The following is a 72,089-nucleotide window of genomic DNA, read 5'->3' as shown; positions in this document are numbered from 1 at the left end:
TTCTAAGTTAAGCCTGACTGCTCGTGCCAAGCTACCAGAGGGTGGGCACAGGATAATCTTGGATTGTGTGTGACTTACCCTGACTAGAGTGAGGGCTTTTGCTTGGTCAGAGGGTAACCTGACTGCCAACTAAAAACCCTATTTCTAACAGCCAGGTACTGACCTTTTGTAAGATATGTACAATCCTCTCTTGAATTTAGACAGAGGCTGGTTTCCTCAGTCTGTTATCATTTATTTCTTACACTCTGTTATATTTTTCTAAATTTCACATTTTATCTTATGCAACAATTAATCTATCACACAACAGAAGAGAAATTTCATTTAGGTATTATAAATGGACATATCTATTGCTACTTTTTTGTACATGTTATACTGCATCTCTCTAGTGGACAATTACGGGCTCTTTCTGTCCTTCTATTTCTCTCAGGAAGGCATATTGGAGTCAGGTGGGCACACACTCTTATCTGCACTACCTTCGTGGGACCTCTGTTTTTCTCCCTTCCGTTCCCTCTTCCCCCACTCATCCTTGATTGGCCTTGACCTTTGTAGGGCTGACTCAGTAGTGTGGGAAGTTGGGAACTCATGTCACAAATTCCATATCGCTCCTGCGGAAAGCAAGGTGTGATCTGACAGTTGCATTAAGCATTATTTTCTGAGGGTAAAATTCAGCCTCAGTTTCATTTTGGAAGCAAGGGTGCAGTTTGCTCTAAGAAAATAGAACTTAATGGTGGGTTAAGCTCATCATGTAATTCAGCATAATCTCGCAAAGTGAAGCAACCCTGAAGCTAAATCACAGTGAATCTGCCAATAGGTCTCCACTCATTCACAGAAGTTTGTAACCCAGTTCTAGTTTGTGCCCAAATAAAGGGATAGTTCACTCAACAGTTACTGTTCAAGCTGCAGGACTTGGTCTGCTTTGCATCCCCATTACCTCCTGTCGGTGTCGCAGTCAGCTGACAGTGGCAGACACTCTTGAGGCTAGCGCTCTGAGCATTGTCTCTGCTTACAAGGGACCATGTTTCAACTGGGGTTGGAGCAGCAGTGAGGGAATAGCAACAAGACTGATCTACAGGTGCCAGTCCAAGCAGATTCAGCCTCTGGGTAAAATTTTTACAGATAGTCATTGTCCTATTTTAACTTTTGACCAGGTTCCAATGGGTTTGTTCTTCTTTGGGCAGTTGCATTTCTCAGGCCAGGAGGAGTTCCTGCTTCAGCAGTGACATCAACTCCTCCTTGGAGTACACAGCCGTTAAGGCAGCACCAAGTCTTGGGACCATACAGTGGTGCTTGACAACACATGCCAACATCTTATCTTGATTTTTGAGTGGGTTCCACTGCAGGGTCACAGTGGGAGACACGGGTCAGCGTGGTCTTCGCTCCCAAGGGAAATCAGCAACATCCAGGTCCCACTCTCACTGGGAACACGCCTCCATCTCTTTCTGGATGGTATTCCCACTTGAAGGGCCAGGCACTCTCCTTCTCTCTCTGAGTAAGCAGCCTTCTAGAAGTTAGTTGGGCCCTCATGACCTCAGGTAGTTGGGCAGACTTAAGCCAGTGTCCATTGACTTATGGGAGACTGGCTGTCAAGCACACACCAAGCCTGGTCACACAGCAATCATTTAGATACTCTGTGGAAAACACCATTCCTTGGCATTGACGAACTTTGTAGCCACTGTCATGCACATTTTTCAGACAGGACATGTGGATTCTCTGTCTAAGATTTCAGAACCAGTAGTGGGTGGTTCTCTTTCAAATGTCATTTTCTGGATGTTCCTCAAACCCAGCATTTGTGCAATGTAAAGGCTCTCATACCAGGTAGAAGTAGGGATGGCTTCGAGCAGCAGTTCTCAAAATATGCACTGGCTGTCATCAGTCTTTTTGAAGTAGTTGTCAGAGTAAGATAAAAGTGAGGTTCTGCCCAGAAATTCCTCACCCTGAGCCACTGACACTGCAGTCACACCTCTAATGACTATCCTGTATCAAATAGCAGTGATCAGGAAGAACTAGTCAGCACCCCTTTATAACAAGATCCTTATTGAACTTTTAAGAGAAGACATGTCTCATCATTCCTATCTTCAGTGAGTGGTTATCCACCCTCCCATCACAGAAATGTATGCAGTACCTTTCCACTGTCTGTGGGATGCTGTCTTTTTCCTTCATCTTGCGATAAGCTAAACCAGTGGCATCCAAAATTGTCCCACAGTAAGCTTTCACCATCACTTTACTTGATACACCAATGGTATGGACAGGAGTCCACTGCCCACTCTGAATGCATGATTGAAACTCCCCTGTAAGTCACAGAACAGATTCTGGACCTCACATTTACAGGGACAGACTTAGGTTTCTGCATACATGCTGAATTAGAGTAAAGTCAGAGGCAAATTAAAAGTGATGGCACCAGTTTCACAAACAGGCTGACACTCAGGAAAGGTGTACATGGGAGATTCCCATCCCAACAGGCCCCCACTTGGAACACTGCAGTAGTCCTGCATCTCATTATTACCAATACCAATAGCCATTCTATATTCCCAGCCTTGATGTAAAGAGGATTTAAGTCTAAACATTACAAATAGCTAGCTGCACATGGTTTTGCGCCTCACTAATTCATACGTCTTTAGATTGCTAAAAAAGGAGGATATCACATCATCACATCATCAATGATAGCTTCATAGTACCTCCCATGCAGAAAGCATCGAGGGAGGATGCCTGCAGATATAACACAGTTTCTTCTGCATTCTCTTGGATTGAGAACCTATGCTGAGCACTATTTCACACAGTTATAGATGTTTAAAAATACAGCACACGACAATCAATAATGAGAAACAGTCAAGGGAATTTTACCTTTAGCCAAAACATTTAGTCATGGTAGTTGTGATACAATGCCCTTTTTGAAATGGGCACCTCTATTTAGTTGCTGAATGCCATTGCTGATTTTTAGACTGCCCTGTGCCCAGTGTATGTGTTCTGACCCCTAAAATATTTAGAATTTGGCTAATGCGTGATTGCTTTATTTAACTTTCTTATAAGGCAGAAGTATACAGTACAGAAAATACACTTATGGCACAGAAAGTTAAAATGCTAGCTATGGACTTCTGCACTGTTTGTGCAATCCACTAGTGTGACGAAGGAAACATGGCTTCAGGGCTGACAATGTAACTGACTGCTATAGTGTAAAACACCTAGTGTGCCCTGTTGAAATAAACCTTTTTAATAGTTTAAAACACCCTTTAAAATATTAGAAAGTCACCCCATTTAAGCATTGTAGCCCATAAGGTAGGATTGATGGTATTTAAAAATGGGACATGTAGAAAATGTATGCTAACATGTCCCAAGGCTTTTAAAACTATTTTTACTGTGACAGGCCCAACTGTTCTATCTAAAAAAAGCATAGTACAAACTAAAATACTAATACTAGGTTTTCCGGTTTTCAGTTAAAATCGAATATAGTTCATACAACACCACCAAAGGAAATAGTTTGTCACTAGAAACCTGAGAACACCAGATGTTGCTTTACCTTTACTGTTATCAAACAGTATGGGCCTGATTCACTAACAGAGTTACGACTTGTAACTTTACGCACCAGGGTTCCCGCACTCGAGGCTGAATCTCTGCAGTCGGGGCAGAATCTCTGTATGGCAGTAAATGACGATTCTGCCCGACTGTGAAGATTCTGCCCCGAATGCAGAGACTCTGTCCTCACTGCAGAGACTCCGGAGTTAGTGCAGGTATTACTTCTAAGCACATTTCTCCGATTGATGCTCACAAAAAAAAAAAAAAAAAACTTGCGCTATGGTAAGCCACTTATGCCCTTGTGATTTTCTGCAAGAGCCTTAGAACCACAGGATCTGCTTACACACTCGTTTTGGGAGCATGGCTCTCATATGATGTTAGCTCTCTGTTGACTGCATGCTGCTACATACTTGACATTAGATGCACAACTGAATGGTAAGCAGTGTCTCAGGGCACAAAGCACGTCTATGATTCCACCATCTTCCACTGAGAGCATGAGGATTTCTATAAGGTCATGTATAATGATGGTGGCAATGAAGACCATTGACTTGTAGTAAATCTTAAATTTGAACGTTGATAGCATGGCTATTGGTGCCACCACATACCTTCATAAAGAAGAATCTGGAGCCATATCATGGACATTTTCAGTGCCCATGCTCAAGTCCAAAGGATGTTCTTACACTGGTTTTAGTGAAACTGCAGTGCGTTTAGAACATAAATTAACTCAGAAAATGTATGCATTAATATATGAGCTGTAGACAGTAATCCTCAAAAACAAGAGGTGACTAACACGGCTCTGTGTTTCCTTGTATGTGTTGCAAACAGCACAATTTCAGCAAAAACAAGTGGTTGGAACAATTCTGAGGTAGGACACATTCATATACGTCTCCAAAATCACCAAGTTCAAATTTCCTTCTTTCTGTCCCCACGTTAAAATAAGGTTTGGAACTGACTGTGCCAAAATAAGGCTGAGTCTTCTCCTGCGCAAAACATTGTGACTGTATTTAATGAAAACATATTGCACTGTGCTTGTTGTTTCCCTCATGATGCAAAATGTACTAGAACAGTGAGAGCTGTACTGAACATAAAGCTAAAGTGCCTTGCTCAACTGTCACATCTGCTTGACAGGAGCTGCTGCACAAAATGTAAATAAATGAAGTCCGTCCACATGCTTGCTAAAAAACAACGCTTCTTTATACAACAGCACAGTGTGGTGTCACCAAAGTGACAGTACCCATAATAATTACTTATCAGGCTTCTCCCCTACAACCAGCTAAAGTAGGAAGAGGCCCAGATCTGACAGTAATCCCTCCTTTATAAGCCCAGGTTTTTCGTGTTGTCTTGAGAAACAGGACAGACAGTTAGGCAAAGATTAAAGTGACTTTATAGTTAGGTGAATAAAAAACCTCAGAAATTCGTTGAAAAACACAAAGGTTAAAGTGGTTTTATAGTTCGGTGAAAATTTCAGCAAAAAAGTAAGATTTTAAACTAAAAAAGTAAAACTAAAAAAAAATAAAATTAACTGAAGTAACTATAACATGTGCCTCATCCATGTAGTGTTGTCATCAATGATGTCGTTTTAGATGTCACCAGTGTTGTCAATGATGTTGTAGAACATGTTATGCGTGATGTAATATGTGAGGTCATAATCCGTGCCTGGGAAGGGAGCAAGGTGTAGTTACTTTTGACATGAGGTTTAGTTACTTGAGATAACTGTAACAAGTACATTTAAGTGGTCTTATTAATTTAAAATGATTTGATGTGCATAGCATTTGGCTACCTGTGACATGGGTTTGGCTAAAGGGCCTGGGTTATGGCGAGGCCTCACATCCAACCCTCCGTGGACAGCTAACCTTCAGTTTTGGCCACCAGCACGCACACAGTGAGGTTGCCCAGAGTAGATAATGCCTCATCGTACAAGGCCAACCACCTGATTGTGGAAACCCACCACAGACACTCAGAACAAGACCCATTTTTTAAAACATTTTTTTAATCCTTTGCCAGTGAGGCCCCTGCACTCCTGAGGGAACTGTGGGAATCGTGCCAGAGTTCAGGGACCTTGCTGGCACCCACAAGAGATCCGCAGGATCATGGAAAACAATTAAAATATATATTTTTTAAATTTGGCCCTCACATTGTCCAGGGAGTCAAGGTACCCCTACCCTGCCCCCATATACATCATTTTTTAAAGGTTTGGGGACACAGGGATCAAGTCCCCATGTCCTGAAGTATTGGCTGTAACATTTATCGTCATGTCGCAGCCAGCCAATCACAGCACCAACAGGGTTTCCAATGGTTGTGAGATGGATGCTGAGAAAAAAAAAAACACCTCAGCCAATCAGACCACTTCTTTTTTGGTTTTGCATTACTACTGGACTCTTGTGAGCCTCTCACAAAACCAACTGTCCAGATATACAAATTTTGTAACCTTATTTTCTCAACAACTACTGGTCAGTAAACTAACGGAACCAATGAAATTAACCACTTAAAAGATCTCAAGTAACTATCACTTCTGCTCTGAAGGAACTATAGCTTGCCCACCTGCCACACACAGTGTTGTCATCAATGATGTCATTTCAGATGGGTCAGTGGTGCTATCAATGCAGTTAATGAACATGTCATGAGTGTTATAATGTGAGGTAATTAGCAGTGCATCCCCCACCCCTTGACAAGAAAACACCATGGGGGATGGGGTCTCAGGCCCTTCTAGAGGCTTTGGGCAGGGGCACAAAATCACCCACCCCCAAAACTTGATTGCTTCTGCTAACTACCTGGGGCGGGTCCCACTCATGGGACCCTATATTTTTATGCAACTGCATATCTGCGGATCCCTGGTGGACCTGCGATACCCTTCAAAAATGCTCAGGTTCTTGCCCCCACTGAAACTAGCGGAGCAAGGTATCCCTACCCTGTCCCACTATATATTTTTGAAATTCTTTTTCTAGGACAGGGGTCTGAGTCCCCGACTCCTAAAATGGCTGCCACCCAATCTTTATTGTTACGGTTTCAGCCAATCAGATCTTATATTTAGATCTGTTGGGTCTGCATGATATATCAACAATTCTGAACCTTCATTTCTCAATAATGTCTGAACAGATTGACACCAAATCACACAAAGTGCATTTTCTTGACAAAGATCTAACGTTCTGCCTAACTTGGTGTAACTCCAGTCACAAGTTATAGTTACATTAGGGGTTACATTAAGGCATGAGTTATAGTTACTTGAAATAACTCGAACTATAACAGCTGAAATTCTATAGTCTTGTGCTTGTAATATCTGAACCTGGCTATAATGCCCCTGTAACCTTTGTTTTTTTAGTACATTTCTAAGGTTTTAAAAAATTCTATTTCTAACTATAACGTCCCTGTAACCTTTGGTTTTGCCACCCACGTTTGCTGCTCCTGGGCCTTCTCCTCCTTGTAATCTATTGTCCATGTCCATGCCCTTGCTCCCTTATTCCAGCCCTGTGGGGCTGTTGTTCTGCCACTGCCCTTACCGCCTGCCCTTAACAATTAGCTTGCTGTCCCATCCACCTCCTCCTTACCCTTTTTTGTCTAGGTCCATGCACCAGCCCCCTCTCTCCTGCCCTGCATGGTCCAATGTGCTGCCACTGCCCTCCATTTAGCTTGATGCGCCTGCCCTCCACTGCCCAAATCTATGTCCAATCATTGCCCTCCTGCTTAGCCTGTGTGCTTAGCTTGCAACCTCTACCCTCCTTCCCCCTGCCCTCCGATGTCTGTGTGCTTGCCCCTGCTCCCTCCTTCTTGCTCACCATGTTCCATGGACCTGCCCCTGCCCCTCCTATCTACTCTGAGTGTTCTGTTGAACTGCCACTGCCCCTTCCACCTTCCTAGCATGGTCAAATGACTGCTGCCTCTCCCTGCCACTTCCACCCTGCCTTCCGACTTCCATGCCCCAATACCCTCCCTCCTGTCCTCCATGATCAGTTTTGCTGCCACTCCCGTCTTCCTTCCATGTTCTGTTGTGCTGCATCTGCTCCTCCTACCTACTCCCACAAGGTCTGTTGTGAAGCTCTTTCACTGCTCTCTCTTACCTGTGTCCAGCCCCTAACCATCCCTTCTGTCCTCCATGGTCCCCTATGCATTGCCCTGCCCCCTCCCTCTTGCCCACAATGGCTGCTGTTCTGCCACTAACCCTCCCACTTGCCATTCTCGGCCTTCTGTGTTGTCACAGCCCCCTCCACCTGCCCTGTGTGGTCAGCTTGCTACCCTGACCCCATCCCACCCTTCCTCCATTGTCTGTGTGTATGCCATTATAGTCCCAATGTTGTTTTCCATGGTGTGTTGTGCTTCCAGTGCCCATACCGTCTTCCCTCCAGGGTCAGCTTGCTGGTCCAGCCCTGCCCTCTTGCCCACTGCCCTCCTTTTTACACATGCAGGCCCCTATCCCATCACTCCTGCCTTGTCTGGCCTGTTGTCATGCCCCTGCCTTCTCACTCATGCCCTTCATGGTCTGTTATGCTGCAACTGTCCCTCCTGTCTGTCCGGCATAGCCAGCTTGCTGCCCTTGCCTCTTAACCCTCTGCGCTCTGTGGTCAATGTGCATGTCCCTGTCCCCTCCCTACTGCTTTCCATTGTCCTTTGTGCTACACCGCTGTCCTGCTTGCCCTATGTGGTGTATTGTGCTGCTGCAACCCCTGAAACCTGCCCTGCAAGATCAGTTTGGTGCTCCTGCCCATCTTCCTCCTGCCCTCTGTAATCTGAGTCCATGTCCCTACCCCACTCCTCCTGCTCTCAGTGATCCAATGTACTATGCTTGCCAACATTTTGAACTTATTAGGAGGGAGATTTTGAAAAAAAAACAGGCGAATAGATTTTCTCCATTGACGTACATTAAAAAAGAGGAGATCTTAGGCAGGAGACAGATAAATTAATGCCCATTTGGGCATAAAAACATTGGGAGTCTCCTGCCTGAATCAGGTGTGCTGATATGTATGATTGTTTTGACTCAGCCTCTTCCTTCTGCCCTCTGCCACAGCCTCTCTTGCCTGTCCTGCATGGTTGGTTTATTGCCCCTGCCCCTTTTCCCCTGCCCTCCATGGTCCCTTGTGCTGCCACTGCCCTTCCCGCCTGCTCAGCGTGGTCAACTTGTTGCTTCTGTACTCTCCTCCCTACCATCAATTATTTGAGCCGGTGCCCCTGACATCTGCCTTCCCACAGTATTCTAATGAACAACTAGATTGTTAACATTCTATATTTATTATTTGTGGCACGCCTGAGGTCATCTTGATGTAATCAAAACTGTCAAATGTAAAGGGTTTCCATTAGAAATTATAAAAATGAGAGGGTCTTATTCCCATAGAAATTATGGTTAGTGTTCTAAAAAACTAAAATGGGCACATACTTCCTGAGTTCTGAAATAACGACAAAGCAATTTTAAATTATTTGCTATCTTGATGTTTTTTTAGCCAGTTGGTCACTTGATTTTATTTTGCAATTAGAAGAGAGAATGTGGTGTTATGGTCAGTGCTGCAGACTTTGCATCTGGGGAACCAGGTTTGAGTTTTAGTGTCAGCTCCATATCCTGTGAATTTTAAGAATCTCTCCATGCCTAAAGCTCAAAAGGAATATGTTCTTGTGCAATGTAACTGATGCCCATGTAAAGCACTCCAATACCTTCGGATCAAATCTGCGCTATATAGAACTGCAAAAAAACAACAATATTAGGTGTTTTTCACACTTCTGTCATTGTGCTATATTTGGGATACATTTGGGTGATAGTTGTGCTATATTTGCACACTTTCTTCCTTGGATAGCTATCCTGGGAGACTCCTTTGTTATGAAGCTCCCTAATTTCCTTATTTCCTGCAGTATCCTGAGCAGAAAATGCTTTCAGTTTTCCACTTTGATTTCATCAAGATGGCGGTCAGATGTGCCACACTTTGGCACAAATTTACATGTCAGAATGTTGTAATAAAATAGAAGAGGAAGATATTGGAGAACTCACTTAAAATGTGTCCTAATATTTCTTTCTACAGCACTAACCATAATTTCAATGACAAAATCAACCCCCTCATTTTGTTCCTTTCTAACTTGAATGTTTTACGTTTTACCAGTTTGATTCAATCAGGATGGCATCAGGTGTGCTGCACTTTTGTCATAAGTATGTTAGCACTCTAGTTGTTCTTTCGAACACTCTAGGGGACTGCAGTAGGACACAAGGGAATAAACTGACAGACTGTTCATGTAGGAAGTACAGATTTTACTGAGGACGTCAGACTTCATTCTAACATAGCTGAGAAAGATAGTGTGAATTTACAAAAAAGCTGCCCTCATTTTAGCTTCTGGAGTACCTTCCATGACCTTTATGGGAAAATCATGAGAAAACAGAGAGGGCAATTTTCTATCAAACATGATTCATGATATCCCATCAGAAGGCTTTTCACAGGGTAAAATCACCTTAGCAAGAAATTATTTATATTGTAACTAATATCTGTTATCACCTTGTATGTGTTCTCCTTTTTGTGACCCTCAAAACCTGCAGGTCATTGCAATGCATTTCAATGGGTGCTATTATGTATATTGGTCCCAAAATGCCTGCTATCGGTTTCTGGTTAAAGTGCTACCAGCCAATTCACCCAGATATACAAATTTGGATTTGCTTTATTTGCACCAAACAGCAAAATGGCTTTTTGCTGGCAAAAAGCTACCCTTCTGCTAAATTTGGTTTAATTCCATCCAGTGTTTTGAGTTGTAGTCTTGTTCAAAATCCCTAGAGGAATTAAAATGGGAAACACACTTATTTGACCCCCCCCCCTTTTTTCGGTCCCCGATTGATAAAAACCTTGAAACTTTCCAGGCATAACAACACCAAATGGTGTTAACGATATAGGCGAGCCAAAAAATGTGTTTTCAATGGAAACTAGGTCCTAACTATAACTAACTACTGGTGACCATATATGTTTGTCCAGCCCTCTAAAAAATAAAAAGTCTAGCCCTGATTATGGCAAGCACATTTGACCGCTGGCTGTCTTGCATAAGAGAGATCATAATCCTGTGAAATTGGTACAGATGGAAGAATAATTCTGCAGAGACCTAGGGAGATGGTTAAGAGCAGGGTCACATGATTCAGATTTAAAATCAAGATTATTCACTATCTCCACTGCTTTAGGCCAAAAGTTGAAGTTCTAGAGGTCATTCCTTTCCCCAGCCACCAGATGCTCCTTTTTTCTGAATTATGCTTTAGCAACTGTTTGCCCATCTATTTTGTGACAACCACCATACACTCTAGACAAAATGCTGGAGAAAACTCTGCTGTACAAATGGAGAAGGCTTTTGGTGTCACCGGCATACATAACATGTACATAATCAATACTGGGTGCTCAATGAGATGTAACTTGATTCTTTGAGATGATAATCTCTGACTCAATGTTTCATAACTGTTGAGACTGTTAGGTGTGTGTTAGAAAGTATGTTTCTGGTTGTCAGAGTATACACCCTGTACAAGCAGGAACCACAGTCCTGGTCAGAGTAAGTCAGATGCCCACTGAAACATAACCTGTGCTCATCCTCTGGTAGCTTGGCACAGAGCAGTCATGCTTATCTAAAGAGGCAATGTGTAAAGTATTTGTGAAACACACACACACACCCACACACAGTAAGACAATGAAAACACCAGAAATCGACTGCACCCTGGGTTAGAGAAATAGACAATAAATTTACAAATAAATTAAGACCAAAATGACAAAAATCCAATGGGTAGAAGTTGAGTTATGAATTTTCATAAAATAAAAATAGTTCTAGTGCGTAGAAGCAATAAGCACAAATGAGGGTTTTCTGGGTGCACTGGACCGGGGCATAGTCAACAGTTCAGGCTGACTGTGGTGGTGCACGGGCTGGGGAGAGAAGCAACCAGGCCCGGTGAACAAGGTACCTTAATACTAGTCATAGCAGTGAGATGTGAAGTCCAGCGATGCATCAGTGTCGGGCCTGCAGTCGAGGAGATGTGTTGATTTTCTACACACAGTGATGGCTAAGCGTCAGTTACAAAGACGCACTGACCCAAGGTGCTTTTGTTGCAAAGTGCGACGCACCGGGTTTCTCTGCACAGTTGAGGGAATGCATCAATCACTTCAAGCAGCTGTTACAGCTTTGCATAGTTCTGAGCGTTGGGCTCTCAAGGTGCTGCATTGGTTCTGAGAGTGATGTGCAGGTTCTTCTCCCGCAACGGGGTCGATGCGCCAGTTCTGCTCCTAGCAGACTGGAGATGCATCGATTTTCCTGGTGCGAGTATCTGTGTCTTTTTCAGTGAATCAGGTATAGGAGAAGGGGTAGAAACTTGATATCCCTGATTCTCAAGCAACAGGAGGCAAGCCAGGAAACCCTTGGTGATCATTTCATTTGTAAGGCAGGTCCAGCTCACCCTCAGCAGGATCAGAGAGCATTAGGCAGCAGTGCGGCACAGCAGAACAGCAGTCCTTCAGGTCAGCAGTCCCCCACAGTAACAGTCCTAGATGCAGGACAGCAATTCTTCTGACAGAGCCAGGTGCAGGACCATAAGTGTCTTACCCTCAGCTGTGCCTTTGAAGAAATGGATGACTTGAAAAAAGGGTCTTTGAAGACAGTCAGTCCTCAAAGCTTTATTTGGTTTTAACAACCATAAAAGCATATACAACAGTATAACACATCACAAGTGATACATGTAATGGCCTTCCAGATATGTAAATCCGATAAAAACAATACATGCAATTATACAAACCACAGTATAACAATTAATCATTCGTAGATGTTAAAAAACGAGGTGGGAGCCATAAAAGAGCCCACAGCAGTGATTCAAAGTAATAGAAATAGATGAAAAAACAGATCCAGAAGTCTTATGATAGAGTAACATATAGACAGTGACTAAAGAGAGAGGTGCTAGTGGCTAGAAAAAACAGAGGATGCTCATCAGCACTAAGTGCTATTCCATTGCCTTTGTTCAAATGGACTAAATCTAGTATAAGTTAGTTGGCTACTGCGCATACAACAGGTTTACTTGTTTCAGTATGTAGCAACCCTAGCATTGGTATGTTGTCTACACCCCAACTGGCTGCAGATCAGAATGGTCCAACCTTTCCTATGTGGCTTTATCTTGGGCAGAAGAAAATAAAATGGACCAAATTTTCCTCCGCCGGCAGGCATACCGGACACACTACTCCTTTGCCAATATGACCTTCCCATTTGGAGGGACAAAGGGCCAGATGTATTAAAAAGTTTTGCACTCGCAAACGGTGCGAATTGGTAAATTTGGACGTTTGTGAGTGCAAAACAGTGGTCTGCGATGCATGAAATGCATTCGCAGACCACAAATAAGAAATCACTAAAATTGCGATTTGTTGCGTTTCGACCTGGAAATTGCGAGTCGCAATTTGCGATTCGCAATTTCCAGGTCGCAGGGCTATGCTGGAAAAAATCACAAATTGCGATTTTTCCCAAAATGGCATTTTGCACTTGCAAAATACCATGAAATGCAACCAGGTGGTAACCTGGTGCAAAATAAAAAAATGCAGTAGAACAGCATTTTTAAATTTAACATGTAAAGCACACATGCCCTTTTGGCATGTGTGTACCTTACATGTTGAAAAAAATGATTTTGGGGTGCAGGAGAGGGGGCCTTAGGTCCCCAGCACCCTGGCCTTTTGCATTTCCAAAATTGCGATTTCTGGTTCAGGCCCATAGCTGCGAATGGGGCCGGTATCTCAATTTGCGATTCGGTAATAGCATTTGCGATTTTTAAGAAATCGCTATTACCGATTCGCAAATGTGATCCATGGCCCTTTGCGAGTCGGTAATAGCGATTTCTTAAAAATCGCTATTACCGAATCGCAATGGGCCGGGATGATACATCTGGCCCAAAGTACCAAGCAAAACTTAACGTATAACTGTCAGACGAGGGGAGTAATAATAATAAAGTCACAAAAGGTTCACATTTGGTGCATGGTTTGTGCTCTATAAAAACACTGGAAAGTGTACCATGGTTTGTTTTCCTCATGTCCTGATCCCACTTTCAGCTTAAATACACTTCTTTAAGGGACTCTCTAGTAAGATGTGTGGAGTCATCAGACGAAAACATGCCAGGATTAAACTCTGTCAGCATATCCTTCACTGGGTATATTCATCTAATTTTGCATGATTTGTCCATTTTAATTACTTCTTTAAAAGTTTGACAGTAGTCATGAAGTGCTGGGGTAGACTGGGGAGTGCTTTTGAGAGGCCAAATAAGGTTGTCAAGAAGTTATTCTCTACCACACTCAGCTCTGCCATAGATGCTAGGCCCTAGACCTAATCTCTATATAATGCGCTGCATTTTGCTTTATCTCTGTATATTTGTAATGCAGGTGAAATGTGCTTGACTGTGGAAGATTTATAAAGTTTTGAGATGCAGTAACATGATGGGTGAGTTTTAAGGCACTTTTTCAACCTGCTGAATCCAGGACATGTTTTTGGTTAGGGTTATTCCTAAATAATCAAATGTTAAAGATAGGTTTCTTGAATAATTAAATAAGGTTATTGAATAATGAAATTAATATTAAAGATGGGGTTATTGAATCATTAAATTCAATATTCCTATCTAGTGGCTGCCCCTCTAACAGGATGGGGCCTCTAAAAGACCTAAGGGGGCTGATGGTCATGAACTGTGGTTTTGATTGGTTAATGATCAAGCCTCATGCATCACAAAATGCCAGAAACTTATCGATAGGCATTTGGAGGCCTACTGGAGTTTTGGAGATGAGCAGAGTATCTTCAGCAAATGCAGGTTGGACTTCCTACCAGCAACCCTGGGGGTGGCTTGTATTAACCTCCAAGTGGGCAACCACGCCTTTTAAGTATAGCAAAAAAGTGTTGGGGTGAGGATGTGCCCCTGGCAGACACCCTTATGAATTCCTCTCCGATATGTGAGTTTGACCCTTCAACCCCAACAAACTTGAGCATAGGTGTTGTGATGTAAACTTGTAATAATATTCAAAAGGTCAGGGGTACTTTGCTGTCCTTCAAGGCCGCCCAGAGGTTATAGCAGGGGACTAGGTTAGATGCAGATTTAAGTTTGATGAATATTAAATAAAGATGGCATTTTTCTAGGATGACTGTCTTCCAGTATATTTTCACAAACTTAAAGAGCTGGTCAATAGTACTTATTTGGCTTCTAAACCCTTCTTGCAAGTATGAGAGGGCTCTATGGTCCTCTTTCCAGGGATCTAATTGGAACAAGATCTGTCTACAGAAGACATTTTGCGCAATGTCAATAAGGCTGATTGGTCTATAATTCAAAGGTGATTCAATTGGACCCTACTTATGAACTGGGACAACTTCTTTAGCTTTCCAACTATGTGGAATTTCGATATCCCCAGTATCAAGTTAATTTGCTTGTTTAAATAAGGGGCCCAGTTTTTAATGTCAGACAGGGAGAGGTCCCTGGGGACCCCATCAGGTCCTACGGTTTTTCCAGCCCCTATGGTCTTGATTGCCCTCACGATCTCGTTTAGTCCAATTTCTAACACACTAGTGGGACCTTGAAGCGCAGGATTTATAATGAATTTCCCATCTACATACCCCTTTAACAGGGATCGTAGAGGTCTGAGAAATGTTTATACCAAGCCATCAAATATCTGTAAAGCGTGCAGCAGGGCACTGCCTTTTGTTTGCTCCTAGATGGAAAAACTACTTAGTGTCTTTATGTATGGCAAGTTCCAGAACTGTGTCTCCCATTCTAGGTATACGTTTGTTTGGGCTGCCTTATACTGGTTCCTGCAAGTTCTGATGTCAGCAGCTATGCCTCCCTTAAGAGCCACATGCACTTAGATTTAGCCCTGCTACAGTCATACTTAAACCAGGTATGTGTTGGATTAGCAGTCCTACTCTTAGGTGCAAGATGTTGTGTGAATCATTTGCCCAAAAGATTCAAAAACTGTTGTTGTATCAAAGGAGTTGGTGACAATCTATCTTGCAAGGAAAATGTACTATCTAGCTCAGCGGTGGCATCACACAAGGCCTTGCCTATTTTATCTCTAAGCCCGGGCTGAGCAGCAACTCTAGACCACCTAACCCTTCTCCCATTATTCGAAGGCAGACAATCTGTTGAAAGGGAGATAGGAATGTGTGATGGCTGTTTGAAGATGTCTCTAAAGGAACAATGTAAGGTGCTGTGATCACTGTCTATTCTGGTTAGCACCTCCATATCTGCAATAGAGCACCACAGAGGAAGAGCAACTAATATATAATCAATTCTGCTAGATAAACCAGGGCAATTAAAAGCTTGTGCTGCGAGTTGGTCTGAGCGAGAGTGTCTATTGCAGGACCTCAGGCCAAAAGTAAAAGTAAAGGTTAACAACTGGTACGCAGCAGCGGTGCAGCGCTTGACAGAGAAAGCATTAGTTTGTGGGATGCCCCACACCTTGCCCTCCACATCAAAGAGGGAAGCACTGTTGCTATCTAGGGGTTCATACGTTGTTTTAAAGTCACCTGTGACGTTAGAGAATAATGAGGGTCATTCTGACCCTGGCGGCCGGTGGCCGCCAGGGCCACCGACCACGGGAGCACCGCCAACAGGCTGGCGGTGCTCCAACGAGCATTCTGACCGCGGCGGTTCAGCCGCGGTCAGAAGCGGAAAGTCAGCGGTCTCCCCCTGACTTTCCGCTGCTCGTTTGAATCCTCCATGGCTGCGGAGCGCGCTCCGCAGCCATGAGGATTCTGACCCCCCCTACCGCCATCCTGTTCATGGCGGGAAAGCCACCATGAACAGGATGGCGGTAGGGGGGGTCGCGGGGCCCCTGGGGGCCCCTGCCGTGCCCATGCCCATGGCATGGGCACGGCAGGGGCCCCCGTAAGAGGGTCCCGCAAAGTATTTCAGTGTCTGCCTTGCAGACACTGAAATACGCGACGGGTGCCACTGCACCCGTCGCACCTTCCCACTCCGCCGGCTCGATTACGAGCCGGCATCCTCGTGGGAAGGTCGTTTTCCCCTGGGCTGGCGGGCGGTTTTTCAGCAACCGCCCGCCAGCCCAGGGGAAAACTCGTAATACCCGCCGCGGTCTTTTGACCGTGGCGCGGTATTTTGGAGGGCGGCATCCTGGCGGGCGGCCTCCGCCGCCCGCCAGGGTCATAATGAGGCCCAATGTGTTCAAAAGAATTTCCATGCGTGACAAGATGTTGAATGGTCAGTGTTTTACCCCATTCCCTGACCCCACGATTGAAGACATTGTAAATATAAAATGTATGAGAATCCTCCCCTGCGATCACAATGCCTTGTATGTCATGTGAGGCAATGTGGGTGTATTTTAACATTTAGAGTAATACAAACCCAAATTAAAAGGTGACCCACTGGATGTCCCTTCCCAATGTGTCATGCAGGAATAAAGAAATAAAAAAATCCAGACATGAAAACTTGTTCAACACGCAAGGTTTCCTTTAAAACCAAATATCAATATCAAATCAAGCAGGGTCATTAAGTTTCCTTCTTACGCCAGCCACATTCCATGGTAGCAAATTGAAAGGGATGGGAAATAATGCATGTGAGAGTCTCAGCAGCAGTGTTGCAATCTGGGCTTACCAATTTAGATGCCGGGTGCCCTGCCTCACTAGAGGCAGGCAGATCCTGTTTCCCTGATCAGGGCTATTTTGTGGAAGACCAACACTGGGTGGATTTAGTTTGAACTGAATAGCAATGCCCAAGGGGGGGATCCTTTAGTAGCTCCACACCAACTAACCCATCAACCAAGACACTATGGGGGTCATTCCGACCGCCGGGGCCGGGGATGCGGGAGCACCGCCAACAGGCTGGCGGAGCTCCTCAGGACATTCTGACCGCGGCGGTTCAGCCGCGGTCAGAACAGGAAAACCGGCGGTCTCCCGCCAGTTTTCCGCTGTCCTGCAGAATCCTCCATGGCGGCGCAGCTTGCTGCGCCGCCATGGGGATTCTGACACCCCATACCGCCATCCTGTTCCTGGCGGGTCACCCGCCAGGAACAGGATGGCGGTATGGGGTGTTGTGGGGCCCCTGGGGGCCCCTGCAGTGCCCATGCCAATGGCATGGGTACTGCAGGGGCCCCCGTAAGAGGGCCCCACTTTGTATTTCAGTGTCTGCTTTGCAGACACTGAAATACGCGACGGGTGCCACTGCACCCGTCGCACATACCCACTCCGCCGGCTCCATTCGGAGCCGGCTTCCTCGTGGGGAGGGGTTTCCCGCTGGGCTGGCGGGCGGCCTTCTGGCGGTCGCCCGCCAGCCCAGCGGGAAAGCCAGAATGGCCTCCGCGGTCTTTCGACCGCGGAGCAGCCATATGGCGGCTCCCTCCAGGCGGCGGGGACCGCCGCCCGCGGGTGTCAGAATGACCCCCTATATTTTAAAGTTAAGTTGATAAAGTCATTCAGGTCTTTTTTGCTCCATAGGATCACAGAATTGTTTACATGCATCATTTCAGTGTGTATGATGGAATAACAATTACAAACTGTCCTTATATGATATATACATTTGTTAATCAAGGAATCCTCATCCTCATACACACCTGGGGCAACTTAGGGACACTTTTTACATAAACATTCCCTGGATGTCCTTGTGCTAACGTCCCTGTAGTCTCCAATCGCTGACCCATTGGTGAGTCCTGACTAGGAGGGTAATTAATCCTCAAATTAATGTTAATATTTAATATTGGAAAAACTACGAGGATCAGAAGTAGGGAAAGAAACCTCAGGTGAATGCCTTGCGTGAGGTGCACTGATGCATATGCTCACTGTGCGAAGGGAAGCCTAAAACTCATGGGAGTGCGTAGCGTTAGTGTTCTTCTTCTTCTTTACATCAATCAATATTGGCTCAAAAACTATTCATTTTATATTATGTGCCATACACACATACAGACCTAGAACATTATCAACATGCCAAACTTAAGAAAGAAAAACGCTTCTTATTTTAATGTGTACTATTACTTGAAACCTAGTTGAAACCCCTTAAATAATGTGATATACCTTTGTGAGCAGCACCCCATTAAAAAAGTCTAATTTTTACCAGGGTAACAGACTGCCCTAGTCCAAGATAATTCTAACAGGGTTGAATTTAATAAGAGAAAGAGAAAATCACTCAAGGATACAGTTTGAAGGGTAGAAATCTATTTATATTTTTAACACAGTTTTAAAACATTTAGAACATGTTTTCTCCGAATAAAGAATTATTCCAGATGTTTCTCCCTGTTTTTTTAATAAACAATTCTAAAAGTGAATTGAATCCACTGCTCCTGACTAAAAACTATTTTTATATCCACAAAAAAACTGTTACCATGGCTATGCAGACCTGTGCAGACCAGTACTCAGTACAGTGTACGCAAGCAGTGAGAGAGCATGACTTGGTTGTGCCACTGTGGTTTTTCACGTGAAATAAAGGAGTGATTATCTTTATATATAAACATGTGACGTAATTTCCTTAATAATGGGAGGCTCTGAAATGTATATTGTTGGAAAGTGAATTATTGGTAAGGGCAGGTAAGTACCTACACTTCGTAATAGGCCACTAACCCCTTTAGGTCCAGTCAGATCTCAATAAATTAATCCCAGCTCAACCCTTGGTAGCTTGGCGACAAGGAGTTTGGCTTAACATAAGAGACAGGTGTGTAAAGCATTTAAAAATTATGAAACAGTAAATAAGTAAAACATCTAACACAATAAAAATCAAATTCCAATTTATAAAAATAGATTATATTTTTATCTTTAAAATGACAGTAAAACAACAAACATCCAATGTAGGCAACCAGAAATATGATTTTTTAACGAATACATGTTTTCTAGTGCATAGAAACGAAAAACACCAATCTGGACATCTGGTCGCACTCGACGGGGGCAAAGTCAAAAGTTGAGGCCGACCGCCATGGAGCCCTGCTTGGCTACAGTGAGAAAGTGAACCTTGTTCAAAGTTTTACTTTCATACTTCGGCCCCTTAACTCCCCCCTAAAACCACCATGTGGGAGCTATATTTAACACACAGCGCACCACGGCAGTAGTTAGGGAACTAGCGTCAACATTTTGTACACTATTTCGGCGCTTTGCAGGATTATTTTGACGCTAATTCTGCAAAGCACCCAGAGGCCCACTGAAAGCAATAGGAGCCTCATTTTAACGCCTGCTCTGAGCAGACGTTAAAAATGTGATAAAAATTACGCAAAGAAATCACTTAGATTTCTTTGCGCCATTTTGTTATCCCCCCTAATGGAGGAAGGCCCCACTTGCATACATTATGCCTGGTGCAGGCATCATATGGCGCAAGGGATTACAAAGTGGCGCAATGCATGCATTGCATCATTTTGTAAATATGGCATGACCATTTTGGCCTTGCTGGGCCACATTAGTGTAAAAATAATTATGCTAATGTGGCACAAGGAGACGCTCTGGGCACCTAAATATGCTACTTACTCTTTTTTCTTGAAGATTTTCTTCACCGGGACAAAGTCACAAATCAGATTCGACCTCCCTGGAGCCCTCTTTGAATATGCGTCGCAGAAGACCTTGGTGAAGAATTCTACCTTCGAACTTGGGAGATTGTTTTAGGACAAATTCTTCATCTGGGACAAAGCTGAATCATGATCCGACGCCCCTTGAGCCCTCCTTGGATACTCTGCGTGTGAACTCCCAGACAACTTTTTACGTTCAGACTTTGTCACTTTTTTGGAGCTTTTTCTCTCTGACGTCGGACGACCCTCCACAGCAAGCCGATTTCGAGTCAACGTTGTTGGATTGCCTTTCCAGGAGCTCCCGGTAAAATCCTGGAAGTCTGGGGCTCTAGAACTTTTCAGAGGGACGAACCTGCAAGTCAGGCCGGATCGTGGTCGACGTAAGCCGGCTTAGCTCTCAACGGCAGGTCGATCTCTTTATGGAGCTTTTTACCAAAAGTTTCCAATCTTCTCCAAACTTCTCAACCTTCTTCCACAAGGTCTTTGAAGGTCCTTTATAAATCTACATCTTAGCCCAAGGTTCCAGAAGCTCTGAGTTACTCCTTGAGGATTAGGACTTCAACTTCAGGAAGGCACCTGGCTCAAATCTAAAAATGACCACTGGAGAGTGGTCAGCTGGTCAGTTTCTTCAGGTTCTGGTTTTCTACCTGGAACAAACAGGGAGTCCCTTCTTGAACCAGTTGAAGCCAGGAAAAATCCTTTTTGTGGTAAAGCCCAAGTGTGCATCTGGTGCAGTCCTTCAGAGTGCAGTGTCCAGGTGCAGGTCAGGGGTCCAGCTGGACAGTCCTTCTTCTTCTTGTCCTGTTCCTGTTAGGGATCTGAGGTATGGGTGCAGCTGTGCCATATTTATCTTTGCTCCTGGGGTGGAAAGCAGGGGGTGTCTCTTCACCAATCACATCCAGTCTACCACCCTCTTGAATGACCAATTCCTAGGAAGTGTGGCAAAAATCAATCCCAGGGAGCAACATTTCTCAAAAATTCAAAATAGCAAAAATTATATCTCAGAGGTTAGGTCTAGCTGAGCGCCCCCACTGGTGTAGCTAAGTCTTCCTCAATACACCTCTTTTCAGCCCCTTCCTAATCTAATCAGGGGGCACCTGGCTGTCTGGTTTTACAGGAAATGGGGGAGGTCCACATGTTGACACAAATGTCCTTCTCTCCTTTGAAGCACAGTTTAGCTTCTCTTCCCCCATCCTGCTTCACCATCTGCTGAGTCAGGTCTCCTCCCCCAGGCACTTCCTTTGTGTTTAGCCCAGGCCACTTCACACCTCATCAAGGGAGCCTGGCCAGGATGCCAGAGGCTGGCCAATCAGAGAAGGGCACTACAGGGCTGAAGTTGGCAACTTTCAAGTAGAGTTCTAAAACTCTTTCCCTGAGCTAGTTATATTAAATCCAATAATGGAATGTTGGGGGATGTATTATAACAAAAAGTTTCATACCAGACTTGAAATATCTAGCTTCTTTTGAGACTTTATTAATCAAAAATAAAGTCTCCCCATGTTAGCCTATGGAGCTCATTCACTACAATGGGGGAAAAACAAATTTGGATATTTTTCCCTCACTAGGGTTTATAAAACAACATTTATACGGTCTCTGCTTATAGCTACACTGCACTCAACCCTGGCGGCATCTAGGGCACACTTTAGGGTTGCCTTATATGCAAAAATAAGGTAATTTAAGACTTTGGAAGTACTTTTCATTCCAAAGTCAAATTTGGGGTTAACTTTAACTTAAAAGCAGCCAGCAAAGCAGAACTGCCTTTGAAAATGTCCCTGGACACCACAGCATTGCAGCAATGGGTGTAGTACCTATGCTGAGGTCCCTAAAGCTACATGCCCTACCATATACTAGGGACTTATAGGTAGGTTGACACAGCCAATTATAATCAGCCTAATTTTCATAATCATTTTAATCGGAGTGCATGCCCTGTGACTGGTTAGCGTACCCAATGCACCACCAGTCTCTGGAAAACACCAGCAAAAAGTGACAAATGGGGGTAAAAAGTTAGGTGACTTCTGCCAGCAGCACAGTTTTCTCACACATATGAGTAAAGAGCTCAATGAACATAGCTTTATATAATCGCATTTATTCATCCTACTGCAAGTATATTTATGCTGAATCCAGGAATGGCGCTAGCCGGTGGTAAACTTTTTGACGCAGACCCGCGCTAACACAGGTTTGTGTCAAAAAGTATAAATCAGTGCCCTACTGTTTTTTTGCTGGCTTCCCCGTGTTGCTGCTCTTACACCCAGAAAGTTAAAAAAAAACCTTACAGAGGTTCTCAAGCACCTACCTCGAACCAGAGAAGTTGCTGCATCAAGCCCACTCTCTACCACTGCTTTAAGGCATCAACCCTAGAGGTCACAAGAGGGCACCAGATTGCAATAAGTATACTTGGATTTAAGCCAAATGGGAAAGTGTAATTGTGTTTGGAGATCTTAACACCTTCGTGCGAAAGAGGAATTCAGCTGATTGTGTGCTGTGCTATACCTGTCCTTCTCCACGAGTTTCTTGTTTCTGTCTTCAAACATTATTCACAAGTCATTGATCACGGAGTCGGAGAACAGTTCATTCTTATGTTATTGCTCGGAATAGCTGAGCATTTGAACCACTTACGCTAGTGCAAGTTTCTGTAGTTAAATGGCCTAAAACCACAAACTAAAAGCTTCAGTTCCTCCGCATCCAGCAGACAGGCAGTAAGGAGTATTGATGAAATACAATGGGGAAAGCATCAACACACGAGTCAATAGAATTGATACAGGGTGATTGGGTTCGACCTCACCGTCTTGTTAAACTGGTGACCTCACCTGCTACGGTCCACGCAGTAAAATTGTTATCAAACTTCACGAGTATAATGAAGTATGCTTACCATTTAGAATAAAAGAATATGATAAATGTATTTTACCACAATGTAAACTATTTAAACGTGTGTCACATGAAGCATTTATGTACCCGGTTTGTGATTCTGTCACTGTGGTTTTTCTGTCTTTTTCTCTAGAAGCCTATAGCACAATCTGTGAAGTAAATATAGAGGAGAAATTAATAGATTGTAGGGCTAAGGAGTTGTCCACTTCAGCATAGTTAATTCAATCTAAGGACAAAGGTGTATCCTTAAGGTTAAAAATTTAAGAGCAGTAGTACAGAATTCTCACCGGCTCCAGACCAAATAGGATCCTGGCCGCACATTCCTGCATTAGGAACTATTATGTTCACTGTGAGGGCTATGAATTCATGGGTCCACCTCCCATCATATTCTAAAATGGCCTAACACAATCACAGGAAAATGAAAGCATTGAGTGAGATAAAGTAATGCTTAAGTATGTTTCGGGGTTTTTTGTACATGAAGTAAAAGGTTTGTGTAGCTGCACTAGGCACACCTCATCTGTTGTAAAATTATAAGGGGATGATTACAGTGATGTTTTATATGGCAAGCACCTAACCTGCCCTGGAAGAATTGCCTAACGTTTGATTACTGTCAGGAATCCTGGCAAGAGGATGGACACACACACACACACTCTCTCTCTCTCTCACTCTCTCTTTCTCTCTCTCTCTCACACTGAAAAAAACAGAGGTTACAGGGATGTTATAGTTAAGCTTACATTTTAAACATACAAACCCATAGAAATTCACCTGTTATAGTAGGAGGTATCGATAGTAACTATAACTTGTGTCTAGAGGTAACTATAACTCAAGCCCCTGCCATGCACAGTTTTTTCATCAAAACCTTTATTGCAAATATTACATTGATAATATCAATGATGTTATCAAAGATGTCATGAGTGCCGTTATTTGTGGGGTAATTAGCAGTGCATGGTGTTGCCACAAGTTATAGTTACCTTAAGGCATGAGTTATAGATACTTTAGATAACTCTAACTATAACAGGTGAATTTCTATGGTTTTATACATTTTAAATGTGAGCCTAACTATAACGTCCCTGTAACCTTTGATATTTTTCAGTGAATTTCTATGTTTTTGTGGGTCTGTCAGCAAGTGCCTGTGTACGAATGTGTGGGTGTGACTAGCCTTATTATTCTTTCATTTATTATCTATACGGTGTCACTTATAGGGTAACGATCAATTACCCTAGAGATCGACGCAGACCGTGGGACTCAGATAGGAGTGTGATACTGTCCTAACAACAACATTAATCAACATTAATCATTATTAACATAAATAATATTAACTTTTCAATATTTTTGGAGTCATTAATTTTCACTCATCATGACTTATGCGGCTATGAATCACCACGCCTCTTTACTAAGATTCAAACATTTATTACCCTAGATTACCAACACTAAGTTTATGTAAATCATACAAAGAACCAAATAATACAAACACAGGACCAACACCGGCTGACTGAAATGTCTAAAACATCTCAATCTACCTAGAACATTTATCACTAAACATTCAATAATATATATACTGAATACCAACAAGAGAATATGATAGAAACAGAATACATTTAGGTAACACAGATGAATTACTAACAATCCAATTTTATTTGATGGAGTTTTGAATATGACATCCCTAATGATTACCTTATTCAGACATGTATGTTAGGGCATACACCTCAGAGAAAAAGAAGACAAAAAATAATTTGGAAAACATCTAGTTAGGGCGCTAGCCAAAAATGTGGTTGGAGTTCTAAAGAAAGAAAACATAAAAACCTGCAAAAACACAAATGCACATTTGGTTATACCTCTCCCTAATTGATCAGCAAGCAGCGAAGTTCTTCATCAGTAGAACATCTTCGGTTTTCACTGGAGCATGACAAAGAATGAGGGACACAGTTCAATAATGTTTGGCCTTATTGTATTTGAGCCATCAATGGTAGAAAGCTAAGGACATAACACATCATTGCACTGGCAGAGTAAAGGAAAGTTCCGACTTACATCATCTAAACATGCTATGTTAAAACCATAGAAAGCAATTAGCTAAAATTCTAATGGACAGACTATGGGGTGGTTTAGGTCATAGCCAATAAACTGTACTCCACGTTTCAGAAGTATCTTACTTCATTTTGTATACACTATCTCATCTCAGGAACGACACTTGCACCAAGTAGAAGAACATAACTTTCCACAATGTGTGAGTTACACAGGATGTTGAATAACTAAACTTCAGGACATTTGAGACATTTCTGAAAGGTCAGCAAACAAGTGAACAGTGAACACTGAGTTTCTAGAAACTGCTGAAACATGCAGGCCTTTAGAAAGGCTAAACGTAGGCCTTTTTGCAATTGCTAGCATATGAATATTTAATAAAACATTTAACTAACCAATTAACATTTCAAACCTAATAATTATACATTAAATTGCTTCCGTGTTCATTATTCAATCAATCAATCAATCCCAATATTTATAGAGCTCACTACGTACCCATTAGGGTTTCAAGGCGCTGGGGGGAGGCTGATGCTACTGGTCGAAGAGCCAGGTCTTGAGGAGTCTCCTGAAGGTGAGAAGGTCCTGGGTATGTCGCAGGGGGGTCGGGAGGGTGTTCCAGGTCTTGGCGGCGAGGTAGGAGAAGGATCTGCCGCCGGAGGTCTTGCGTTGGAAGCGGGGAACAATGGCGAGGGCGAGGTTGGCAGAGCGGAGTTGGCGGGAGGGGGCGTAGAAGTTGAGTCTGTTGTTCAGGTATGCTGGTCCGGCATTGTAGAGTGCCTTGTGAGCGTGGGTGAGGAGCTTGAAGGTGATCCTCTTGTCCACGGGGAGCCAGTGGAGGTCTTTCAGGTGGTGGGTAATGTGGCATCGGCGGGGTACATCGAGGACCAGTCGGGCGGAGGCATTTTGGATGCGTTGGAGTCGTCTGATGTCTTTTGCTGGGATGCCTGTGTATAGGGCGTTGCTGTAGTCTAGTCTACTGCTGACGAGGGCCTGGGTCACCATTTTTCTGGTTTCCGTCGAGATCCATTTGTAGATTCTACGGAGCATGCAGAGGGTGTTGTAGCAGGAGGAGGAAACTGCGCTGACCTGCTTGGACATGGTGAGGGCGGAGTCGAGGACGAAACACAGGTTGCATGCGTGGTTGGCTGGCGTTGGAGGGGTCCCAGCGCGGTGGGCCACCAGGAGTCGTCCCAGGCCAAGGGGGTGCATCCGAGGATGAGGACCTCCGTCTTGTCGGAGTTCAACTTCAGGTGGCTATTTCTCATCCATTCGGCGATGGACTTCAAACCCTTGTGGAGGTTGGCTTTGGTGGTGTGTGGGCCTTTGGTGAGGGAGAGGATGAGTTGGGTGTCGTCGGCGTAGGAGAGAATGTTGAGGTTGTGCTGACGGGCCAGTTGTGCGAGGGGGGCCATGTATACGTTGAACAGCGTCAGGTTTAGAGAGGAGCCTTGGGGTACGCCGCAGATGATGTTGGTGGCTTCGGAGCAGAAGGGTGGTAGTCGGACTCTCTGGGTTCTGGGAGAGAAAGGAGGAGATCCAGTGGAGGGCTTTTTCTTGTATTCCGGCTTCGTGGAGGCGTGTTAGTAGGGTGCGGTTGCAAACCGTGTCGAAGGCTGCGGAAAGGTCCAGGAGGATGAGGGCTGAAGTTTCGCCGTTGTCCATTTGCTGTCTGATGTCATCTGTGGCGGCGAGGAGAGCAGTCTCGGTGCTGTGGTTGCGTCTGAAACCGGACTGGGAGGGGTCCAGGATGGCGTTGTCCTCAAGGTGGTGGGTGAGCTGAGCGTTGACGATCTTCTCGATGACCTTCGCCGGGAAGGGGAGGAGAGAGATTGGGCGGAAGTTTTTGAGGTCGTTGGGGTCTGCCTTGGGTTTCTTGAGGAGGGCGTGGATTTCGGCGTGCTTCCAGCTGTCCGGGAAAGTCGCGGTTTCGAAGCATGAGTTGATGACCTTTCAAAGTTAGGGGGCGATGGTAGCGTCGGCTTTGTTGTAGACGTGGTGCGGGCATGGGTCTGAAGGGGATCCTGAGTGGATGGAGTTCATGATCTTGCAAGTTTCAACGTTGTCTACGTGGGTCCAGGCGGTGAGGCGGTTGGCGCAGGTGGAGTTGTCGGGGGTGGGGTCTGACGGCGGCGTGGTGTTGAGGCTGTCGTGGATGTCGGCGATCTTCTGATAGAAGAAGGTGGACAGGGCGTCACAGAGTTCTTGGGATGGTGGGATGTCGTTGACGTTGGCGCTGGGGTTGGAGACCTCTTTCACGATGCAGAAGAGTTCTTTGCTGTCGTGTGCGTTGTTGTTCAGGCGTTCTGTGAAGTGGGAACGTTTGGCGAGTCGGATTAGCTGGTGGTGCTTGTGGGTGGCCTCCTTGTGGGCTGCCAGGCTGTCGGGTGTGTGTTTGAGGAGCCATTTCTTCTTTAGTTTCTGGCAGGTGCGTTTGGAGGTGAGGAGTTCGTCAGTTAACCAGGTGGCTTTTTTCTTTCCTTGATTGTTGGTGGACTTCTTGAGTGGTGCGAGGGTGTTGGCGCAGTCGTTGATCCACTGTCGTAGGTTGAGAGCAGCGGTGTCTGGGTCGGTGGAGTCGGTGGGCGGGTTCTGGGCGAGGGTGCTGGTCAGTTGGTCTTCTGTGACTTTGCTCCAGCGGCGGTGGGGTGGTGGTTGGGTGCCATGGTGTTTGATGTGCTTCTTGAATGTGAAGTGGATGCAGTGGTGGTCGGTCCAGTGGAGTTCGGTGGTGTGGCTAAAGGTGACGTGGTTGCTTGCGGAGAAGATCGGATCGAGAGTGTGGCCGGCGATGTGGGTGGGTGTGTTGACCAGTTGTCTGAGGCCGAGGTTGGAGAGGTTGTCGATCAGGGATGTGGTGTTGGGGTCGTTGTTGTTCTCCAAGTGGAAATTGAGGTCTCCAAGGAGGATGTAGTTAGTAGAGTTGAGCGCATGGGTGCTCGTGAGGTCGGCGATGGAGTCGCTGAAGGGTGCTCGTGGTCCTGGGGGTCGGTAGATGAGCGTTCCCCTGAGGGTGGTGTTAGGGTCAGTGTGGATCCGGAAGTGTAGGTGTTCGGCGGTCTTGAGAGTGTCGTCCGTGTGGGTGTGGATTTTGAGGGTGGATTTGTGGTTGATGGCTATTCATCCTCCGATTCGGTTGGGGCGATCTCTTCTGGTGATCTTGTAGCCGTCCGGGATGGCTATGGCGATGTCGGGTGCTGAAGAGTCGTTCCACCAGGTTTCGGTCAGGAAGGCTACGTCTGGGGCGGTGGTGTCGAGCAGGTCCCAGAGCTCAATGGCGTGCTTGAGTGTGGAGCGTGTGTTGAGGAGTATGCAGTGGAGGTGGTTTGTTGCGGTTGTGGCAGGTTTCCTTGTTCCCTCGCAGGTGAAGTTGCAGGCGAGGCAGGAGAAGGGTCCCTTGGTGTTCTTTGGAGATGACTGGAAACATGTTGTAGAGCGGCCGGGGTTGAGAGCGTTGAGTTGGTTGGCCGAGTAGCGATGTCTCGTGGTGCGGGGGCGTGCGGACCAGGGTGGGTGGCGCTGGGTGCGGTCCAGGTGCGGACGCGCAGCGCCAGCCATTAAGAAGGGAGGGGGAGGGAGGAGCAGCTGGGAGGCGGGAGGGAGCGGCGAATGGGGGCGCGAGGGTGGCGGGGCCGCAGGGAGGCAGCGGCAGGGGAAAGTGACAAGGGGGAGCGCCCAAGGGGCGAAAAGTGGTTTAAAAAAGGAAAAACACAAATGGAGGCAAAATGGAGCAAAAGGCACAAAAAAGCAAGGCACAGAATATAGTCACAAATACGACGAAAACGGCACAATGCACACAAGTCTAGCGACACAAAAGGGGTCAAAAGGCGCTCTGTGAAGCAGGAGGAGGGGCCAGCCGCCACACGCTAGGGCAAGGAGCCCTTTAAAAACATTAACGCGCTCCCGCTGCCGCGGGTAGCGCTCTGTGAAGCAGGAGGAGGGGCCAGCCGCCACTCGCTAGGGCAAGGAGCCCTTTAAAAACATTAACGCGCTCCCGCTGCCGCGGGTAGCGCTCTGTGAAGCAGGAGGAGGGGCCAGCCGCCACACGCTAGGGCAAGGAGCCCTTTAAAAACATTAACGCGCTCCCGCTGCGTGGGACGCGCGCGGGCGGCGCCCGGGCAAAGCCCGGGCCAAGGGCGGGCCCGTGCTTGCCCGTCATTGCCAGGAAGAGCCAGGGCAGGGCCACCCCCCTAATGTTTTAAACTAGGTAGGCTCAAATGTGATGCCCCTTAAAAGTAGTGCGTCTGGGTTTATTTAAGTATAAACATCCTTACCTATATCGCACTACCTTTCAATTAGGGCCTATCGGCTTCTGGAATATATTATCCAAGGTATTCATAAATCAGTTGCGGCTTCCGTTAGTATCCCGGCAGGCAGCGCGCACCGAGGAGCCCCGGCCCGGAGACCCCGGCAAATGGTGTGCCCCGGAAGTCGGTGGATTAATTGAGTGCACCTGCATACACGACGCTGGCTGCGAGGATCGCGGGCTCCGAGCAGGGGAAGCGAGACAGTGACGAGGTGTGGAGGCAAAGACGGAGCAAAGACGGAGCAGAGCAAGGAGCTCTGTCGGTGTTTGTATACTGCCGAGACCAGGGGACTGTATGTAGGTTGTGTATATCACATTTTGTTTTCAAGCAGCCCTTATTATCTTATTATTTGTGTGTAACTTGGAAAAGCCTTATTCGATTTTAAAGTGATAATTTGTGACTGTTAAGCATGTCAAAGCAAAAAGTCCCCTCTATACCCCAGACATTGGATAATTATTTAGTGAAGATTGTTAGTAAAATTAATTGCGAGAGGAGACAATCCCTAGGGCTTAGCAGCTCTCCCCCATTATCTAGTGTGCAACTTTCACCTGCTCCATTGGCTCTGGATGACAGTAGTAGTGTCTGCACTAATTCCGGTGTTCCTGATAGGGAAGTGATTATGCAGAATACTTCTACTTTAGCCGATCTAGAGGTTTCCACTGATCCCATAGTGCAACATCCACCCACCCCACTACCTAGAGTGGTTAGAGCATGTAGAAAGACCCAGACTAAACGTGGGGGTGCTCGGCCCGCAAAAAAAAGATTAGTTAGCCCCCTCAAGAATCCAGATAAGGATGAGGATAATACGGCAAATATCGACGACGTTAAACTAGATGCAGAAAAAACAAAAAACTTAGTAAGTATTATTGACTTAAAGATTAAGGGTATTGTCAAACCCCTTATGGTAAAAATTGATCAGCTAACCGCGGAGGTTAATAGATTAGGCGATCTCCTCAAAAAAACACTGGTGGAAGCAGATAGTGTGTCAGCCCCAATAACAATAAGCAATCATGATACTCAGGTTGCTCCCCCCGTTGATGTTACAGGTTTAGATATTAGTAGAAGTGGTGTACAGAACTACTCGACAACACAGTCCTTAGCCTGTAATGATAGCCAGGTTGTTTTAATACCTGATAGAAAAGAGGATTGGACTGAGGTAAGGCGAAGGCGCGCCATTAATCTCCCTCCTGATTGCGCACCATATGTGGTAGTTTTAGCTAATGTTCCCCCTGTTGCAAAGGGGAATCATCAGGAAACCCACGAGTCTTTAAAAAATAAAACCGTTTCCTGGATGCACAGGCATTGTGGATTCCCAACTGAACTCTCAGATCAAGTTCTGACTACCAGAACGGTAAATTGGATAGGGAGCTCTAAGAAAAGTTTTAGTGGTGACTGTGTCATTATAAACTTTAAACACCCTCAACATGCTGCCACTGTATTATTAAGAGCTGCCTCATTACCAATTACTGATAATAATGTGTGTGCCCGCTCGCTTGCTTTCTTTTACAGCCATCATAATAATGCCCCTTATGGGAGTAGAGGAAGTAGATTATGCCCTGCTACACACAGGCTATACCCTGATATTTTAATGCAAAACCGGTTTCAACCCCTAAGTTCTCTGGATGCAAATGATTGACTTAATGAGGGAGGGCAGTTCTTACCCCAGGTGATTATTATTCCCTGTGTGGATATCGGTATAGACAATACCATGGCCCAAGAGATGCTCAACAACACAGAAATTGAATTGGCGGTGGATATAAGGGCACCGCCCGATTGTGGGGACATAAGCAATTCAAACCAGAATGCGAATTGGGGACGAAACAATGGTATGGTGCCTGATAGTAATTGTGTTAGGGGTAAGGATACTATTACTATTGTTTGTTGGAAAGTGGCAGGGCTGAAATCGAAGGAGAGGGATCCGGGATGGTTAACGTTTGTTAATGCCCATGACATTTTATGTCTTCAAGAAACATGGTGTAAAGATGAAGTTAACTATGAGGGATTCGTTTCTTACAATTTACCGGTGTTGGGAGGTGGTATAGGTAGAGCGAAAGGCGGTCTCCTTATACTTGTAACGATCTGTCGTCCTATTGTGGTTAAAAAGTATATACCTGTAGGGGACCTTGTGCAGATCCTCTGGCTTGTGGATGACAAAGACCATAATGTTTTATTGATTAACTATTATAATAAAATTTTTGATGTTACCCGGGTCAAAGTAGTAACAGACTTAGCCGGCGCTGTCGAAAACTTATGTCTGGAACAGAATGTTGTATTTGACTTCATCTGGGTAGGGGACTTCAATACTACTTTGTGCGATTTGTCTACACAAAGGGTTTGTGGGGTTACTAACAGTGCCGTCTGGGATGTCCCGCATTTTGGACATAACAGTTATGGGGAAGCACTGCATAAGTTCATGGGCTGCTATGACCTGGAAATAGTGGAGTGCTGTAAAGATGTTAATGGTTTACCCATTCCCACTTTTAAAAATTGGCACACCAGCTCGGTCATTGACCATGTGATCACATCTTCTAATATTAGTTCTTACTGTGATCCACCAAGAATTGAAGTAACTACCCAAAGTGACCACAACCGTATTATTCTGGACACTACCCTTTGGGCCGGTAGTTCGGTGGATGTGGGAATTATTATTTCTAATGTAGAACCACATAGGACTAACGGTGTAAGGCTAAGATGGATTGGTGAAAGAGCCGATGATTTAACTAGCTCCATAATTAATGAGAGCCTGCTGGACATTCCTTCTATTTTAAAAAATAGTTCTGACTCTGAGAGGGTTTTATATTGTTTTAACCAAATGAATAAAGCTATTGATGCCAAGTTTACCAGTCGCAATAGTAGGCAAAGTAGGAACGGACCGAGATGGTTTAATCACCATTGCACTTCCGCACTAACTGGCCTCAAGCAGGCTTTAGCAGCGAGGCCCAGGGACAAAAAACTGGTAAATAAATTAAGAATGGAATATAAATGTGCGCTCAAACAGAGGAAGGGGGAACTGCAGCAACAGGCTTGGGATTCCCTCAACCAAGCTGCTGAATTATCAAATTGTACATTATTTTGGGCCACGGTCAACTCGCCTTTTCTAAGGGATGAAAAAACACCACAGTTGACTTCTAATGTTTCTAGCGAGGGTTGGATTGCACATTTCTCCAGCATTTTTGACTCTGATAATGACAATGATCCTAGTCCCAATAAGTGGCCCACTCTGCCTTTGGATATATCTGTTAGTGAGGTCAAATATGGTATACGGGCTAGCAAAGGAGGGAAAGCTCAGGGCCCGGACGGGGTACCTATAGACGTTTATAAAGCTGCACCAGATGTCTGGGGCCCCCTTTTAACCATTGTTTTTAATGTTGCCGTGTGTGCCGAGGCCCCTGTAACTTGGGGTGAATCAATCATTGTGCCAATTCATAAAAAGGGAAGTAGATCTGATGCTAAAAATTACCGCCCGATCTCTCTCCTTGACTCTTCAGTCAAGGTTATGAGTAGAGTGATGTTAGTAAGATTAGAGGAATGGGCTGAGCAGGATAGCATACTGGCTGATAGCCAGTATGGTTTTAGGAAGGGACGAGGTACGCTCGACCAGTGCATCAATCTTGATCTACTGATCGGGAAGTATACTGAAGCGAAACCCGGTTCCCTGTATCTTTGTTTTGCTGACCTGAGCAGCGCATTCGATATGGTAGATCATTCCATTTTATGGCCAACTCTGTTAAATTTAGGAGCCCCAGAAGGCATAATCTTTTTCCTCGCTAGGTTATACGAGAAATTGAAAACCAACGTACGTTTTGGAATCAGAGGAGAATGTACTCCAAAAATCTGTGTTACACGAGGAATTAGACAGGGTTGTGTTTTGGCACCTCTCTTATTTATTTTATTTATTAATGGAATTGATGATATTTTAAAAAAGGTTAATGCTGATGCTCCTCAGATCAACGGTGTTCCGGTGCCGGTATTACTATATGCCGACAACGCTGTTTTACTCTCTCGAACACCTGTCGGATTACAACGACTAATGGATAGTTTTTCCTCCTTTATTAAAGATAGAAAACTAGTAATTAATAAGGGAAAAACGCATACCATGACCTGCGGAGCTAAAGCCAAAACGTTAAATGCTTTTTTTATAGACGGCGAAAAGGTGCAACAGGTGGATACATTTTGTTACCTAGGTATTACCTTCTCTAATGACAGGAAATGGAACAATGAATTTAATAACATCCGGAATAAAATGGCAAAAAATGCTTATGGTATTTATAGATTTGCTGCAAAAGTTGGGGATCGTCGAACCAGGGATATGCTCAAGATTTACCAAGCTAGATGTGTGACTATTGCTCTGTATGGGGCAGGAGTATGGGGTTATAGCTGTACCTACAACTTACAGTTGGAGGAAAATATGTTTTTAAAAAAGCTCCTGTTTTTGCCCATCTCTGCCTCAACTGAATTAAGCCATCGCGAATTAGCCATTAATTATTTAACTGATCTGATATCACTTAAACCATTGATGATCTGGCGGTCTTTTTGGCTTGGCGATGAGAAGCTACTTAACAGAACTATTGTTGAGGATTGCCTACGTTTGGATAAATATCGAGATATTCCCTGGGTTAAATATGTTGTTGTCTGTTTTTCAGACATTTTTAATCTGAATATTTTAAATAATCCTAGTGCAGCAACCACGATCTCCAAATCAGAAATGAAAAGTATATTTCTAACTTATGCAGAAAGGAAACGAGCAACCATAGCCGGATCACTGTCCTCCGTCATTTTTTATAATAGATACAATCTAATGGAGGGTTTTCCATCTTACCTAACTATGGTGACTAGGAATTCACATAAATTTGTGCTAACCAGACTAAGATTTGGGATGGCACATTGTTTAGTAGCCCATCCAAACATTAAGAAACACCCGATTGGGCCATGTAGGTGCGATAATGTATCTACACAGAGCACTGTGCACCTTCTGCTGTTCTGTAAACTGTATACATGTTTTCGTATAGTATTTTTGAAACCTCTGTTTGTTAAATACGGAACACGTACAGTTAAACATGCCATGGCTTTAATTTTTAATCTGCAATCGGCAGATATTTGTTTTTATACTGCCACCTTTTTAAATCAGTGCATCAATTCCAGGAAAAGTATGAGTTTTTAATGTATTTCATTATTCATTTTATATATTTATGAATGACCATATGTATTACTCAATGAGTCATTAACTATAATTAATAACTGTAAGTTTTAATTGCAATGTCTTTGTAAATATGTACTGTTGTCTTTTTTTTTTTTTTTTTTTTTCTTCTTTGTTCATGCTTTTATGGTCATTTATATGTGCCGAATAAAGTTTTATGAATTTAATTGGGTCAAAAGGCAGATTAAAGCAGGGCACAGAATACAGTTACAGATACAGTGAGAACGGCACAAAGCTTACCAGAAGCCCACTAGACGGGACTCGAACACGCTAGCAGCAGCGTGGGCGGGGGTCAGGGACACGGACACAGCAAGGTGGTGCTGCAGACGTGGGGGACGGAGCTCTTGGCCGAAATCTGGTCAGATGTCGCTCACCCTCGACGCGCAGCGCCAGCCATTAAGAAGGGAGGGGGGAGGGAGGAGCAGCTGGGAGGCGGGAGGGAGCGGCGAATGGGGGCGTGAGGGGGGCGGGCCGCAGGGAGGCAGCGGCAGGGGAAAGTGGCAAAACATTTCTACATTAAACATTATTATTTTCTAACACGTATGGTTTATGGTGTTCACCACTTCCCACCATTTTACATACATATTATTTATTATTTATTAATATCTATTTGAAACATACTTTTAAATATGCATTTTAATCTGTTAATTAACACTTTAATATTTCACATTTTTATTAATTAACATGCTCTCTAACAATCCCTCCTCTGATGACTATGTGTCATCACAAAATATACTTGTTAATACTTGCATTATTTATTAGCTTGTCAATTGAAAACTTAGTTTCCCTGAAATATTTCTTATTTCTTGACCTTCTAAAGTTTTCAGTGATTTTTAGATCAAGATAATATCTGCTTCTCATATTTTCCAGTTTAATTTCTTCCCTCCTCTATTAATTTTTCATCCTTTGTCTTTTGATCAGAATGTATAATTTGTAAAATCCTAGTATGCAGATGACACATACAACCACAATTAATAATGGCTTCAAAACGGTTCCTACAATCCCTTTACCAAGATTTCCGAGCCAAGTTTTCACTTTTGTAAAACTTTTGCAAACATTTTCCCAAACCCTGGCTCTTTTAAATCTTTTAAATCAGAATTTGTTTCATTCAGGTTCTTAATAAATATCCTAATTCCTTTACTATTATCAGGTATATACGTGCAACAATGTTTTGATTTCAGCATCTGTCAGACTCCGCCTTCCTTTGCTAAAAGAATATCTAATGCAAGCCTGTTTTGAGGAACCATTGAGCGGACCTCCGCCATTTCAGTATCCATTAAAATTATGGCTCCAGAAAAATCAGTTAACATATTACCCACAATAGTAGACAGCTTTCTAATTTTCAAAGCTTTCAGAACAACTCCTATAGAAGGAATAACTGCTCCAAATATATATATCACCAATTATTTCAGAATAGTGTGCCCTTTTTGATCCTAGTCTTTGTAATTCATGCGTGTCATGTGTGTCATCCACATTGTCAATCTGGTAATTTTTTTGGGATTACAACTCTCAAGTAACAAGTCCCATACCATCCCCTTGGGAGATGGTAATAAGCATTCTTTCTACAGATGTAATAAACCCCAGGAATTGCAGGATCTTGTCCATTCAGCATAAAATTCTGTGCATTCTTAAACAAAAATACATGTCTGCACTCACTCATTCCACAAACGTAATATCAGTTCTGGACTGTGGTCTATAGATATAAAGCTTTACTACATGCTGAACATTTAAAGCAAGTTTCCCTTGTGTATTAGTTTCACTGCATGCATGATCAATTCTAAATGTTCACTTCACTAATCCCTTTTCTATCTTTTCCTCTAATGCCTCTCTCCTGTCATCTGCTTAATCCAGAGATTTCTTTACTTGTGAAAGCATGCCTGTGAGGTTCTTTCTATGCATATAAGCGGTGCCAAATGTTAGTGTAGTTTAAAGAAACCTTCAACAATATCAATACTTCTTTCTTTAGTTATGTTACTGAGATGTTGGTTAATTGTGAGAAAAGAAAACCCTATATCAAAATTCAAAACAATATATTGAATATACTCTTGATTAAAAAGCCTTGTGAGCAAAAGACTACAGATAATTCCATATGTTAGTGGCAAGCTATGGTAAGTAATTCCTTCTTGTACTGATGAAGGAATCTGCATACACACATAACATTCTCTCACATCCATCGTCTCAACATATTCATACAATAATCAATAGAAAACATTAGAAGAACGATCCCCTTGTGAGTTGTCTAAGTGTAAGTATTTTTCATCCCTGTTACATTTCTCCAACTGGGAAAGTTTAGTAGTCTCTGGAGAAGAAGCAATGTAATTAACTTCTGGTTTATTAGGGGTACACATACTCACAATCAATAACAAACATACCAACACACATTCAATACCCATCCCATTACGCATACATTTACAACACTCACACTTTCTATTGGACTTGCGATTTGAATCCATAGCCTGTAAAGAATCAGAAAGTGAATAGAAATAAAAATATTTAACTATGTATTCAGCCAAAAATTAAAAAACAAAACATTTTCAGTCTTTTTTGCAGCTATTTACAGCAGCTTTCAGGCTTCACCAGAACTTTATTTTTCAAAAATAGGATATCTTGTTAAATCATGTTTCAAAAAGAGTCTTTCAAAATTGTATTCAGTAGATCATAGTATGTTGGTCACTAATTAAAACTTTGCTCCATTGGCAAAGTAATTTCAATTCAAAAACAATTTCAAGTTCCAAAATGTTGAGCTGAATTCTCACCTTCAAAACAAAAGGAGACAAACTCATGTTGCGATTCATCTGTTGTAAAGTATACCCATTCAGGACCTGAGTATTTTCAACTTACAACCCTCTTTCTTTTTGATCTCCGATTTACACTTATTTCACCTTCACTTAGATCTTAATCTGCATTTGCTCTTGTTACTCCTTGTGAGTCTTGCTCTTGTTCTTCCGTTATAGATGACAGTACATCTGGAATCTTTTCACTTGCCTAAGGTGTGGGCCATTTATCTCCTTTCGCAGCTTTTTTGGACAGTGTTGATTGCAAAACTGTATTTAAAACTCTTATTGATTCAGTTGATTTCGAATTCGGAGTACCATTAGCCAATTCAGGAGCAGTCAAATCTGTGTGACTTTGATTTAACTCAGCTTTCTCCTTAGCTAGTTCAGGAAATGTGATTTGTTTCAACTGATTTTTCCAATTGTCTGCTTTTGGAAGAGTCTTCCTCTGACTTGACACTCCTGTTATGTCTGCTGATGCTTGTGTAATATCAGGAACCTCATTTTTATCCCTCAGAGGTGTGTTTACCTCGTCTCTTAAAGGTGTACCTGGATCGTCACTAGTTTGCACTGTATCTGCTACTGTTTCCACTGCTGGTTCCACAGTCTCTCTTCTTGCTCCATGAGACTGTATAGCAGTTGTTGGTTCTCTCAACAATGCATTTTCTTAATCATCCAAAGTATAGGACAATTTATGAGTGTGGCTGGAATGGATCCAGTTCGGGATACCAGCACACTTTACAGCAGTCGCTGTCACCACCACGATCTGAAGAATATAGGTCAGAACAACTACCACCTAAACAACGACATACAAAACAACTACTGCTGAACCACGAAGAAGCCTAAACAACGACTTTTTTAACAACAATGTCTAAACAACGAAAAAATACTAATAAACAGCAAAATACCTAAACAACGACATCCAATACAACAAATACCGAAACCACTACAATACAGAACAAAAAAGATGGCGAGAATGAAAAAACTGTATTTTGGCTAAAAAAAACATTTACAAAATCAGTTCAAATTCCAAACAAATAAAGTGAACTGAATGTGTTGAAAAAAAGCATTTTTACACAAACAAGGAAAACAACACTCCATAAAAACATAGTCCTACAACACTGTCTACAGCACCCAGGAAGTATTTCTTCTCCTCATGAAACGCAACCAGAACAGAAAACATATCAAAATTGCACAAGTAGTAATCTCAAAAAATAAATAAAAGTTCAGTCAGAAATATATATACAAAAAATAAGTCAAAAACACATTTTATCTTAATTTGTGAAATTCAATTTGAAATATATATATATATATATATATATATATATATATATATACAGCTGTCCACCATTTTGGGTTCAGTATTACACAGAGCACCTGACAGATAAGACATGTGGAGGATTACGGAAACAGAGCAATTGGAATCTGATATAAGAGCGCCATCTATTGGCTTTAACAGATAAAATATATATTAAAAATGTGTAAAAATATTAAAATTACAAAAGAACAGTAAAAGAATGAAGAAATAAATTTTAATTTATCTCTTTAAAATTACAGAGATATATTTGAGACCAATTAACAAGAAAAAAAGGACATCTTGACAAAAAAAGGTAATTTACTTCTGTTTTTGGAAAACAAATTAAATAGAACAATAAAAAATGTTAAGAAATGTTAATATATACTTTAGTAAAAAAATAACAATTCAATTAAATTTATCTGTAGACTGACTTCACCTATCGAATACAATAGAAGGGCTACATAATACTCACCTCAAAATTGACTGTTAGAGAGAAAAAGTATGAAATTAATTGATTTAAAATTATACTGGGTACATACCTGAAAGACTATTGTAAATAAAAGTTACTACACTGTTTTCTGTTTATGTATATAGATTCCAAATAGAAAAAAAAACTGAAAAAGACATCAAGAGTTGAAAAAATGTCTTGCAAAAATCAATTAAAAACCATCCACCCAAAAGAGGGAAAAGTAAGTATAATTTTCATAAAGAAAATAATTTAGTGCACTTTCTAATGAACAAACAGCAAAAGGCGAAAACTGGAAAATGATAGTGTAATAAAATTATTTTTCTAACAAGTAGAACAGAAACTCAGAGAAAAAAATTGTATTCTAACACTACTACATATGTGAAAGGAAGTGCTGAAAAAGAGTACAATTGCAGGATAAATATTATAACCACATTAGGTAGTTATGAAAGAGCAGGTACTGGAGAAGGAACATGGAAAATGTTTTATTATTCCAAGACAACTAACTACTTTTGACCTAGCCGATGCTGCACAATAGCTAGAGGAAAAATAACAATTCTACCTCCTCTACATACTTACCTCAGAGCAGCGGCAAGATACCAAATAGGAGGCAAAAATAATATTTCTACTTCACTGAGTAGTTATCTCAGATCAAGTGCAGAGTAAGAACCAGCTAAATACTTACTTGAAAACAGATGCAAAACAGTGACTATAGGACAAAAATACAGTAGTCTATCTCCACTGGATACTTACCTGATCAGAAGTGTTGGAAAGTAACCAAACTAATAATATAAAATAAAATACTACATACTAGACTCTTAACTATTTTTTTTATTCTGAATAAGAATATAACCACAGGAGGTTGTCAAGAACATGAAAAACAATATCTTGAAAATAAAGGAGCTGACCAAAAAACAGGAAGTATAATATTAAAGAAAAATAAATACATTTCAACTATAATGTATACATAGCTGAACAATATACCACAAGGGAGATATGGACAGTGCATACAAGGGCAGATTTACTATTAGAAAGCCACATAGTACTTACCTCAGAGTAGGTGCTGGACAGTGACTAAAGGGCAAATTTACTATTCCAACTCCACAGACTACTTATGTCACAGTAGGAGCTGGATAGTGATAAAAGTATAAATTACTATTCCAACTCCAGAAAGTGCTTACCTTATAGTAGATGCTGGTCAGTGATAAAAAAATAAATACCATTCAAACTGCACTAAGTACTTACCTCAGAGCAGTGATGGACAATGACTAGTAGCAAAACAACTTTCTAAACTGCACCAAATACTTACATCACAGCAGGTTGACTACAGTGAGTATAGAATAAATGTACTATTACAACTCCACCAAATACTTACATCAAGACAGGTGCTGGACAGTAACTGTAGAGAAAATGTAATAATACAACTCCTCCAAGGACTTACCTCATGGCAGGTGCTGGACATAGAATAGGGCAAAATGTACTAAACCAACTCCACCATATGCTTACCTCACGGCAAGTGAGAGACAGTTACTAAATGCCAAATTTAGTAAACCAATTCCACCAAATAGTAAAGATGAGTGAATGTGCTGGACAGTGAGTATGGAAAAAATATACTATTACAACTCCACCAAGTGCTTACCTAAGAGCAGGTGCTGGACAGTAACTACAAGAAAATTACTAAACGAAGTCCACCAGGAAGTTATGTCAGGATACGTAATGCACAGAAATTAAAAACAAAATTAGTATTCCAACTCCACCAGGTACTTACCACAAGGAAGGTAATGAATAGTGTCTAAGGGCAAAATTACTATTCCAACTCCAAGTACTTACCTTAGAGAAGGTGCTGGACAGTGAATATGGGCAAATTAACAATACCAACTCCATTGAGTACTTACCTCAGGGCAAGAAATACGCAGTCACTAAATACCAAATGTAATATTCAAACACCATTAAATACTTATGTGAGGGCCGGTGCTGAACAGTAAGTATATAGAAACCTTTGTATTACAACTCAACCAAGTACTTACCTAAGAACAGGTGCTGAACATAGAATAGGGCAAAATTTACTAAACCAACTCCACCAAAAGCTTTCCTCAGGGCAAGTGAGAGACAGTCACTAAATGCCAAATTTAGTAAACCACCTCCACCAAATATTAACATGAGGAAATGTGCTGGACAGTGAGTATTAGAGAAAATATACTATTATAACTCCACCAAGTACTTACCTAAGAGCAGGTGCTGGACAGTAACTAGAAGAAAATTACTAAACGAAGTCCACCAGAAAGTTATGTCAGGACACGTAATGGACAGGGATTAAAAATAGAATTACTATTCCAACTCCACCAGGTACTTACCACAAGGCAGTTCATGAAGGGTGTCTAAGGGCAAAATTATTATTCCAACTTCACCAAGTACTCACCTTAGAGCAGGTGCTGGACATTGAATATGGCCAAATTAGCAATACCAACTCCACCGAGTACTTACCTCAGGACAGGAAATGCACAGTCACTTAATTCTAAATTTACTGTTGAAACACCATTAAATACTTATGTGAGGGCCGGTGCTGAACAGTAAGTATATAGAAAATTTTGTATTACAACTCCACTAAGTACTTACCTAAGAACAGGTGCTGGACATAGAATAGGGCAAAATTTACTAAACCAACTCCACCAAAAGCTTTCCTCAGGGCAAGTGAGAGACAGTCACCAAATGCCAAATTTAGTAAACCAACTCCACCAAATACTAACATGAGGAAATGTGCTGGAAAGTGAGTATAGATAAAATATACTATTATAACTCCACCAAGTACTTGCCTAAGAGCAGGTGCTGGACAGTAACTAGAAGAAAATTACTAAATGAAGTCCACCAGAAAGTTATGTCAGGACACGTAATGGACATGGATTAAAAATAAAATTGCTATTCCAATTCCACCAGGTACTTACCACAAGGCAGGTAATGAAGAGTGTCTAAAGGCAAAACTAATATTCCAACTCCACAAAGTACTTACTTTAGAGCAGATGCTGGACATTGAATATGGGCAAATTAGTAATACTAACTCCACCGAGTACTTACCTCAGGGAAGGAAATACACAGTCACTAAATACAAAATTTACTGTTCAAACACCATTAAATACTTACGTGAGGGCCGGTGCTGAACAGTAAGTATATAGAAAATTTTGTATTACAACTCCACCAAATACTTACCTAAGAACAGGTGCTGTACATAGAATAGGGCAAATTTGACTAAACAAACTCCACCAAGTGCTTACCTCAGTGCAGGTGAGAGACAGTCAGTAACTGTAAAATTTACTATACCAACTCCACCAAACATGAGGACAGGTGCTGGACAGTGAATATAGATAAAATTTACTATTAAAACACTACCAAATACTAACCTCAGGGGAGGTGATAGACAGTATCTAGAGTAAAAATACTAAAAGAACTCAACCAGGAACGTATATTAAGACAGGTGGAAGACAGTGACTAAAGACAAAATTACTATTTCAACTCCATCAGGTACCTACCTCAGGGCAGGAAGTAAAGAGTGTGTAAGAGCAAAATTACAATTACAAGTCCTGCAAACACTTATATGAAAAAAGATTCTCCACAGATCATAAAAAATATAGTAATCCAAATCCATCGAACACTTACACAGGGAATATGCACCACATTGACTAAGTGGCAAATTCAGTAACCAAATACACCAGATAATTACAATTAAAAGTCAACATGGTTTTAAATTTTGTCTTTTTGTATTATTTACAGATTTGGAAAGAATGGCATCACAGGGTGAAGCAAGATACATCACCTCATGCACAGGACACCAGCCTCTGAAATTTGAAGGGTAACTTTATTGCAGAGATAAAGTTGATCAACTCAGGAGTCATTAGAGGTGTGTACAATACTTCTCTTCACATTGCAGAGGCAGAGCTGTTATTCTGGAAGATATTGTGGTTAGGACAACAGAGCATAACCACTCTGCCTCTGCAATTGAAATAGAGGTAAGAGAAAATGTACGGAAAATAAAACAATTTGCACACACCTCCAATGACTCCTGTGGACAGGTGAAAAGGGAAGTAGCACAAACAATTCCCGAACAAGTTACAGGTAGCATGCCTTCATTACCAAATGTTAGACGAATGTTTCAATGAGAAAAATTGGCAAGTAACCCCCAACATATAACACCACAATCCTCTGCAGATATTACCATCCCACCAGAACTAAAATTTACCTTCTGGAATGAAGCATTCCTCATGCATGACAATGAAAACCCTCAAAAGAGAATTTTTATATTTAGCACAACCCACAACTTACTAATCCTAGAAAATAGTGAAATTTGGATGATGGATGGAACATTTAAATCTACACCCCATCCATTCACCCAAATTTACACTATACATGCAACACTAAATAACACTACAGTCCCCCTAGTGTATGCATTATTACGTGACAAACATTCCTCTACTTACACTGAATTTTTATCAGCAATCAGAACCAAAACAATGAATAAATGACCTACAAAAGTGATAGTTGATTTTGAACTGTCGATGATAAACACAATAATAAAAATATATCACAGAAACACAAATACAAGGATGTTTTGTCCACTTTTCACAGGCATATTGGTGTAGAATTCAAAAGTCATCCTTAAGTGGAGATTATTTCTCAGATTGCATACTTCAATTTGAATAAAGGAAATTGACTGCATTATGCTTTGTACCACCTGATAAAGTAGATGAATATTACACAAGTATCACAGATTCTAACTAATATACGACAAATGAAGAGAATTTGGCACCATTACTAAATTACTTCAAAGAAACGTGGATTGTACACCTAAGCAGATCAGGTCGTAGAAGATAACCAAGATTTCCAATAGAGTGGTGGAACTGCTACATGACCTGTTTAGAAGGTGGTGCAAAGACTAATAATGCCATTGAGGGATGGCACAACTCCTTCAACAAAGCAATTGGAAAACCCCATCCAAAACTATATCATTTCATGGACATTTTGAAGACGGAGCAAAGTTTCCAAGAATTGAGGCTTGCTCAATCACTGTCAGGTAGCCTGAACCCACGCACAACCCAAAAAAGCAAACAAATGTCAGATTTTTTTTGGGCAAAAATACAATAATTTCCTTTAATGGTGGCTTCAGACTACCTTGACAGTCTAGCATATATAATAACTTTCTAACAAGCACTAACATAATCAACATTACTTGCCAGTTTTAAAAAGACCATGAATTAAATTCAAATATTTGAAATTATTTTTAACTAAATTATTACGAAAAACAAAAGTGCCTACCTTTGGCTGTTTTCTTGTCTTCATGCAATAATCATACCATCTTTGCATCTCTTACTGTAGAAATATTATTCTTGATTGACATAGAAGAAGCATTTTAGACTGCAAAATGAAAAATAACTTAATCATCCTAAAAAAAAAAAAATGGTCATACAAAAAGGATGATGAAAAACAAATATATACATATATATATATATATATATATATATAGATATATAGATATATATATATATACATGATGACAACTTTACAAAAAATAATTAAAAGTAACATTTTACCAAAGTGCAAAGTATGTGAAATAGGCTATACCATATAGGCCAAAAAAAGGTTTTCTCCCTAGGAAAGGAAAAAACATGATTCACATACTGGGAAAGCTACAACATTGAAAAAGAAAAAAAGAAAAAAAAAAAGAAAATGAAACAAAAGAGAATACTATTATAAAGATAAACAAATACGAAGGCTGTTCGGGTACGATAAATAATTTTTTTTAAATCCATACCATTGCCTACTTTGTGGACCACAAAAAAAAAAATAATAACAAGCAAAAAACACAGCATTACATTTTTGTTAAAAAAGCAGTAGAACTCTTAAATGAAAGAAACACTACTAGACATTATTTTTTATTTTAAACGGATACCGCTATCCATAGCTAACCTGTACAGGAAGAAAACGTAAAAATTATTTAAAAAAATAAAAAATTCGAACAGCTTCTCCCTAGCTTAAAAGTACCTCCGATACCTACCACTGCAATAAAAATAACCTAAAACATACTGTAAAAAGAATTTAGTTTAACTTACGCGAGCAAGATGTCTGCTTTCATCCAGTCTTGACCACAACGCGCCACCGAATGAAGAAAGAGACGTCAAACAACGTAAATAGAGGAAAACAGTAAAAATAGAAAACAGACTATTTCTCTCATAGGAAATAATAGAAAAGAGAGAAAAATACCACAGAAAAGGATAAAGAAAATGTAAATACATTTTTGAAAAATCTTTAAAAATCTGTAAATATTAAGTTATGTCAAAATATTTTTTGTATTTTTAAACTATTTCAAAAAATAAATAAACATTTTCAAAAATTCCAAATAATGTGTTTTTAATTCTTAAAAACTATATTTGCATGGGAAAAATGTTTATAATTGGTGCAAAACAAATCTAAACTGTTAAAGAATAATAGAAAAAAAGCAAAATATAACTTCTGTCATTTGAAAAAACAAAACAGTTGAAAAAAGACTTTAATATTTAAAATAAATATTTTTAAATTATGCATCTAAAAAATAATAATCATAAAACACATAATACACACATATAAATATTTATATTACCCACAAAAGTATAATTTCCATAATAAGTAAATAAAAAAATAATAAGTATGTAGAATAATAAATTAAAAATATTTACAATCAGTAAAAATTAAGAAAACAAAATGTAGAAATTAGAATAAAAAAAGGAAAAATATTTTTAAAATAATAAACATTGTACATATTAACCATTATGATAAATATATCTCAATATTATAATAATACATAAGTATTTTAGATTAAAAAACATAACAAAATAATGTAACGGAGAAACGCAAAATAAATAAGAAGGAAAAAAATAGGTCACAGGTATTAAAATTAATACTTGAGTATTAATAAAGTTCTCCACCCATAACCCTTACATCCCATATATCCTGCCCCTTGAACCGCTGCATATTGTAAAAAAAAATAACAAAACTAAAAATTCCTCAAGTATTTAAATTAATACCTAAGTATTAATACACTTCCCCACTCAAAACCCCTGCATCCCATATATCCCGCCACTTAATCCACTGCATTTTTTTATAAAAAGAACATTAAAAAAAACTCAAGTGTTTACATTAATACCTAAGTACTAATACACTTCCCCACCCATAACCCCTACATCCCATATATCCCGCCCCTTATTCCGCAGCATGTTTTTAAAAAAAATACTCAAATGATTAAATTCATACCTAGGTATTAATACACTTCCCCACCCATAACCCCTGCACCCCCTACATCCCGCTCCTTAACCCAATACATATTAATACACTTCCCCACTGATAACCCATGTAAACCATATATCCCGACCCTAATTCCACTACATGTTTTTTTACCCCCCAAAAATACTAAAATGTTGAAATTAGTACAAAAAAAATACTCTATTGGTTAAAATTAATACCTAAGAATTAACACACTTCCCCACCCATATCCCCTACAACCCATATATCCCGTCCCTTATACCAAAGCATATTTGAAAGAAAAAGAAAAACAATTACTCAAATGTTTAAACTAATACCTGAGTATAAAAATACACTTCCACACCCATTACCCCTGCATCCCATACATCCCGCCCTTATACCGATACATATTAACACACTTCCCCGCCCATAACCCCTACATCCAATATATCCTGCCCCTTATTCTGCAGGATGTTTTAAAAAACAAATATTCAGATGTTTAAATTAATACCTAGGTATTAATACACTTCCCCACCCATAACCCCTGCATCCCATACATCCCGCTCCTTAACCCAATACATATTAATACACTTCCCCACCCATAACCCCTGTATACCATATACCCCGCCCCTAATTCCACTATATGTTTTATTGAAAAAATAACAAAATAATACTCAAGTGTTTAAATTAATACCTGAGTATTAATACACTTCCCCAGCTATAACCCCTGAATCCCATATTTTCCACCCCTTATTCCACTGCATGTCTTTTTACCCAAAAAAATACTGAAGTATTTAAATTAGTACCTGACTATTAATACACTTCCCATATATCCTGCCCCTTATAAAGCAGCATATTAAAAAAAAAAAAAATTAAATAATAAAAAATACTCTAATGTTTAAAATTAATACCTAAGAATTAATACACTTCCCCACCCATAACCCCTACAATCCATATATCCCACCCCTTATGCTGAAGCATATTTGAAAGAAAAAAAAAACAATTTCTCAAATGTTTGAATTAATACCTGAGTATAAAAATACACTTCCACACCCATAACCCCTGCATCCTATACATGCCGCCCTTATACCGATACATATTAACACACTTCACCACCCATAACCCCTACATCCTATATATCCTGCCCCTTCTTCCGCAGGATGTTTAAAAAAAAACAAATACTCAAATGTTTAAATTAATACCTAGGTATTAATACCCTTCCCCACACATAACCCCTGCATCCCATACATCCCATTCCATAACCCACTACAGATTAATACACTTCCCCACTCATTACCCCTCTATACCATATATCCCGCCCCTAATTCCATTAGATACTTGATTGAAAAAATAACAAACAAAATACTCAAGTGTTTAAGTTAATACCTGAGTATTATTACACTTCCCCACCCATAACCCCTGCAGCCCATATACCCCACTATTTGATCAGATCCATTTTAAAATATTCTTATTTTTTTTAAAAATAATAAAAATATATACACCCCCAAAAAATAATACCCCTAGTAATAATACTGCAGCCACAAACAAAAACAGTTTACCCCTCTATCCCTAACATCCCATCCATCCAAAAAAGTGCAAATTAAAGAATATACACAAATATATATATATATATATATATATACATATATATATATATATATATATATATATATATATATATATATATATATATATATATATATATATATATATATATATAAATATATATATATAATATATAGAAAACAACTAATAAACCAAAACAAAAATTTACCTTCCAAAACAAAACCTTACCTTAAAATGTGTTGTTCCAGCAATTGTTGTTAAGCCAAATTCGCTCTTCACACAGTATTTGTTCTAGACTTCGTGGTACAGACTTACCAGTGGTTTAGGAGTCGTTGCTCAGGCAGGTCATTGTTAACACCTCGTGTTCAGGCTGTTTCCCCGATCTGAAACGGTCCTTTCCACCTAGGCTCCAGGCAAGTCTTCCACATGTGCTTTTTGGCAACTACACAATCACCAGCTCGCAGACTGCGACACCGGTCTTGTGAAGGAGGACGGTGTAGCTTCCACCTGGTGGGAAAAAGAGCGAACTACATCAGCTAGACTGTTACAGTAATCCAGCATCATGCCATCTGTTATGTTAATGAGAACATTTGCAGGAACAGCTGGCAGTCTCATTGCTCTGCCCATGAAGATTTCATGGGGAGAGAGCCCAGTCTTTCTGTTGTTTGTGTTTCTCATGTTCATCAGAACTAAAGGTAAAGCATCTGGCCATTTCAGATTTTTATAAGTGTCGCGTAGGCTCTCATTATTCAAATGAGACTACTGGATTTGAGCGGCAGAATCACTTGTACTGTGGAGGACTGAGTCTAACTCACTACAGGTGACACCTGTTGGCCCAATCCAGGTTTTGCTCCGGCAGCCGAGCGCATGGCATAATTGATTCCTAAGGGAAATCGTGGTCACTCAGATCGCAACCGTTTCTCTCATTTACATTAGTCTCACATATACAAGGACAATCAGAGGCAGTATATGTTTAAATAAGGTTTTAATGAAGCAACTGCATCTTAGATAATAAAACATGTACTGCAATAACCAGGGCGATAAAGCATGACAGGATTAAAATTGTGACAGGGACAGTGAAGCATAAAAATAACGCTACCATATTGTCACTAAAATCGTTAAAATAATTCCTACTTAGGGTATATTAGAGCACAGCATGTTAAGCTCTATTGCTGCCCTTCAGGTTCCCCTGGGGGGACATCATCCCTCATACCTGAGCAAGAGGCCTGTAGTCTACATAAGCAGCTGTAGCAAAGCATTCAGCAGTCAACATACAGTCGTGGTCATCTGGCTGGAATCTCCCTTTAATGTGTATGGGACAGAGAAGTGTTTTATAATAAAACAGCTGATGTTCTGAAAAAATGTCCTTACATAAGGATGTGTATGTTTCTATGAACACCAGAGAAAAAGTGTTACCATGTTTACCAGCAACCTATCTTACTGCAGCCTTGAGAAAAGCAGAGTGAAAGAAACGTATTGTTTAAGAACACAGTTCTGGCTTTAAGAAATAAAACAAGACCGAAAATGTGGCTATTGTTAAAATAATAAACAAAGCTGAATAAAATAAATCTAGGTTAAAGTGCACAGTGGCAGGCCTAATTTGCTAAAATAACGTATGTGAAGAATTACCTAAAATGGCTTCACAACACCCCCCCCAACCAGTGGGTGGTTCAAAGCCTAGTTATAAAGCTAATAAAATCTAACCTAACGTATACATAAAAATGTCAATGCTGACAAGTTAAAAAGTCACTTGAGCGTGTATAAAAGGACAATTTAAAAATTATAACTGTGGCATAAAAAAGGCCACATTTCAAGAGTCAGGGTCATTTTGGAAGTTACCAATCGAATCAGGGATAATTGAAGACAGGAAATCTTCCACTTCGGCAGGAGTAAGAAGTTCATCACCAAGTAAAACCAAGGAGCATTCGTGTTCCAAAGCCTGAGCTCCAGCCAAGGCAGCAGCATTCTGTGGTGTGCCCAACAATGAGTTTAAAGCTGCATCCTCCATGAAGGGCAACTGATAAGCAGCTTCCTGTAGCAAATGTACCCTCAACGCGCATGTCTGGTAATGAGCCCCCAGCGAGAACATCAACAGATCAGCATCCTATGAAAGCAATCGCTACGTAGAAAGACAAACTTTCAGTGCATGTTAGAACGAGCACCAGAGGCACTGAAATACGGGCTGCACTAAATGCAAAACAGTCTGAATAACAGGGACCAGTCACACTCCAATTGCTCCAGGAGTGATGCCCCAAAGTACTGCATCATGCATTCACGACACAGCTGCGCTGGTGGAAGCGCTTTCAGTCCTCCATGTTGAGGGGGGACAGCCATTGTGCAGAAAAAGTAGCAATAGCAAAAATCCACCTATTATAGCCAAAGTTATCGGAAATCCCCCGAAAATACTGGAGAATATTGAGTGGATGGCTGATGGTATTAAACCGAATATAGAGGAGAAGGTGTGAATGAAACCAGAACCAACAGCCTTAAAGAAGTTTATGATTCCAGTAGTACTGGATGCATTAAATATTCGTCCCACAAGCTCACCAAAGTGTCTCGGAAAGTTAATACTTGAAAGAGACTGTATCTCTGCTGATGACCTTGCCACCTGAAGTGCCTAGGTCTCGCGTGCAGATGTGAATGCCACATGTTTTTGAAACAACAAAGCCTTGAGTTTGCTCAGCTTGTCAACATTTGCATTTGAAGAAGCGATATGGGGCCAAATCTCAGGTACTTCCCTCTGTCATGTGGAGGAAAAAGTATGTTCCAGCAGCATATAACAATCCTAGAGACCAAAACAACATAAATGATTCTGGCTCGCATCCCACTACAGTTTTCGCTACTGAGGAGGACATAGCTGCCATTTGAGAGCATCTGGAATGCAGGTCTAATCAAGGGGACTGGAACTCCCTTCAGATAACAAGCCAAGTTCCCTGCAAGAGCGTTACACGCCCCATGCAAGGACAGCTGTTTACAAACCATTGAATGGCTGACAGAAGTCTTGCATTCACTGCAGCTAGGAAAGTCCTCTTTCATGCTACTGAGACATTTGTATAAGAAGGGCAGCTCCCACAACTCATGGATGTAACTGTCTCCTAGCCTTTAACATCTGCCAACTGGAATGTGTTTTAAGCAGGACGTGAAATGAAGTGTTGAAATGGGCAGATTAACGATCCCGTATATTAAAATAGCAGACGATATTTCGGCCACACTAAAAGGCAACTTTTCAATATTTAACATGACATAAAGCGCTTCTTTCTTAGCCATTAGTTGTAGTTGTCGCATTAGATTAAATGGGAAAAATATGTCCCTTGCGCTAACGTGTTGCCAGGGAACGCAACCTGCCTTCAGTGTTTGTAGTGTCCAACCCAAGTGCATAATGGACCTTAGTTGACTCTGTTCATGGTATAACGAAGACAGATCACTTAAATTATGTCTATTGCAGAAGAAACAATGTTGTTTAAGTTATATATCCGGTCGTACAGGGTATTAATCCCATTATCTACAACAGCTAATGCCTTCTGTAATTTTCCTAATCTATTTGCCTTAACCGGGCAGCAGCTTCTTGTTGGGAAAGCTTCTAAATTTCATAATAGACTGCATATAAGAAGTGCTTTCTGCGTTGTTTTCTGGGGCCTAACAGGAATTCCTGTAAATCAGTGTTATTAGACAGGAGACTGAGGTGTTCTCTAACAGCATCTAGTGAGGAACTCTTCAACCATTGCTGGCATAGTTTCTTTACACTGTATGTTGTTACTATACCCGCATGTTCGGATGACACATAGCGAGGGTCCGGCCTACTTGTTCTAAAACCCCTGTGGAGTTTTAAAAACATTTATGACACCCGTTGGTATCTTTTGGCCACAATAACCAACTCGCCAGGACGTGACAGTGAAGCATTAAACGTGCCATTCTGGACCCATTCATCGAGCTGATCTTCAGTTGCATTTATATACTTTCGCGATTTGTAAAATTTTACATGGGCAGGAATACTGTGTGCATTAAAATCCTTAATTTTTGCTAAGCCTAAACAAACTGTCTGTTGTACAGTTTAATTTAAAAATATCATTTGAACAGGTATCAGGCATGCTGTAAATAAAGCTTCCTTTGCCCAGATTTGCCAATGTCTTGTTACCCACACACTTTTCAAGTCAATCAACTTTAACCAATATTCATAGCCTTCTATAGCCAACCGGGAAACAAAGGAATCCAAATAAATGAATTTCGGATCTGTCAATAAAATGTGTACATTTTCCATTGATGGCAATTAAAAATAACATTACTCAGAATTTTTAAAATTGTGCCCAGAAAAATATGCACATTTTCAGAACATGTTTTAGAACTCCCTTGTGGTGGAGTTGGACAATGTTTCCATTGTGTGTAATTAAAAATAGTCTTGGGGTAATGAAATGATGCCCATAACAATTATAGGAAAACATATCACCATAGTTCTCTTTAGACTGATAAACTTCACTTTCAAATACAGTGAAATACTGCAATTCATTCATCATAGAATCAACTGTCTGTACATCCCATTCATCAGAAACAACTCCGGATATTATTACATCATTCATTGAAAGTTTAAACATATATGGTATTTGAATGACCTCTGAGGGGCCGTATATATCAAATGTGACTTTTTCCCAAACAATCCCATCAGGAATTGGTATAGTGGAAATGTTCACGAAAGACAAGTCTCTGCGGACCTTATGAGACGAACAATTTGGTTTTAGGACCTTCAACTGTTGATCTTTCAGGAAGAAAATGACCATGTATTAATAGAAAGATTGTTATGACAAAGCCAATCCAAAGGAGGAAAGCTAATACAGTCAAGGAAAGCCACAGATGGGAAAATAAGTATGACAAAATAAGAAATTTGTTTTAAGACAGTTTATCAACGTGTTTTTGCCAGTTCAGATGTAGAAGAGGCAAATGAGTATGAAAAAGTGTCATTGACGTCGACAAAGTATCCAGAAGCAGTTCATGCAAAAGCTGGAGCCGTATTTGTAGGAGGAGAACTGGTAGGGGTCTCCAACGTGGTTCATAGTAAGTTAAGCCATCCGTCTGTGTTGAAGTTGTGTCAAATCGATCAGTATTTTCAGTATTGTTTGCTGTAACAGATATTAGTGGAACTAATGCAAAATCATTTTCCACCCTCCCCAAGCTTGGAGAGGTGTCAGCGTTGCGGCTCAAACTTGTAGAGGGACATCTTGACCAGTAGTGAGAGGGATTCGGGAACTACTGGCTGCTTCTCTTGGGTCTGCTGAGCAGAATCGGCCACATGGTGTAAATTGACTTTGTCGATAGATACAAAGCGATTTTCTTTAGCACCAGCCAACGGTGGTAGAATGACAGTTCTGGTACTATGTATTCCCAAGACTGGGATCGGTGCACGATAAGAAGGACTGAACTCCTGTTTTTCAGCAACTTTTTTGCGTACTAGATCCCTAACGTTAGAAATCCAGCTGGTCAGTGTTATTGGTACAGTCTTAATTCCTGCGGAGGCAGCACTGACAGAAGAGATGTTTTCATTGAACTGTTGTAATTCCTGCAAGACAGTGACACATTCATTTATGTCAGAAGGTGTTTCTGCTGCCTCCACGCCAGGACCATAAAGATCTGGAACATACATTTGAGTTCCAAACAGGCACTCATATGAAGTACGACCCCCTAGGGACCTTCTCGGCAGATTGTTAAGTGCTCTCTGGGCTCCATACAGGTGATTAACCCAACTATGACCCGTACCTAAGACCCTGGCTGTTAAGGACTGCTTTAAATCATGGTTTTGTCACTCCACAACACTATTTCCCTTGGGGTGAAGTGGAGACGAGTAATGGAGTTGGACCCCTAACGAAGCCATGGCGTCCCTGAATGCTCTTAAGGCGAGAGCAAGGCCCTGGTCCAAGTGGAAAGCTGTAACTGCATATGTGCCAATAAAGACTTGAAAACCTTTAATAACAGTCCAAGCGTCAGTTGAGCGTTGTGGCCACACCCATAGAAATCCAGAGCAAGAGTCAACAGCGACTAAGACGTATTTGTATGCGCTGTCTGGTGTTAGGGGACCACAATGGTCCAAGTACACACATTGTAATTGTTTGTTGGAAAATAGAAGGGGTCAACGGTGGGCATTTGATGGTGGAGCTCCTAATTTGTTGGCAGATGTCACAACAAAGGACATACTGCTTGGCCTGTTTGTATAGACCTGGCCACCATTAATGTGCTTGCAATAATGCTTTTGTAGCCACCACACCAGCATGGGCAGATGCAACCCCCTCATGCGCTGCTTTAATCAACTCTGATCTCATGTCTTGTCTTGCCGTGGGGGAATTACTCGATTCCCCCACGGCAGGTATTTTTACTTCGGTGTCAAGGCAGCCTCCCATGCGGTAGGAATATTTAGCAGGAAATGCCTTTGGATAGGGCGTGCCTTCAGCTGTAGCTTTTACTGCAGCCTATATCTCATCGTCCGGTTTCGTTCCAGAACGGGTTACTGCAGCAACAGCAGAAATAGCTACTGCTCATTTGGCTGCTTCATCAGCCAATGTATTTGCAGCAACGTGTATTCCAATGCGCTGGATGTATGTACAACATGGACGTTTGGTAGCGTTCCTTTAGATCCGCTACTTTCCCCTGCATAAGTATGTGTTTGATGGTGTTGCCTTTAGAATCTCTGAACCCATTCTGGTGGCAGTAATGGAGGTATTAATTGAAGGACTGAACACAGTAGTACGAATCACCAACAATCAATGTTAACTGTGCAGTATCCGTATGTTCCAGTGCCATCACCAGAGCCTTTAGCTCTGCTACTTGTGCCGTGCAATCCCCTAGGCTTTGCGTGTATGTATGCTGGGAACAAAATGTATTATCCTCCATGTAGCCACTTATGACTGCGCAAGCAGCGTAGTATTGATGCTTTGTGCCAATTGCAGGTTGTGCTGAGCCATTGGTGTACATGACTCTTTGCTATTGATCAATCAGAAGTGTATTTGCCAGGAGCTGGGCATTCTAGTTCATATTGCAAAAATTCTTCAGTTTGTAACTTTGGGTCAAAATATAGTCTACATCAGAGGCTGCCAAAGACGTTGACCATTGAATCCAACGTGGATGTAATGCTTTAGGATTTGGAATGCTGGCTTTGGTAACATCCTCAAGGGCTGGAATTGGAGACACGACAATAATGGACTTCCCCTGGGCTAGTGGTCTTTCTTTAATGACAGCCATCTGAACAGCAATGAGAATTATCTCAGTGGGAGCAAAGCGTTGTTCTGCTGCTGAATACAAATGTGATTTGTATGCTATCGGGACTATCTCACCCTCATTGAAAGTTACATAGGTGTACCTAATGGCACCAGCAATTACTCTGATGACCAGATATTTTTGTTGTCCCTTGTGTGTAAGTGTTGTGCTAAAAGCATGTCTGTTTGCAAAGCTCTGAGAATGTGTGTGTTCAACTGTCCAAAATTTACTTGCAAAGTCAGGACGTATTAAATCATATAAAGGTTTATGTGTGATGCGTAATCAGGAATGTAAGTTCTGCCAAAATTTTTAAAACCCAATAGGGATTGGAGTTTTAAAATTGTTTTTGCAGGTTGTAACTGTGCGCATTTTTCCAAGAATTGTGGCGCTAGGCTCTTTCCTTCACTAAATAGCTCATATCCCAGAAACAGGACGCTAAGGAAGACAATTTTTGTTTTTTTGGAATTGAATTTGTAGCTGAACTCGCCAAATTCCACAACAATGCGGGCTACCCCTCTTAAATGTTGCAGCAATTCATCATCCGTGAGATAGATATCATCTACAATATTGATATAGTCACACGAGCCGCGAACAGTCCTGGACTGTTCTTGTACCCCTGGGGTAAATTACAGATTTTTTTCTGGGAGCCTAGTGTGCTGAAACTTGTTAAGTCTCTACTCTCAGGCGCTATATTTTGGCAGAAGAAACCACTGGAAATGTCCACATTTGTTTTGTATTTTTTGCCCACTACAGTCCATATTTATACTTTTTTAGCGCAGCATTTACTTTGTTTTTTTACGCAAAAGAGGCACAAACGTACAAAATATGATTGTATTTTGTAAGTTTGCGCCACTTTTGCGTCAAAAAGTGGAGCAAATGCGGTGCTAAAAAAGTATAAATATGGGCCTATGTTCATGAGTGCTGTGCTATGTGAGTTTTGTATAGCGTATGTGCGTGTATGACTGTTTAAATGTCTGTAGTCTAAGACTATTCTGTACGAAGATGCAGGGTTCAATTATGCCCTAGTACTCCAGTTGTGTGAGGATTTTCCTCAAGGGTGCTTTAGCATCAGGTTTTATTGGACACTGGTGTTGCAGTTGGGGTTGATTTTTAATAAGTATTACATGATAGGAGGAATCTTCATCCCACCCGACGTGGTTGCATTTATATAATGCTGGTGCCTGCACCAATGCCCAATCAATGGCGTAGGATTCTGTGAGCTCATCAGGAACACGGGTTGAGAAAGAAGGTTTAATGACATCTTCCCCATATGGGCAAGTATGGACAAATTCAGGTGGCCAATCCCTTTCGGCCAGTAGAATATCAGATATATGTTACTGACGCGGTCCCAAAAGATTACGCCGATTGTGCGCTCAATGTCTCCTTCTTACTGTAACGTTACTTTGTACATCCTATCAGGCATGGAGACACGCATGTCCTCAGTTTCTACTTGTAGGAAGTCATCAGTTGCTTTCACCCCCAGATGCTCTTGAAGATTCTGGTGAACTATTGTGACCTCTGCCGCGCTGTCTAATAGTGCTAATGCCCACTTCTTCAATAGAAGCCCTCTTCTTGAGTGGCATGATGAACTGCAACTGCTGCCACCTTTTTCTTTTTGAATTGGGGTTTTTGTTGGGGAAGTTTCTCTTCTTTTTTAACAGAAACTTCTGTTGAGTGTTGTGATTCCTCTATAGGTATCACATACTCAGTTCTTCGTTCTCACCACCCACCTCTCTCACTGCGTTTTTCCGGTGAGTCCTGAAAGGAACGAGATTGGCATGAAATAGTATATTGATACCTGTCAGACGTTTTTATTTTATCTCTGTTTCTGAGATTATGGCCCTCATTACAACCCTGGCGGTTGGTGTTAAAGCGGCGGTAATACCGCAAAGAGGCCGGCAAAAAAAAAAAAGGAATCATGACCATTGCGGAAACCGCCAAAATAGACAGCCACTTTAGCACTCCGACCGCCACGGTGGTAGAAACAAACACCGTGGTGGGAACCACCAACAGACAGGCGGAAGACAATGAACCGCCACCCCATCACAAGATGCCTATCCGCCACCTTTTCCGGGGCTGAACCAACTCAAACAAAAACACGGCGGAAAGAGTACACAGAAGGGAAAACACTCACCTCTCCTCACCCCACGAAGAACCAGGACGCCATGGAGCCCGAATTGCAGATACTGCCGATGCTGGTCTTCCTTCTCTTCTATCAGGAGCACCAAATACGGTGACGACGACCACGGTGAGTACTGAACCTACAACACAGGGGAGGGAAAAGAGAGTGACACACACACGTAACACGCAACACCCCCACCCCCACTCTCACCCACAACACCATACACACAAATACATGCAGCAACAGTACACATACACCCCCTCACCCACTGGAAGAACGCAAGGACAAACGGAAATTATTTGAGCGAATGTAATCATGTGAAATCTCATTATCAAAGTTCAAAATCCAGTAAATACACCAACTACACAAGTCCGGATAGGTGCACCAATCATTGTCCATGGACCACTGGGCCCAAAATGCGTGGGTGAAGCCCACACTAGTTACCTGACTGGAAACAGAGAGAACACTGGAGGGGCATCAGATCGAAATGAAACAGGCACCTCAGGGGGAGCGGGAGGGGGGCACCTCAGCCAGATGAACCCACGACGTCATTGCTGCACAAGGGGGCTCCATGCCCATTGCTGTATCCTGGGGAGTGCAAAGCCACAGTCTCTCAAGTCTCTCCAGTGGGTGGTTTGCCCACTGCCTTATCATGGGGAGTGCAAAACCACAGTCTCTCAAGTCTCTCATGTGGATGTGATTCTCCACTGGTTCTGGAGGGGGCCTGGTGCCCAGAGTGCTTTATCCTTCCAAGGAATGAGGTAGTGGATGTACCTCTCCACTGGTTCTGGAGGGGGCCTGGTGCCCAGAGTGCTTCATCCTGCCAAGGACTGAGGTCGTGGATGTGATTCTCCACTGGTTCTGGAGGGGGCCTGGTGCCCAGAGTGCTTCATCCTGCCAAGGACTGAGGTAGTGGATGTATAACTCCACTGGTTCTGGGGGGGGCCTGGTGCCCAGAGTGCTTCATCCTGCCAAGGACTGAGGTAGTGGATGTGATTCTACACTGGTTCTGGAGGGGGCCTGGTGCCCAGAGTGCTTCATCCTGCCAAGGACTGAGGTAGTGGATGTATCTCTCCACTGGTTCTGGAGGGGGCCTGGTGCCCAGAGTGTTTCATCCTGCCAAGGACTGAGGTAGTGGATGTGATTCTCCACTGGTTATGGAGGGGGCCTGGTGCCCAGAGTGCTTCATCCTGCCAAGGGCTGAGGTAGTGGATGTGATTCTCCACTGGTTCTGGAGGGGGCCTGGTGCCCAGAGTGCTTCATCCTGCCAAGGACTGAGGTAGCGGATGTATCTCTCCACTGGTTCTGGAGGGTGCCTGGTACCCAGAGTGCTCCACATGCAGTGCAGCCGGTACAATACACTCACCTGGGTGTGCGTGGCACGACATTGGCGAGGTACAGGTAGCATGATACACCATGGAGGCAGCAACATACCCCACACTGCTGCGGCTTCACATTCCACCTGCAGGTGCCAACAGTGATGACAGTAATGCTTCAGTGGACGTCGCAGGGCCGCTGGCGGTGCTTGTGGCTGTGCTTGTGGCAGTGTCTGTCATGGTTGTGCTGGCGGCGGGGTCTGTGGTGGCGGATGCTGGCGGTGGGGTCTGTGGTGGTGGTGCTGGCGGTGGGGTCTGTGGTGGTGGTGCTGGCGGCGGGGTCTGTGCTGGCAGTGCTGGCGGCGGGGTCTGTGGTGGTGGTGCTGGCGGCGGGGTCTGTGGTGGCGGTGCTGGCGGTGGGGTCTGCGGCAGCGGGGCTGGCGGCGGGGAATGTGTCAGCACCTGCTGAGAGAGAAAGCAGGATGTCTCCTGCAGCCTCGGACAGCTGCCAACCGGGGAAGAGGCTGGGGACTGTCGCAGCGGTTGTAGACGTGCCGGAGGCTGTGCAGGTGGCAGTGCAGGTGGCGGTGCAGGTGGCGGTGTTCGCCGCCGTACAGGTTGGCGTGGACGTGGACAGAAGGTGTGACAATGGTCCCTCAGTCTGTGCCACCATGCCCTCTCCTGACCTGCCCTTCTGTTTTTGGCCCTTCCCCACCTTTGATGGTGGCGCGGTTGTCTTGCACTATCCCCTTTCGTTTTCTCTGAGCCTTTGGTGGCTGGTGGTTTCGGCTTCTCCCTCTAGGATGTGGGCACCTTTTTCACCTTGGCAGGTGGCAGAATGTCCTTGCCCTCGCTACGTGGCACACAGACTGATGGTTGGCACACTCCATGACCCCGCAGTTGCTGGCCCCACTGTGCCTGGGGATTTGGTGGCTGAGGTGCTGGGCTGGGACCTGGAAAGCCTGGCCCTAGGGGAAGGACAGGGGGGAGGTGTAGGGAAGAGGTCAATGTTAGCCAGGAAAAGTTTTTTAGACACACTGGGACTTGTAGATGGAGGGGGTTTGGGAGTGGAGGAAGAGGTAGTGGTTGTGGAAGGTATACGTCTGCTGAATTTGGGTGAAGGTGCATGGGCTGGAGGCTGTTGTAAGGTTGTAAGGTGGATGGCTGTTGGGTGGGTGTGTGCCTGCATTTGTGTACTTTGGGAGGAGGGCTCACAGACACACAGGGATAGGGCACTGGGGATGTGTGAATGGTAGTTGGTGTGTGGTGATGGGTGTGCTGGTAATGTAGGTAGTGGCTGAGGATGTAGTGCATGCAGGTGTGAGTGGAGACAAGACTGGGAGGGAGGAGGGAGACGTGGAAGAGGGGGACACAGTGGAGGAAGTGGATGTTGGTATATGTGCATGGGTATGTGGCTTGTGTGAGTGCCTGTGGGATGTGTGGTGCTTATTTTTGCCTGAGCCATTCTTGTGTGTTGATGTGTGTGCATGCTGGTCGGATGGGGTGCTTGGGATAGGCTGAGGTACAGGGGATTGGGTCTGGGTGGAGGAGGTTGGAGGGGGTAGGCTGGACACAGGGACAATGGCTGCTGTCAGTGCTGAGGCCAGAGCCTGAAATGCTCTCTGTTGGGCTGCCTTGCCAGAATGAATGCCCTCCAGGTATGCATTTGTTTGTTGCAAATGCCTCTCAACACCCTGGATGGCATTCAGAATGGTAGATTGCAACAGTGAGGGATCTCAGGAGGTCAATAGCCTCCTCACTGAGGGCAGCAGGGCTGACTGGGGCAGGGCCTGAGGTGCCTGGGGTGAAGGAGATGCCCACCCTCCTGGGTGAGTGGGCACGAGACAGACGCTGAGGGGCTGCAGGGAGGGCGGTGCTAGTGGGGGGTAGCGGCTGTACCTGTTGATGCGGTGTGCACAGAGGGGCCCGCCACCGCAAGGGAGCTCCCATCAGAGGAGGAGTCGCTGTCACTGGTCTCTGCTCCTGTCCCCGCCATGGAGCTCGCCTCACCCTCAGTCCCACTAGTGGCTTCATACTCCTTAGCTTCAACCTCCAGGGCCAAGTGGGATGCAGCTCCCTCATGCTCCAGTGCCAATGCTCCTCTGCCTGATGATGCTATTGCACACAAGAACAGGGAGACCACAAAAAGGGGGGGGGGAGACAGAAGAAAGACATGTTCAGTGCATGCAACACCACTACCGTTGGCGGACAGAACAGACAGTGAGCAGCCCTCTGCACTACCCAATGCACATATTTTTCACATGCCCATGGGGTACCAGGCCTAAGCCCAATTGCTGCACACCTGGAAGTCACAGGAGCCTGACTAGGTGTAGATGGCTTATACCACTAGTGGGGTTGGAGTGCCACATAGCCTGCCTCACAAGGGACCTTGCCTACCAAGATCACCCTGGCCTAGGGTAACCCACTGCCCACCTCCCCCACCCAGACACCTCGTAATGCTCGCAGAGTCAGCTGAATGAGAGTGTACTCACCCCCTTGTGGCTGCTGTGATGCCCTCAAGCGCCCATCCAACTCTGGATAGGCCACCACCAGGATCCGGAACATCAGGGGGGTCATGCTGCTACGGGCACCCCTCCCACGTTGGGAGGCCATCCCCACCTGGGCCTCCGCCATCTTCTTGCTTCAGCTGCGCAGGTCCTCCCCTCTTTTACAGCAGTGGGTGCTCCGTCTGTGGTAGAACCCCAGGGTCCGGACGTCCTTGGCGATGGCACGCCAAAGAGCCTTCTTCTGGTGGGCGCTGACCTAGAGGAATGGTACAGGAGGAGAGGACATTACTCACCCGGCCAGACCGTCGTACTCATTGCCCACCAGTTCCCACCCATACCATAATGCACATACACTCACCATCCGCACATGTAGGCCTCAGCCCCCCATGTATCTTCCATCCACACGACTCAAAGCAGGCATTGCCCATTCAGCATGCTTACAGTGTCCTCACCTGTTTGTCTGGAGGACTGTACAGTTGCGTGTACTGGGGGAGGACCCCATCCACTAGTTTCTCCAACTCCTCCGAAGTGAAGGCAGGGGCCCTTTCCCCAGACACATGAACCATCGTTGCTTCCAGACACAGGTCACAGCAGCACTTGCAGTGTAGGTCCTCTCCTGTTGAAGGTCTGGTATCAAGTAAGTGAACAGACAGAAAATGACGGTCATGTCCGCGGCGTACATCGTCATTGGCTCCTCGGACCCATAGGGCCCAATGTTAACCAATGCTGAATTACGCCGTGGTCTTCGACCGCACACCGCAACGGTGTAGAACGCCAGCACAGTTACCTCATATCCCGTTGTCCCACCTTACAGGTCGGGCAGCTGCCATTTCAGGGGGCCACATGGCATTAATAATAACTGTGTCACACCTATCTAGGCCTGGAATACACACAGCTACAGGCACACTGCAGATTAATACATTTCTGCAAATGACATTTTGTGATACCTCAGTGTTGGCTGACTCTCTGCTCGCTGTTCTCCTCCATAGGGCACGTCTGCTGGGGCATGTGAGGAGATGGCGGCATCCTCTGGTGTACCGACCCCTGGTGGACCTGTCGACAATGGAAGAGAGACACATCATAGTCACATACAGACTTGATCGTGCAACAATCCAGGAACTGTGTGCCCAGTTGGAGCCAGACCTGATGTCAGCTATCCGCCATCCCACAGGGATACCCCTTTTAGTGCAGGGCCTGTCAGTACTCCATTTCTTGGCAAGTCGTTCCTTTCAAACAACAGTGGCCATTGCATCAGGGATGTCCCAGCCAATGTTCTCTAACTTGTTGTCCAGAGTGTTGTCTGCCCTGCTGAAACACATGTGCAGCTACATCGTGTTCCCTCAGGTGGAGGATTTGCCCACAGTGAAAGGTGACCTCTATGCCCTGGGACTTATCCCCAACATCATTGGTGCCGTTGATGGGACACATGTGGCATTATTACCCCCACGCAGGAGTGAACAGGTGTACAGAAACCGGAAGAGCTACCATTCGATGAATGTGCAGATGGTGTGTTTGGTAGACCAGTACATCTCCCATGTGAATGCCAAGTTTCCTGGCTCAGTGCATGACGCTTACATTTTGAGGAATAGCAGCATCCCTTATGTGATGGGGCAACTCCAGAGGCACTGTGTGTGGCTAATAGGTGAGGCCAAGGACCCAATACAGTGTGAATAGCTGTCTTGGTATGGGGTTGTCCCTAAGGGTTATTGTGTGTCTAACAGTTGTCCCTCGATATTTGCTGGTGACTCTGGTTACCCCAACCTGACATGGCTACTGACCCCAGTGAGGAATCCCAGGACAAGGGCAGAGGAACGCTACAATGAGGCACATGGACGAACTAGGAGGGTGATCGAACGCACCTTCGGCCTCCTGAAGGCCAGATTCTGGTGCCTCCATATGACAAGTGGTTCCCTATACTACTCACCAAAGAAGGTGTGCCAGATCATCATGGCCTGCTGTATGCTGCACAACCTGGCTTTGCGAAGGAAGGTGCCTTTTCTGCAGGAGGATGGGCCAGCTTGTGGTCTTATGGCAGCTGTGGAGCCTGTGGACAGTGAAGAAGAGGAGGCAGAAGAAGAGGGTATCGACAACCGAAACAACATAATCATGCAATACTTCCAGTGAGACACAGGTAAGAAGATGTCACTGCCTCCCACATCTCACACAATTGTTGGAGCTAGCAGAAGTCTGTCGTTTTCACTCAGTGAATGGACCCTGACTTGTCACTTTGCCTTTCCATTTCACAGATGTGGGTCCCACTTTGTGCCCTCTGCTATATTTCCTCCTGGCCTTCATCTACGTTACATCGGTATGTGCACAAGTAGATTGACATTGCTATATTCCATGGTTATTGCAATTACACATTTGTGAAAGCACAGACTGACTCCAGATTGTTTTGTGATTGAAGGGTGTTTATTTCTGCGCTAATAAGTGGAGGGGGTTGTAAAATGGGCTGGGGGATGGTGGAGGAATGTCCATGGCAGAATCCAGTCTATTTGTTTCACAGGTGCATTGTCCAAAGGGGGATAGGAAGTGGAGCAATGGCAGTTGAAAGATGGACAGGGTGACAAAGTGGGACAGAAGGGTGACATTCAGGGGGGTCTCATCTCCTGGCGGGGGTCTTGGCAATGTTCTCTGTCTTTGTCCTGGATCTCACGGACCGTTTGCGGGGTGGTTCTCCATCTGCAGGGGGTGGGGTGCTGGTGTCGTGTTCCTGTGGTGGTGCCTCCTGTCCACTAGCGCCGGCGGAGGTGGAGGGCTGTTCATCGTCCAGGCTAGTGTCAGGGACCCCTGGTTGTGCCACTGTGTCCCTCCTGGTGTTGACAAGGTCTTGCAGCACCCCTGCAATGGTGACCAGGGTGTTGTTAATGGACTTCAAGTCCTCCCTGATCCCAAGGTAGTGTTCCTCCTGCAGCCGCTGGGTCTCCTGAAACTTGGCCAGTACCGTTGCCATCGTCTCCTGGGAATGATGGTAAGCTCCCATGATGTTGGAGAGGGCCTCGTGGAGAGTGTGCTCCCTGGGCCTGTCCTCCCCCGTCACACAGCAGTCCTCCCAGCTTCCCTGTTGTCCTGTGCCTCTGTCCCCTGAACCGTGTGCCCACTGCCACTGCTCCCAGGTCCCTGATCATCCTGTGTTAGTGGGGTTGCCTGGGTTCCCTGTATTGGTGGACACACTGCTGACTGACATGTCCTGGGGACAGAGGGATGGGCCCGCTGGGTGGGTGCTGTGCTGGTGTTTCCTGAGGGGCGAAGCTCTGTGGAGGCTTGTGACTGTGTCAGGGGAACCGACTGTCCCGAGGTCCCTGATTGGCCGGGCTGGTCATCTTGATCTAGTTGTGCAGAGTTGCTGTCATCTCTGTGGGACTCTTCTGTGGGGGGACTGGATATGTCTGGCACCTCCAGTCCGGTGATGTTGAGTAGGGGTCCTGTAGTAGTGTAAAAGCATGATTATTGTATCTGTGTGTGCCATTGTGTGCAATGGGTGAGTGACCCTCCACTCCAGTGCTTGCATTCTTGGCTTGGTCCTTGTGTGATAGTTGGTTTGGGGTCTGTATGGGTATCTGTACTGGACATGCTTTGGTGATGGGTGTCCATGCATTGGTGTTACATGCAGGGCCTGTTTTTGGAATGTGGGGGTTGTGTTGGTGGGGTATCTGTGGGTTGTTGGGGTGATGGGTGTGAGGGTAAGGGTTGTGGTATGTGATGGCATGCAGGTGGGGTGTCGGAAATTAAGTAGTAAAGATATGTCTTACCAGAGTCCAGTCCTCCTGCTACTCCTGCGAGGCCCTCAGGATGCAGTATTGCCAAGACTTGCTCCTCCCATGTTGTTAGTTGTGGAGGAGGAGGTGAGGGTCCATCGCCAGTCCTCTGTACAGCAATCTGGTGTCTGGATACCACGGAACGTACCTTCCCTCGTAGGTCATTGCACCTCTTCCTGATGTCATCCCGTGTTCTTGGATACTGTCCCACTGCATTGACCCTGTCGACACTTCTGCGCCATAGCTCCTTCCTAGTAATGGATGTCTGCTGCACCTGTGATCCGAATAGCTGTGGCTCTACCCGGACGATTTCCTCCACCATAACCCTGAGCTCCTCCTCAGAGAACCTGGGGTGTTGTTGAGGTGCCATGATGTGGCATGGGTGATGTGTGAGGTGGTGTCGATTGTGATATGTGAGGGGATGTGTTTGTGTGTGTTGTCTGAGGTGCATGGATGGTGTGTGAGTGATGGTGTTGTGTGTCTGTGGATGCTGGTGTTCTAGGTATTCTCTCTCTCTGGCACCTCCTATCCGGTGGCGTTGGGTAGGAGTCCTGTTGGGGTGTAAATGCATAGTTATTGTATCTGTGTGTGCCATTGTGTGCAATGGGTGAGTGACCCTCTACTCCAGTGCTTGCATTATTGGCTTGGTCCCTGTGTGATTGGTGATTTTGGGGCATGAGTGAGTCTCTGTACTGGACATGCTTGGGTGAGGGGTGTCCATGCATTGGTGTTACATGCAGGGCATGGATTTGGGATGTGTGGGTTGTGTTGGTGGGGTATCTGTCGGTTGTTGGGGTGATGGGTGTGAGGGTAAGGGTGTGTCAACACCAGGGCAGTGCACGCTCTATTGGCGATTAGAATGCAAAAATCCAGCACTCTCAAAACAACGTAATTTATGCATTGTGCTGATATGTTGTTGTTTAACCTTTTGCATTGCAGAGTTTAATCCTGAAGACTTATTTTTTATGTGTTTACAAATACTGTTCATTTGCAATGTATTGCTGCAGGCTTTCAGAGTGTGTTAGGGTGTGGTCCCTTTTCAGGGCCTTCAGAGACTTTTCCTGCAGCATGCCTGGGTGTGGTTGTGGGCTGGGCCAAGACTCTATAAAAGACAGCCAGCCCAGCTCCAAGTGCTCACTATTCAGAGGTCCCAGAGCAGCAGCTACTTCCTGAGCTCCTGTCCCGGTGGCCTATTTGATCTTCCAGGCCTCTGCCATTCATTCTTCATTGGTGATCCTTGTTCTGGGCGGTAAGATGGTGGTTGGGCTGACCTCCCGACGCCGTTATCAAGAACTTTCATATTCTTGGCCTAATTCTTTAATGATTAACAGATTACTTTGCGCGCTACCATTTCTTGACATTTGCATGGTGGCTTGCGAATCGGCAAGACGCACTATTCGTTTCATGCTGATTTGATCTTGTTATTCATTGCGCGCTACCATTACTTGACATTTGCATAGTGGCTTGCCAATCGTCAAGACGCACTATTCGTTTCATGATGATTTGACTTTGTTATTCATTGCGCGCTACCATTTCTTGACATTTACATGGGGGCTTAAGAATCGGCAAAAGACGTGTGATTCGTTTCATGGTGCTTTAATCTTGTTATTCATTGCGCACTGTTATGCAGCAAGGGCAAGGAGCACGACCCACCCATCCAAAACTCCAGCTGCCAGAGCCAAGATTCCAACAGCAGCTGCCAAGGTGAGAAAGGGGCAGAAAAGCCAAGGAAAGGCACCTCAGGCATTGGAGCCTGCAAGTGGGGGCCTGGTGTACACCATCAGAACCGATAGCCCCGCCACCTGCACCGTGGCCAGCACTGCCAGCATCCCCGCCGCAAGCACCGCCACCTGCACCGCTGCTGCCATCACTACTGTCAGCAGCATCATCCCCAGTGGCCAGCCATCCGAGGCTGCAGGAGAAGTGCTGGTGCCTCCCTCCACCACTGGCAACACCGGGACCTGCACCACAGCCAGCACTGCCAGCATCCCCACCGCAAGCACCGCCACCTGCACCACTGACAGTAGGACCACTACCAGCAGTACCAGCAGCAGCAGCCCCAGTGTGTGTCCGTCCGAGGCTGCATGAGATGGGCTGGAGCCTCCCCCCACCACTAGCAGCACCCCCACCAGTACCGGCACAACCACCAGTTTGCAGCCTTAGTCGCCGCAGGATGGAGTCTGGCCCTGCCTACATGGATTTTCCTACTACCTGTTTCCTGCAAATCTCTTGCCTCAGACACCCAGGTGAGGGAATGTGAACTGCCACACCCCATGTGCTGCATCACTGGGCACAAAACCCCCTCCAGAACCAGTGGAGAAAGGCATCCACTCACCCTAGCCTTGGCAGGATGAAGCAGACTGGGCACAGAGCGCCCTCCAGAACCTGTGGAGAAAGGCATCTACTCACCCAATCCTTGGCAGGATGAAGCAGACTGGCCGCAAATCCCCCTCCAGAACCAGTGGAGAAAGCTATCCACTCACCCAGTCCTTGGCAGGATGAAGCAGACTGGGCACAAAGCCCCCTCCAGAATCTGTGGAAAAAGGCATCCACTCACCCAATCCTTGGCAGGATGAAGCAGACTGAGCACAAAGCCCCCTCCAGTACCAGTGGAGAAAGACATCCGATTGAGAGACTGTGGCTTTGCACTCCCCAGGACCAAGCAGTGGGCAAACTGGCACCTACTTGAGAGACTGTGGCTTTGCACTCTTCAGGACCAAGCAGGGAGGAAACTGGCACTCACTTGAGAGACTGTGCCTTTGCACTCCCCAGGACCAAGCAGTGGGCAAACCACCCACTTGAGAGACTGTGGCTATGCACTCCCGAGGACCAAGCAGTGGGCATGTAGCCCCCTCCGGGAACAGTGGTGTTATTCCATGTTCAGGCTGAGGTGCCCCCCCATCCCCATTCCCCCGAGGTGCCTGTGTGTTTTCGACCTGATGCCCCTGCAGTGTTCTCTCCATACTGAGACAGGAGTCAACTGTGGGCTTGGCCCATGATTTTTGGCCCAGTGGCCAACAGACATTTGCAAAGGACAATGTACGACCTTATGTACATATTGTATATTTTTGTAAATACGTTTTTTGAATTTGTTACGTATATCCGCCTATTTCTAAAATGTCACTGTTTACCTCAATTCCTTCTGTCCTTGAGTTCTTCCAGGGTGTTACAGTGTGAAAATGTAATATTGCTGCATGTGTTTGTGTGTATGGTGTTGTGGGTGAGGGTGGGGGTGGGGGTGTTGCGTGTTGCGTGTGTGTGTCACTCTCTTTTTCCTCCCCCCCCTGTGTGCTAGGTGCAGTACTCACCGTGGTCGTCACCGCCGCCTTTGATGTTCCTGGTGTATGAGGAGGTAGACCAGCATGGGTAGGACATGTAACTCGGGCTCCATGGCATCCTGGTTCTTCGTTGAGTGTTTTCCCTTCCAAAGACTGTTTCCGCCGTGCTTTTGATGGCGTTGGCACCAACCCGGAAAAGCTGGCGGATTGGCGGGTTGTAGTGGGGTGGGCGGTACATGGTCTTCCGCCTGGCTGTTGGCGGTGACCGCCTCGGTGTTTGTTGCTACCGCCGTGGCGGTTGGAGTGTTAAAGTGGCTGTCTATGTTAGCGGTTTCGCCGTGGTCGTGATCCCATTTTTTTTACCGCCGGCCTGTTGGCAGTATTACCGCTGCTTTAACACCGACGGCCAGGGTTGTAATGAGGGCCTAAATGTTTCAGTCCTTTGGTTATGCTAACTTAATACGACATTCAATGCACATTTGAAATACATGATTATAAGTGCATCTTGCAATTATATTTGAAAGCAGGAATTATAAATGAAACATGATTATGAGCAGTTCAACAAAGAAATATAAATCAAAATACATGGATATAAGTGTGCATGAATACAATTCAGCATGTTGAAGTTAAACATTAGAAGACACATATGGATAACCTTCAAATTTTCTACTGTGAGTGCACCTTTAGAAATGGGATTTGGATGCTCCACTTTACATTAGTAACATTAAGGCAAACAATATATGTATTGCCTGTTACATTCTTATGTCCCTCCTGTAACTTATGATAGTGCAATTAAAATTATATATCACTATATGTCACTATAAACCTCGTGGAGCCTACCCCTGTTCCATAAACACTGTTTTGGCCCCAGAGTGGGCTCCCCAGGGCCTCTGGATGCTTGGGAGGGGAGCCAAGCAGACCTCTTCCCCTTTATAAAAACATTCCCAGGAGTAGGCTCCACGACGTTTATAGTGATATATAATAACAGGGGGGTAAGGCAAGCAGCAAAATCAAAGTAAAGTACTTGTCCACAGCTTGTGTCATGGCATTGTACATATAAATATAGATAACCACATCCTTTTAGCAAAATGAAAGTAAAATACTTGTCCACTACTTGTGTCATGGCATTGTACATACAAATATAAATAATCACATCATTTGTACATACATATATAAATAATCACATCATTTTGTTCTGCTCTATACTCCTGGTAAAGTACCAACTCAATACTTATATTGTGCCATTATCATAATTCTGAAGAATGTTGATAAAAACATCGACAGATAATAGTCATCTGTCTTTTCCTGTATTGATCATTTTCCCACAGCACTGAAGAGGAACTAAGAGAAAAGTATTATTTCTTATTGCTAAAGTACCCAACAATTATAACTATGTGCTTGTTCCTCAATTAAAAACCCCATTTGATGTGTTTAATCTCATAGTTGTGGCCCTTTTGCAAAGGAGGGAACCTAATGGCTGATTGAATGGTCAAAATATTTGCAACTGAATTCTAGCTCCTCCAGATGTCAAAGATTTTACATGATGATTTTCCACATAGGTGGAACTCATATCACTAGACACAGAAATTCTAAAACAATTAAACATAAATCATTGAAATAGCACCCTCATTTCTTTCTATACATTGAATGCAAAGGTATTATACCAAGAATACTGCCTCTAATCAAGCGTTCATGGTCATGTTATGCTGTACAAATTTCCATGAACAATCAAATTTCTTCCACATGTATTGCAATGCCAATCAACTAATTCATCATGTTTTTTTCTCTTCTTTAAGGAGCCCATTAATATATTACAAGTGAGTCCGACATTTTGTTTTAACCCATTTCTTCCATATCACTATAGGTGTAAATGTAACTCTACATCTGCATTCAGTCCTCATGGAATCACAGTTCCCATCAGGGTGATCCACTTAGATTCTGCTCTGTGTAACCATAACTCTGAATCACCTCCTCTGGGACCAGGGGTCATATGTTGGATGCCATAGTACATTAATAAAGTACGATCACCATTGTATTGTTGTTTCTAAATATGTTTTGCCACTGAATGAGTTCTGTCTCCATTAGTATACAGAGTTTAAGTTTATTGACTGTGCTACCTCCTAATTTTTTTTACCACAAACATACTCCATTATGTAGACAACATACGAGGTTCAACAGCTTATCCATTCCTTGATTTACATCACCTTCCCATCATGTAGTTTAAATGTTGTCATGTTTTTGTCAATTGCACAGGCTTACCATTTGATGCATTTCCAAAAGCCCATCTGTCTTTCTTTAAACCAATTTGAACCATATCTATTCTGGTGCGTCATATAGCTTCTTTTTAAATAATCCCCCAGTGAGGCTGCTTTCTTATAGGTGATCTGTGGTGATCAGGCAGTATTCCTTTCAATGTCTCATCTGATAGTAACAAGTTCTAGTTTTCTTACAACAATTATTTAGTTTTTAGGCTTGCAACATCAAATCGCATGATATATCTGATCTCATTGTCACATGTTTTGTTGTTGGTAGATTTCTGGTTGGCATCAATAGTTCATCTTATTTTTGCCTCTTAGCCCTAGTTATATTATCTGTAAGGACTGATTTAGGATACCCTCTCTGAATAAATCTCTCATACATATCTCCCATCTGTGCCTACAATTCACCATCCTCTGAACAATTACGTTTAAGTCTTAAAAATGTACTTTAAAGTCTGTGGGTGTCCACTATTCGCATGCAGCAAACTATTAAAGCTATTTGGCTTTCTGTGGATTTTAATGCATATCTTATCATATTTAATATAGATCCCAATGTCTAGATAATTGATATTCATTGTGCTCATCTCATAGGTGAATTTCAAGTGTTGTGGATTGTTGCTAAGTGAGGCAATAAACTCCACTATGGCTCTTTGTCCCCCTTCCCAAATTAGAAATAGATCATCAATAAAACGTGTCCATAGAAATACATGTTCCAGGGTCTCTTTTTTTTTTCTCTCCAAACTGTCTCTGCCTATCACTATCCCATTGTACGATTGGCATATGTTGGAGCGAACGATGTACCCATCTCCGTCCCTCTCTACTGCAGATAACAACCTCAGTCAAACAAAAATATATTTGCATTAGTCAGAACTTAAACATTTCCATTAACATTTCAGTGTGTCTAACAGACTGATGGACCTGGATCTGAAGAAATATCTACAGGCTTTCAACCCATCCTCATGTTTGATTGAAGTATAGAGGAACACAACATCTATTGTGGCCATTATATGCTTTTTTTTCCATGATATGTTGTTAATTGTGTTAAGAAAATCCATAGAGTCCCTCAGATAGGATGAGAGATTTGGAACATAGGGGAACAGAATTATGTCCACAAATCTAAAGTTGTTTTCCAGCAATGACCCTACAGAACTCACAATTGGTCGTTTAGGCGGGTTAATGTTTACTTTGTGTACTTTCGGCAGGAAGCATATTGTGGGGATCATCGGATGATCTGTTTTGAGTTATCTGAGTTCTTTTTCCTCTATCAAGCCAAATTTGCAATTTTTGATGGTATTCCATGTTATGATCTCCCATTGGATTCTTCTCTAGTTTAGTATAACTCCCTTTATCATCAAGTTGTCTCTTGACTTCTTTTATGTAATGATTGCGGTCCAAAATCACTATGTTGCTTCCTTTATCTGAGGGTTTAATTGCATCATCATCCCACAGATCCTGCATCGCCAATCAATCTTTTCTGGTCATGTCAGTGTAGACATGACTCTGAGATTTGAGAAAAATTTGTGTCAGTCCTTCTATTATTACTTCATGAAAAGGACTATCTTATTTCCCGCAGGGAGTTGGGTCCAAAACCTGATTTTGGATTTTGGATTACAGTGACTAGATATTGTGGCATCTGTTGGAATCCCTAATGTATGGTCGATGTTCCTAAGGTCTTCTCAGATTCTTCTTCCAAACTTGACAGAGTTCTCAGATAACTTATATCCATAACATCTAGAAGGGAGGTGTCTTCAGAACTTGTGGTATGGGGTTCATGTATTTTTTTAGTATACCTTTTCTAGAAAAGTTATATAGATCAGTTCTGGAAGCCCCCAGAACCATACCTTCCGTAAGACAAAAACTCAATCGTTTGTCCAGTAAATTATTATGTTTATCATTCAGTTTTTTAGAGGAAAGGTTAATGAC

This window comes from Pleurodeles waltl, chromosome 9 (assembly GCF_031143425.1).
Source record: "Pleurodeles waltl isolate 20211129_DDA chromosome 9, aPleWal1.hap1.20221129, whole genome shotgun sequence".
NCBI classification, from domain to species: Eukaryota; Metazoa; Chordata; class Amphibia; order Caudata; family Salamandridae; genus Pleurodeles; species Pleurodeles waltl.
This window is presented reverse-complemented; position numbering follows the sequence as displayed.